The sequence below is a fragment of the Arvicanthis niloticus genome, chromosome 30 (assembly GCF_011762505.2).
Source record: "Arvicanthis niloticus isolate mArvNil1 chromosome 30, mArvNil1.pat.X, whole genome shotgun sequence".
Taxonomy (NCBI): domain Eukaryota; kingdom Metazoa; phylum Chordata; class Mammalia; order Rodentia; family Muridae; genus Arvicanthis; species Arvicanthis niloticus.
Window position 1 is genome coordinate 22,942,443 of NC_133438.1, and position 72,089 is coordinate 23,014,531.

Below are 72,089 nucleotides of genomic sequence, written 5' to 3' on the forward strand. Positions count from 1 at the left end.
TTTTGTTTAGAAAGAGCCGAATGCAAATCATGTGAGACTCAGGCCTGATACCGTGACTGCTCTTCTCTGAGGTCACGCCTGATACAGGGTTCACAGTGCAACATCTCAAGGGGCTTTCTAAATATGTAAGACTACCAAGACTTCAATGTGGTCTGCAAAGCTTGCAATTTCTACTTGAAAATGTACAAATCTCATGGTTATTTCCCCACCTCCCTTCACGACTAGCTAACGTCCCGCATCCCACCTAGTGGGAAGAAACAACTAGTCCACTACTGTGCAAAAGGCAAAACTCTTCCTATGACAGAGACATCGACAGAGGACTAGAATGTGTTTAGGAGGCTCAGGACAGTTTCTCCTCACTCCACGGCCTCACTACTGGTTACTTTGTTGGCACTTTGTGATTCATGCTATATTGCTCAGTGAGGGAGACCAAGTAATGATCTGTCTTACTCAGGCAAGGATAACATGAATGTTTGGAATGTCATTGAATCCCACAGTGAGGATGCAGGTCCTATGATAACACCGTATTAGAGAAAAGACAGGTCCTATGATGTTTTGAGGACCTGCCACATCTTGGTACTCCTGCCTCTAAATTGACGGGATTGTTGGGAAATATTCTGGCCTCAGAACACTCCATGATGCTATACTGTATGTTATCTTAGTGGGTGCTACCCTCTCCCCCAGCTCTGCCTCTCCACACCTTCAAGGGTGAAGGTCACACTGAGGGCTGCACTGCTTGTCTAGGGCTGCCATGGCAATGTGCCACCAAACGAGATGCCTAGCAACAGAAGTGCATGGCTCCCGGTTCTCAAAGCTAGAAGGGCTGAGATACAGCAGGGTTAGCTTCTTCTGAGGGCCATGAGGGGAGCCTACCACCTGCCACCTGCTATCTACAATCCAAAAGGATGACCTGCCAGGAATCAACTGTCCTTGAATTTATTCCTCTCTGTGTGTGTGTGTGTACACATGTATGTAAGTCTGTCTGTCCTGTGCCTAAATTCTCATTTTCATAAGAACATCAGTCACACTGAATTATTAGATGGAGATCTAATAACTTGATGTGAGTATCCTGTATGAACAATATTTCCAAATAAGGTCACATTCATCATCACTAGAGGTTAGGCCTTCAAATTTTAAGAGAGAGTAGAAAACAATTTGACCACGACACTTGCAACCATTGTTGCAGAAAGCACACACACACACAAACACACTCACACACATATATACACACCATACATACACATATACACAATGCATACCACACACACAGACACTCACAAACACAGAGAGCAAAACAAAACCACAGAAATACCACGCCACCAATGCCATTACTGTAGCCATGCTACTGTGAAGTAGCAGCGGTGGTGGAAAGGCTCTGGCTGAGCTCCTCGGCTTCTGCCTTCCGAATCGTGTGTGATTGTGTCAGCTTGGTAGAAGTTAGGCCTTACAAGGAAGCAGCTGTGAGGAAACCTGAAAGACGACAGATCTTCAGCCACTCTAAAAGTCTGCTGCAAGAGGACTGGGATGGAGATGCTGAGCGAAGATGGAGTTATGTGCCACCTGTATTCTCTTCTCCTTGGGAAAGCAGAGGTTTGTAACACACGATGTGAACATTGATGAGACAGAGGGTGGTGCAGCAAGTTCAGTTATAGGATCGTTAGCTGGTAGTGAACTACTCTCAACCCTGGGAAGACACTTAAAAAAATGTCTTCAACTACACACTTTTAGTCTAAGAATTTAAGTTCCTAAAAACAGGTGATTTTTTTTCTTCCTACCAGTGACAGTATATTAAGTCTAATGTCTTTGAAATGTGTCAGAGCCTAAGCTAACTAGAGTATGTTGGAACAAAGGAAAGGACAAAAGCAGGTCTCAGTATGCACCTGGTTAGTTAATGCTGTTCACCTCCAGATAGGTGCCTTTGCTAACCTGGTATTTTCACTTTATTTCATATCCTAGGCTTCTTTCATGCTGTGGCAGGTATTATTCTTGAAACCCCAGCCTGGCTATGCCAAGCCCACCTTTCAAGTCCCTGCTCTGGTTGCCGTCACCGATGGACTTCTGTCGCTACAGAAGGACGTGTTGAACTTTAAACCCCATGGCCAGTCTATTCTGTTTGCTAATGTCAGCTCTGCTGTGACTGTTCCGTAGCTCCCCTGAACTCACTCCTGTGGGTAGTTCAAGCCCTGATGGTACAGTGAAACTACATAACCATCCACTAGTTTATTCTGGTGCCACAAAGAAAAACAAAAGCATCACAAAGACCACAGTGAAACCTAGGTTTTATTTTATAATAAAACTTGATAACTTTCAAACTTAGAACTTGGGGTTTTAGCAACCAGTTCAATTTGGTTTGATTTCCATGTGGTCAACAAGAATCAAGTCTAAAGTCCTACCTGTCTAAAGACAAACATATTCTCAGCTTTGTGTTGCCTCACTGTTTCAAAGTGAGGAGGAGGAGGAGCTACCACCAAATGAGTAAAAATAAAATATTTAGAATGTTTTCATTAAATCAGGCCACACAGGAAAGAGGGGATTGAATCCCATTGCACCAGCAGTTTATAAACTTGATGGCTTCTGTTGGCAACTAAAGCAAGTGATCAGAAATAAATTATAATTTTAAATGTAATGTCAAAGTATAAGAAGCAAAAGCTGATGAAACTGTAATAGAAAAGAGTCACATTTATTATCACAGTGGAAAGCCTTGGTAGTAGCTACTGACTTATTAAACAATGAATCAAATATATGTAATATCTGAGTAGCGAAATCCACAAACTTGAAGTAATGAACATTTATATAACAAAGTACCCAATCACTAGAGAACAGAGTTGGTTTTTTTTTGTTTGTTTGTTTTGTTTTTTTTTTTAGCACATACAAACTTCTTACAGTGCTCTAGTTACCAAGCAAGTCTCAGTAAACTTTCGACAGTGGGCATTCTACAGATCATGCAAATAAACTGAAGACATGTTATGTGCACATACAGAGAACTACATTTGGACAAAATATAGATATATTGGTTGACAAAGCAAGGATACATAACAGATATCTAAACCCAAACAGAACAGACCTCAGTTCCTTCAGAGATGAAAGACCTTGAAACCTAAAAGCCTATCAACAAGTAAAGTGGTACCCTTAGCAGGAGCCTGTGAAGGAAAGACCAGAGAGCTGGTGCTGCTGGGGTAACAGAGAGAGAAGATACACTGTGAAACTGACTAGTAACGAGTTGTCAACTTTCCATATAACCAACCTCCATCCCTCACCTTCCTCTGTAGGGTGCACTGGTCTGCCAGCCAACCTTTGTGCATGTGCTCAAGGCTTGGGTTGTGTGCCAGGGCTGCACAATGAAGAATGAAAGCAATACTCTGCTAAAGAAGGAGATTCTTCATCTGGGAAAACCTTCTCTATCTCCATTTAAAAACGAAACCAAGCAAGCTGGCTGATGTGTAGAGAGTGACTGCATAGTATGGTTTGGTTTTCTCTCAAGTGTTCAAGTTTCAACTTGGTTCAAGTGTTGGAAGCTTGGTCCCCACTGTGACTGCATCTCAAGAGAAGGCTTAGTGTGAGATACTGACATCACTGGTGACACTACATACTGAGAGGGTTACTGTAGCTCTCAGGGAGTTCCAAAGAGTTCCCTCTAATGTGTTGTTACTAAAAGGTAAGACTCTTTTATTTGAATATTGTCTTTATATAACTTTTCATAACTAAAAGTATGAATTATACCTAGTTGCATACAGGCACATAACAAATCTAATAGACAGACAGCTCCGATCCTGCTCCCCCACAAAACACAGACTTGCACGTTTGTCTTTCCTTGCCATACTTTGCTATGAGGTATATTTAATGGATAAGTCCTTAGAGGATCTCTGTTCTGATCTGCTACCAGCAAAGCCTCCAAAAAAAAAAAAAAATGCAGAATGACATCCCCTATTTACTGGGATGCTGCTCACTGTTATTGTTATTTAATGACATTCCCTATTTACTGAGATGCTGTTTGCTGTTACTGCTATTTGGTGTAAATGTCCAGACCAGTCTTAAATGCCAATTATGTGATATGGATTGAAAACCCTAATCACAATTCTAGTTCATTTTTCTTCACATGGCATAGATGAAAAGATTTTACAACTCTAAGAAAAATACTTCATCAGCTTGGAGCACGGTACCAATTATATCCTCCTATAGCTGCAGGTAAGAATGTAATAAGTGTCGTCCTCTGTCACATTTTCCCTCAAAACTGAAACAGTTCATTCTACAGTTCTTAAGCAGGAAGGTAAACAACTCAAAATAGCTTCAGGAAGTCTCTGAAACCGATCAAATTCACTAGACCTCCTCCATCCCACAGTAAACAAAACCAAGTTGCTAAGACTCATTTTCAGACAAGCCAAGCTACAATGATTTTTAAACCAGGCAAGCTTCTTGGAAGAAGCAGAAACCTGCAGAGCTACCTGGAAGAGGTTTAGACCAGAATCATTTGGAGAGGACACTCTCCAAACTGCTGAGCTGCCTGCAGGTTGTGCATTGTCCTCTAGGGTCCCAGTTTTTGTGAACTGTCACCCAAGCTGGATTAGTGATCTTTGGTAACACAGCTGTGTTTGGGTCATTTCTGTTTGTGTAAGTGACCCCTCAGCCATATTCCTGTAAGTAACCTCAATAAAACTCACTGGTTCACCAAACTGGACTTTGGTGGTCTCTGTCCTTGGGTCAGTGATGGGTTCCCTACCTGGGATAAATGAATACGTCCACCGTGTCTTCCCAGGAAAAGTTCTGCCACACAACAGGCCACTAGAATGTGTTTTAGGTCTTTATAGAGAGGGGTTATTTTTCCTTATTTCTTTCCTTCTAATCACTACCATCTCACCTCCAGCTGCAGGTACTCTGCTTTCTCAAGCTTGTCTCAAATACCTTACTCCTTTGCTTATGAAGAAGGAAAAAAAATGTTCATTCGAATGAGCCAATTTCAGGAATAAAAGGAAAAAGAATGGAAAGGAGGAAAGAATGTTTAAAGGAATTCTGAACTGGTGCAGAATCCCCGAGGGACAGGAGAGGTATGTGAGAATGGCATAAAGAACTCATGGCTAAAGCTTGCCTAGATTGTAGGAGAGAGATGGATACATAGCATCTTTTCTATGTCTTTAAATGCAGGGATTACTAAAATTGTCCTTTGGATCAACATGCTGACTGTTTCCTAACCTTGAGGCTATCTGAGTATGAACCTTGACCTCAGATAAATAGCGAAGCACAATTGTGTTCACTGTTCCTTCTATCATCCGGAACTCAGGGATCACTGCTTGTGTTATGGTTCATAGTTTAAGGATGCCCTCTCTCACAGACAGAGATGAAACAGGGAGAAGTGGTTCAGTGGGTTCTCCTCTGTGTGTTCTGTGTCCTCTGCCCAATCACCTCTTGTTCTTGAAAAACACTCTGTGCTTGGAAATTTGAACAAGGACTCCTGGCCTTTGCCCATTTTCTTTATTGTTTCTGTTTTTCTGACATCTTCCTGTTTCACTTACTTAAAACTTTCTTCTAGGGTACATATTTGTGACCTTAATGTCAACCTTGTGACACAGCTTCTTGTGATATGTGACTTGGGGCCTTCAGGAGCAAATCTTGTAACCCTGTCCAATGTGTACAGCTACTCAACTGATTTTGTTCCCACATCTTGAAAATCGGTATGAGATGTGTGACTTATTTCCCCACACTGCACCTGAGACAGAACCATGGCTGCCTCCACACACTGCACCTGAGAGAGAACCATGGCTGCCTCCACACACTACACCAGAGAGAGAACCATGGCTGCCTCCACACACTGCACCCGAGAGAGAATCATGGCTGCCTTCACATACTACACCAGAGAGAGAACCATGGCTGCCTCCACACACTGCACCTGAGAGAGAACCATGGCTGCCTCCACACACTGCACCTGAGAGAGAACCATGGCTGCCTCCACACACTACACCAGAGAGAGAACCATGGCTGCCTCCACACACTGCACCCGAGAGAGAATCATGGCTGCCTTCACATACTACACCAGAGAGAGAACCATGGCTGCCTCCACACACTACACCAGAGAGAGAACCATGGCTGCCTCCACACACTGCACCAGAGAGAGAGCCATGGCTGCCTCCACACACTGCACCAGAGAGAGAACCATGGCTGCCTCCACACACTGCACCAGAGAGAGAGCCATGGCTGCCTCCACACACTGCACCAGAGAACCATGACAGCCTTTCTAAAACAGTCATGCTTTAAAATTTTTCCTTTGTCTTTCCATTTCATGTGTTGCCACCTGCTCTCTGGTACTGTGTTAGCCTACGCTCTTGAACATGCTAGGCACACTCCCTACCACTAACCTATATCTCCCACATTGAATTTTACTTTTTTAGGGTCTCAATAAGTTGTTCATGGTAGCTTTAAATTTACACTGGTGCCTGGGCAAGCCTTGAACTTGTGATTCCCTCTGTCCCAGTCCCAAGTATGTGCTACAAGCCTGTGTTTTTCTTCTTTGATATTCATTTTCTCCTTCTTCATCTGTCTGCTATTGACTGGGGAACTGATCCAAGGGGGTAACTATGAAATTACTAAACAAAGCACAGGGAAAAGAAATGTGGGAAAGCTAGTGCAGCTTTATTCTAGAGAAAAATCTAAGCTTGAGCCAATAGACAAATACCTACTTAGTGCCTACTATGGACACATTCTGCCAGCCTCCAAAAGTTATCTACATGGTGTGCAACAGAAACCACTCTCAGGGAAGTTCTAATAGTCGAAAGATTACTTCTTCCTATATCCATTGTGTAAAAATGGTGCTTTTCCCTGTGTAATGGCTGTTGCTTTTGTAGTGTCTACAGATGGTGGACCGGATGCCACATCGAGTCTTATTTGGCATCACCAATAAGTACTATTATTCTCTTATTTGTGGATGATGAGATGGAGGCTCATAAAGCTTAGCCTGCTTGCCTCATTCATAACATGCATGATGGTGAGGAGAAAATCAGAACTTGGACTTACTTTGGCGTCATTGCGTGCCTCCTGTGAAAGTAAAGATGTGCTTGCTGTTGTGGATTACATGTCCCACTACACCTGGGAGGCAGATGCTGAGATGACACACTTGTTTTCTCTAGAATGTGATTCATCAAAATAATTAAGCATGAAAGCAAGGAACACTTAATTTTAGAAAAGTAGCCAATAGTCAGATGAAATTCTGCCAAGAATGAAATCTAGCCTGGAAGTTTCCCACTCCACTGTGGTCCTTTCCATCTTTAAAACACACTGATCAAACATTTGCTTTAATTCCCCTTTTAATGCATTAAAGTGTGGTAGGATGATTCAGAATTTCAATACCTTTGTTGATGAATATATATATATATATATATATATATATATATATATATATATATTTACTACATTTACTACATTTGTTCTTGGCAGACAACACATGTACTTCATTTTACAAAGAATGAACTGAATTCAGTAGAACTTCTTCTTGTTGTTGTTAAATGAACTAGACACTCCTTATTATGTTTCCAATATTCCAATTATTTTGGAGCAATAGCCTCTATCCCTAGGCCTTTTCGAAAACTATTCATAGAGCAGTGCCATTGTGATTTGTTGAATAGGAACTGGGAGCAGCAACATAAACATATCAATCCCAAATCTTGGCTTTCAGGTTGTATTGCCCTGACTCATGTTTCAAATATGGAGTAGGGACTGGAAAACACTGTTGCTTGTGGACTGTGTCCCTGGGAGATCAGCAGCCAAAGGAGATATCAGCATGTGTGGGTGACCCAGGACCAGTCTATAAAGTTTATTTACTTGCATGCAGAAGCATACTATAGATATTCTTTCACAGACAGAGGAAGTGGAATGTTTTTCTTCTAAAGAGATCAAGAGCTGCTTGCTTCTCCATCCAAACAACTACTATGCACAGCTCTTCTACCTTCAGAGCAAGCATATGTTAGTGGGGGTCACATGCCTCTGTACAGACAAGGCAGAGGTCTTCCACTAAATATGGTAGATCATGTAAGTGCTGATACAACAAAACTCAGGCTTATCACCATCTGCTTCCTTTTCTTTGTGATTCTTCACAGACATACTATGAGAATTTAGCCTATTTGCCTATCTGAAAACACACACACACACACACATTCACAGGCACTTTCATATTGCCTACTCATTTCCCCCATCTTTCCAAATGAAAGGTTTGACATAAGTAGCCCTTGTGATTGAAGAAATAAGCAAAGGGCCAGGCATTTTACTGCTAAAAGATATCTCTGGAGTGAACTGACTTTACCTTTCAGTTTTATATTAAATCCAAAATGGAACATAGTTTAATATAGCCAGGTAGAATAAAATGCCTTTGTTCAGGCACTGAAGCTTTTTCATTAATTAGGATTTGGTTTGGATCAAGGGAATAAGGAGGTTTTATCAATGATTGCTCTTGACACCCTTAAACAGCTTTTATGTTCTTAAAATGTGCCTAATCCTGAATTTCAAAGAGGAGAAAGAATTATGGGGAGCTTGTAAATCAGAAGGGATTATGATCTTCATATAAATGACAACACACAGCATTTAAAGAACTCTCTTTAAGCTCTGAAATTAACTTTTGATCTTCTTACTGGAAAAAATTGTAAAAGTAAGATGTGTTTAAATTTTTCTATGTGTCCATAGTATTCAGGGGAAAGTGAAACCGAGGAAGTTTACAGTATTTTAAAATGCTGTTAAAAGTAAACAGAGAGACTGAGGCCCTTACAGATTGTGCGTCGTCACAACCTTCCCTACACAGAGTTCTGAATTGAGAGGTATATTAGCTGAGAAGAGATCATTGATTTCCTGGTCTTCTGTGGTTTTTAATTCAAGAAACATCAAACATAAACTACCAAAATGCATAAGCCACAGATGCAATATTAAAGATCTTTCTACTTAATGGAGAAAACACTAGACAGAAGGATGTTGGAGGAGTCTGACTGGAAGGAAGCAGGACAGGTGACTTGTTTGAGGAAGACAAGATTTCATGTGGCCAGCAGAGCTTTCAGAAATGCTTGTACTGGCTGGTGCTCAGGATACACTTAAGAAACCATTTTCTGAATGGACCCCCCCAGACAGAGTTATTAATTTAACAAGCTGGCAAGCCAAGATGGGTAAGATTCTGCACAAGCCTTACCAACCTAAGACAGAAGTGCATTGCTTATGATAATGCATATTCCACAGTGGGTAAAAAAGCATTCTTGTCAGAATGACCTAAGACAGGCTCAGTCTGGCTTATGCAATAAAAAGAGGGAGATATGGAGAGCTTTTGGGGCTGCCTGGTAGGGGTCTGTCATTGGCCAAGGACAAGGAAATGGACTGCAGGCAGGAATCTGACATTGGGCTGGAACAAAGAAGAAATTTCAGGCAGGAATCTAAATCTTAGGCTAGAACAAAGAAGTAGGCTTCGGGCATGAAAATGACTTGGGGCTAGGACAGGGAAGTAGGCTCAGATCATCCCAATAAGCCCTTAAAAAAATAGTGATCACAGGAGCAATCACAGGACTCTGTTTATTGTCATGTGTGTTCTTTGACTATCTGGGTTTATTGTCTTCCTTGTTCCTGGACTATTTGTATATATTGTATTGCTAGTTCCTCAACCTATAACTGACCTTAATGCTTGCATGTAATTTAAACAGTATAAAGGCAAAAAAAAGGGAGGAGAAGGGATGGGAAAGGAGATTAATGGGTGGGGGAATGGGAAAGGGGGATGGCATCTGAAATATAAACAAATAAAATATCAAATTAAAAAAAAGAAACCATTTTCTGGAGAATATTAACCAGAGAATCAAGGCAGAAAGGCTAGCTCAGGAACTAAGGATAAGGCTGATGCTGCACAGAGGAGGAGAGTACGAGAGGAGGCTGGAAGGATGCTTGAGGACAGAGTATGAAGGAAGCTGATGTTCTTCTTTGGCTACTGATGTCTTCAAAGCAAGACATTTTTTAAAACCAGACTTTTCTTCTCCCTCTTTCAGGTACACTAGATCTTTACAAGCAATGTTTGAGACTTATCAGATGCTCTTTTTAACACAATCCATTAAGGTATACAAGTGTTGTGGTCTAGGCCACTTGGAAGTAGGTCCTCACTATGGACTAGCAATTAGAGTTAGAGACAACCATAGAAGTCACTTAATACAACTTTGTGTTAGCTTCTTGTTGCTGATATAGTAAAGTACTTGATGTCTTAAAAGCATCAAAATATACTATTATAGTTCTCAGGTCATGTGTCCAAGGTCACTTCACTGGGCTGAAATCAAGATGTTGCTAAACTTATTCCTTCTGAAGAATCTGACGGAGGACTCTGCCCTTTTCAGCTTCTTGAGTATGTCTGTATTGACTTGTGCCCAGTTACTTCTGTCTTCAGGCCCTAGCACTCCAATCCTTGTTCCCCCATCACATTTCTTCCTCTCCAACACTGACTTCTTATGAATACCTTTTATAGCTATAGATGTAACTATACTGACCCTCTCAATTTGTCTAGAATAGTTTTTCATGCCAATTTTCATAACCTAAATGTATTTGTGAAGTTCTTTATGCCATATAATATGATATTCATAGTTTTCAGGCTTAGAAAGTAAATATACTTTGTGGTGGCATTATTTAGCATGGAAAAACTCTTACATAGAAAAGTGTGTTAGCTTGGTCTAAAGCCATACGCTAACTGTCATAAGCTGGTGACAGGGATGGGCCATTAAATTCATTGCTATTATCTATCAGTTTTCTTCCAAATAACAATATCAGCCTTTCATGTTTTCCATGAGGAACTGGTACTCTTTAAAGGAAGCAAGAGTTGCTGTCCACTGAACCTGGGACCCAGCAGAAGTATCCACAGGGACACATGGAAGCAGAGAAGGATGTTCAACAGGAAAGGACCATCGTAAGAGAAAGGAATATTCTCTGTTGCACCATGTAGAGCTAAGAAATTATTCTTCATTGAATGATGAAGAGATTGATGAGAAGTAGGTAAGGGGGAAAAACACCAGGAAAGAACACAGAGAAGTAAAGGAAATATTATAATCGAGGTGAAGTTAAAGAGAAAGACGAAAACTCATTATACCTGTGTTGTAGTGCCACAGTTGGTATATGTAGACATACATGTGTGTGTTTTCAAATAAGCTGCTCCTACACACGTTCTCTTTTAAATATCTACGTTAGAGTTTATCTTCTATACCACATTTTCAATATATCATCTTTATTGATTCATCCTCCCCATTAAATTCTACTCATCATAGTAGCAATAGTTTACATCTTGTTTTAAATTACATAGTCCAAATAGGTTCTTTACAATAGTTTTAATCATTTTAAAGATAGTATACAGGATATATAATCCTAGTGTTATTAGCATTTCTGTTTTAAAAGGTTCTTGGGAAAATGCAATCTAATTTTGTACTTTAACTGGAAGAAAAGTTTCGGGCCAATATAAAAATGACATTGTTTTTTAAACTAATAAGGAAAATGATGATGATTAAGACATAGCAAAGGCATATTGACTTAAAGTTGGAAAGTCAACACAAGAAAATAAATAGAATGCTTTGAAGGAAAGGAGGACTTTACAAATGATTTTAACTACAAATGACATGAGGAAAGGAGAATATAAAACCATTCCACATTACATAAGAAAGTATTTCTGATCAGTGATACTAAAATAGAAACAAAAGTGTTTCATCTTCACAAAAAAGTCACCTATTAAAAAGATTTGAACAACATTAATTAGGGAGAAGAGAAATTGAGTTGAAAGATTACGAACCATTATGAATATATTTGCTAAGAAATATTGAGTTATTTTCTAATTCTATGTCTTATAATTTCCCTAATTACATTGGGTAGAGATAGCTCTTATGCTACACTTTATAGGAAGGTCATAATCAATCAATCTTTCTGTCAGTCTTCCTTTTTTTCTGTCTCCTGACAATTCTTTATATCCTCTGAAATTTTAAGAATGTAAAAGTTAGCCAGGCGGTGGTGGGGCACGCCTTTAATCCCAGCACTTGGGAGGCAGAGGCAGGTGGATTTCTGAGTTCGAGGCCAGCCTGGTCTACAGAGTGAGTTCCAGGACAGCCAGGGCTACACAGAGAAACCCTGTCTCGAAAAACCAAAAAAAAAAAAAAAAACCAAAAAAAAAAAAAAAAAAAAAAAAAAAAGAATGTAAAAGTTGTTTATGGGCATTAGCAATCATTTTAATACCTGTTAACAAACTTCATTATATAATAGATGCTTCATAAAATTGTGACAGTGAACTGTTAATATTAAGTAACATATTGTTGGATATATTTTATTGTATCCATGTCAACAGTCTTCAATATTTACTTTGTATTTCTCTATATAATTGCTGTTCAAAATGTGCGACCTTTACTGATTCCTCTTCCTTTCTATTAGATTCTGCTCTGTAGAGTAGCAACCATTTCTGTCTCATTCTGTGTCACGTAGTGGGAAAGAATCATGAGGAGACAGTAAATAAGGAGTTTTGACCTCTCTATAAATTACAGTACAGGTATTGAAAAAACAAAACAAAAAAAAAAACAAAAAACAAAAAACTTCTGCGCGTTTCTTTTGGTTCCACATAACCTATGTGGTTATCCTGCCCCTCACCAAAGGTAGATAAAATAAGACTTGTTTATAAACAGTATCAGGTGGGAGGTCATTAAGTAGGTAGGTCCCAAGAAGATGGATGGTACTGCGTTGATCATGCACAGATTCCACAGTTCCTGCCGTGAATGGCAGGAGCCTCCATACTCCTCCACTCTACTCTTATCTATCAAATATTTACCTCTCAAACAAAAAGAACTGATCCTTTGTAAAGAAAATGAATGCTACCTAGGAAGAAATTTTGATATCTTGCTATGTAGGTCTTTCACCCAAAGCAGCTAGCTGACTCTAGTCCTGATTATTCTAGAGTGTCATCTGTTGGTACTCATGATGTGATCCTGTTGTTAGACATTAATTGGTAACAGGCACATCCCAAGAAAGTTTCCAATGTGAAGTAAGGAAGGAAACAACTTGACAAAACAAAGGAAGCAAGCCAACCCTTGTAAATTTGTATCATTTAGGAAATAACTATGCTTGTTCTCCTCTCCATCCATCCATTGAAATTCTCTAATACTTGTAACTGCTAGTCCTGTTCAGTTCTTTTTGTTGTTGTTGTTGTTATTTTTAAAGTGAGCAAGTTCTAGTCTTGTATCTTTTCTGGAATTCTCTGTCTTGTTTTGTGCCCAAGACTGTACAATGATAAGCCATCTCTTCCATGCTAACTCACGTCTTCCCACAAGGTCTATCTCTATCAGGTAAGCCACTACCAAGCTTCTGTAGCCAGGAAGAAGTGCCGGTCCCTTTTCCAGTCCACTGGGGTATGAGTAAAATTTCTAGGAATATCTTTATTTCCAGCATTCCCTTAAAACATTTTTAGAAGAATTTTTGAATTATAACAAATCTCAGCTATTATACTAAGCCTGGCATGTGAAAGCGCACTCTTAAAAGGTAGCTTCAAATAAAAGTTTTGTAATTTTTATAGGGTTTTAAAGGAGATAAAGAAGATAAAAGCATCATTTACTCTTTGTACTTAACTTTCTGAAGTAAGTATTCTAATCTGTGAGCTATTAAAAGCCCGAACATAAGAGAAATACTGTCGAGGTCTAACTCGCAATGGGAAGTTTTTAGTCCACGTATAGTCTTTACTGTTCTCCATCAGAAAGTTCTATGTAAGTGTTTTTCCTTAAAACTGAATCCATCTTAGCATCTGAATATTACAACTTTGTCAATTATTATAAATCCTTTAAAAGTAAGTATTGTCCTTAGCAACATAAGACAAGGGCTTATACCTCAGAAGACTGGTTTTTGGATGTTTATTCTTGCTTAACCATTGGACTGATTGTGATGATTGTGCTTGCCAATGTGGGCTGGTGCCAGTGATAATAATGGGCCAATTTTTGGAAGATACATATGAACAGTTATAAAAATAAATGGAGACTTCTGAGGTAAGATGGCGGATTTTCCTTTTCTAATCCCAGTAAGGAAGGACAGCAGCAGAAACACCATATTCAGAGGAAAGAGTGAGTAATATTAAGACTCAAGGAACATGACAGATTCTTTTCTGTTTTGGTTCATCAGTGTTATGCCTGGGTATCAATGCCATTTTGTGACATGTGGCTACAAACCTTGTTATGGCATCAGCACATTACCCCACTGGCAGAAGGGAACAAAAGGTAACAGGACATCTCAAACCACGGAGAAACAGGAAGAGAAGGCCAACAGTAAGACTGCAGTCTAGAGTGGCTGCCCTCATGTCAGGGCTGCAGAAACTGACACGCAATAAGTTAAGCCAGGCAGGCCTTGTGAGAAGAGAAGAGAAGAGAAGAGGAGAGGAGGGGAGGGGAGGGGAGGGGAGGGGAGGGGAGGGGAGGGAGGGGAGGGGAGGGGAGGGGAGGGGAGAGGAGAGGAGAGAAGAGAAGAGAAGAGAAGAGAAGAATTGCAGCTACAGACAACCCCAACTTCCTCCCTCCCCCCATACACACACAGTTCTCACAAGACTGAAACCTAGTGGAAGCATTGGGTTCCACAGTGACTCTTCTTGAGTACCAAGCCAGAACTGGAAAAGAAATTTGTTGTATTGATCACTGTATCTCAGAATGCTACAATCAAACACCATTATCAGATAGGGATTATTGCTTGAGACTGAGCTATCTGAAATTCTGAAAACAATTCAGGGGACCCCCTATCACAGATACAATAGTCTGGTTGGCTATTGTACTTGTAAAGGGTCAGACCTACATAGATGTCCCAAGAAAGTTGTGTAGCAAAGAGCTTGAGCTTTGGAACAAGCGGTGGTGGCCCATAACTTTGCTGTCAGAAGTGAGGCCTGTCCCTTGTGGATTCCTGCAGAGACTGAGACCTTTAAGTTGGTAGTTGTCAGATTCCTTGGCCTCCAAAGATAGTTCACTGCTATATACAGTTTGTTGCTGTACGGGCGTGAAAGCTATAGTCCCAAGACTAGGGATTGCTTAGATCTCTCAATCCCCCTCTTTTACAGATGCTTGTATGGGCTTGCTGCTAAATGGGAGCTAGATTACTGAGAAAAGAAAACAAAATGCCAGGTTCCCTTGATTTTCTCTCTCCAGTATGAAGCTTAATGCTCAATTTTCTTCCCTGATTCTCTTAGACCCAGGAACTAACTTCCTTCAGAGCTATAACTGACCCCCCTAGTGCTATCCAGTATAGCCCTACTAACTGGTAGGATCTAACACCAGAAGATTCAGAACGAATCAGCTCCATAAAACAAACAAACAAACAAAACCTGTTTTTTAGTATTGGTTTTATCATTTCTCATTTTGTTTTTTTTTTTTATTCCTTTGTATTTTTGCTTAACTGTATTAACGTATTTGTCCTCTTTGATAATCGGATATTTTAAATCTTACTTTCATTCTTTCCCTTCTTATTCCTCCCCCTCAGCCCTACCCTCTTTGTACTATGTCTTTAAACCTAACTAATTAAATTCATAGATCATCCTATATTTGTTTTTACCAGTTTTTTCCTATGGTTATTTATGATATAGCAGTTGTCTCTAATTAAATTTTATTCTATTACATTAGTTAAATTAATTAAAATAGAATTTTATTGTATTTGATTTGTTCTTCTATGTTGTTCTTTAAAGAACAAAAAGAAGTTGTTCTTTCTATGTTGTAAGTACTGTGCAATTTGCTCTCAAGAGAGGGCTGCTTATTAAGAAGACTCTTTGCCATAATAACCAAATGAGAGAGTGAAGATCCACATTACAGACAAAGGAGGTATTATGACAGACACCTGTAGGATCTGAGATCATTAATTGGTGGAATTCTTTCCACCAATGTTAAACAAAAGAGTCTTGAAAACATACACACCAATAAACTTGAAAAAAAAAAAAACCCAAGGCACATGAGACTTTCCAAAATTGAACAAAGAGGATATAGAAAACCTAAATGATTATTTAATGAGCAATGACATTGAAGTAACAATAATCTCTCAGCAAAGAAGACCCATAATCAAGTGATGAGTTCACCTTTAACTTCACAGAAGAACATCCAGACTGTGCAAATCAGTCCATAAAACATAAATGGAAGGAGCACTTACAAACTCATCCCATCAACCTACCACTACCCAAATCCAATAAAGGTACAACAAAACATAAGAACAAAAACCAACAATAAACTATAGTCCAAATTCTTCAATGAATATATAGAGAAAATCCTTCAATAAAATATTTGCAAGCCAAATTTAAGAGCATACATGAAGAACTTCATATGACATTATCTAGTTGTTTTCATTCCAGGGACACAAGGATTTCCAGACATAAAACCAAGTAGATGTAAGAGAGAGAGAGAGAGAGAGAGAGAGAGAGAGAGAGACAGACAGACTGTATTTTTTTTTTCAAGGAGAAAATCATATAATCATCTGAATAGATGCATGGAAAGCATTTGACAACATAAAATAATCCTTTCATAATAAAAACTCTGGGGAAAAAAACAGATGTGATCCCCCAAAATTGCAAAGGACTTTATTGGACCTGTTTTTCTCTTTTACACTAGAAAAGACTGTGTACAGCTCTAGACTGTGTACAGCCCTTAAAGAAGAATGCTGCTTTTACATAGACAAAACAGGGATGATTAAAGAGAGCATGAAAATACCAGAGAAGGTCTTGAGAAAAGACAGAGACAGAAAGAGAAAAAGGAGAGCTTGTACAAGAATTGATCTTCCACCTCTCCATGATTGTTAACCCTACTTCCTTCCATCTTGGGATTATTAATTGGGTTATTTTTGCTTATTTCCTTTGGTCCCTGGGCCTTAAATAGGCTAACTTTGTGAAACAACAGATAGATAATCTGATAGCAAAATCTATTCAGATACATTATCATAAGTTACCTATGGAGGACCACGAGACTCTAGATGAGGATGTTACTCTATCCAGGGTGTTCCCAAGTCCCATCTCCACCCAACCTAAAAGAGGGGACTTCTGCTCCTAGACCAAGCAGAGAGGGGCCACCCAGAACCCCCTCTGTCTGGCGATCTGAATTCTTGCATAGGCTGCGAGGCTAAGCACTGCAAGGGAATATAAATAAAAGTTAAAAATATGTTTTTGAGTTCCCTGAGGGACAAGCCTGACTGCATAGGGGTTGATGTCAAAAGTATCCCCTCTCCAGGAAAAAGACATCGGGATGGGTCTGGCTCTCATGCCTCACTGAACAACGACAGGAGGACCGGAGCCATTACAAGGTCCCCTTTAATTACTGGAGGTCAGGCCTCTATCCCCACCTTGGCAAGATTAGAATCGCCACAGCCCTTCTATACTTGGAGAAGGGAGGAGATGTCAGGGGCAGCCCTGCTTATACACTGAAGGCCTAAAATCAGCCATAAGCCTAAAATCAGCAATAGGCCTGACAGGCATGCCTGCTAACACAAAGTCTTGGGTCTCTATGGAAAAAACACTGAAACAGAGGGCTATAAACTATTGTAAACAGGCAGCTTTTGTTGAAATCTACCAGCCTGAGTAGTCATAGACCTTGTAAATAGGCAGCCTTTGGCAGATAGTACCAAATTAGATAAAGACAAGTGAATCATAGGCAGAGTCATAGTGACCTGACCCCTGAACCTTCACCTAGCTGATACCCTGTTCTGAAAAATATCTGTACTCTCCCTGAACACCTATGCTCCTGTGTCATCCCCTTCCCCACATCTTGCATTTTTGTGTTTATAACCCCTATGTTAAAAAGTAAAAATTATGATTTGATAAGAAAAAAAAAAAAAAAACCACATTGTACCCCTGATTCTGCTGACTTAGCTCCTGACAATCTATTTTCTTGTTCTCAGAAATACTTTGAATTATAAAACGTTATTGTGGTTTTTGCTAGTATGCTGAGTAAAATAATTTTTATTGATCTCATTTTAAACTTCAAAGTTTGTAGTGAGTTAAAATGTCCTTTAACATAATTATAGGTCATATTTATTTTCGTATTGTAAAATGCTAGTTGATCTGTTGAACATTTTAAAAAACTGGATTCCTTTTTGAGAATTTCATTTATAGACACTGTATTTGCATAATTTTCCCCTTTCTCTCCTTCCTCCCACTTTTCCCAACCCCCCATACTTTTTAAATACATCTTATTATTTAATTATTGTTTATATATGTATATGTGTATAAGTATATATGTTTATACAAATATTGATAGATAAAGTGTTTTGAAAATATACATATATATATATATATAAGAACAGACAATCTGGCACTGACAAAACACACAAAGAAACTAGTGGAACAGAACAGAGCACAGCTTCAACTGTGAGTTCATATAGGGTCATGTGTGAGTATGGCCACATGACTTCACTTAAGCCTTGGTTCTCAATACACTGCAGGTACAGTTTGAATGCAACAGAGTTTTACTCAGCCATTAAAAAGAACAAAATTATTCCGCTTGTAGGAAAATGGTTGGAACTGGAAATTATCATGTAAAGACATATGAACAAAACAGAGACAAAGACACATTTGCTTTCAGATGCAAAATCTAGGTTAAATAATAATAGTAATAATAATAATAAATTAATAATAATACATGGAAGTAGAAGGGAGATTATTTGAGAAGAGTAAAGGAACCACAGTTGTAGAGGACTATGGTGGTTTGAATACAAATAGTCCCCACAGGCTTGTATATTTGAACACTTGATCATCAGGGGATGGTGGTACTCCGCAGGGATTAGGAGGCGGGGCCTTATTGAAGTAGGTGGGGCCTTGTTTGAGGAAGTGTGTCACTAGGGCTGAGCTTTGGGGTTTCGGTTTCAAAAGCCCAAACTAGTCCAATGGTCTTGCTCTCTTCCTGCTGCCCACCAATCAGGATGCAGAGCTCTCAGCTACTACTCCAGCCTGTGTGTTGCCATGTTCCTTGCCAAGAAGACAATGTTCTAAACCTCTGCAACTGTAAGCAAGCTCTAATTAAATGCTTTCTTTTGTGAGCGTTTCTGTGGTCATGGTGTCTCTTCACAGCAATAGGACACTATGACAGGGACAAAAGATAGTAATGGAGTGATATATTTAAAATATATCACAACATATACATGAATGAAAACGCTGAGACCCATTATTCTAGACATTTAACTAAAACAGTGCCTAAAATGGGAAAAATAAGATCAACTAAATTGGTGTCAACAAACTGCTCAGTAGTATCAGGCAACTAATTATCATTTTAAAGTCCTTCCTAACCTGGTGTGGTTGGCTCACCATTAATATGCACTTAGGAGGTGGAGGCAGGAGGATTGCAGTGACTTGGAGGTTAGTTTGGACTACTGAATGAGACCTTGCTTAGAAGTAATAAATCTTCCCAAATGTAATTTTCATAAACATAACATACCTATAGTAAGTAGAATAATGCCGGAGTTTTAAAATGCCCCTGTACGCATGGAAATGTCACGCTTAGTCCCATTAACTTATAAAATCAATGATCGTAAGAAATAAAAACAGAAAACACCTGATATTCTCCCTATTAATGAACAGTATCTTAAAAGTTCTAGCCACTGCAGTAAGTTTTCTAAAAAGTGAATAGTTTCTGATAGTTACAATGTATGAAACATTGCTTGCAGCGTAAGTATGATTATACGTATCAAACCGTCTCAGATAACAGCTAGAATGGACGCAACTGCACCTGAAGCTGAGACCTCTGGGCTTTGTAGTGTCCCCTTCCCATGACGACTTGATGCAGTCGACCTTCCCTGAAACCTCATGCAAAGATGGCTGCGGCTCTGTGGTTTGAATCACGCTGCGCCAAGGGTGGGGCGAGCCTTCCAGTGACGTCACCAAAGGATGCCCGTTAAGGCGAGGGCTTCGGCAGCGTTCTGGAAGAGGGGGCCGAGGTCTGTCGGTGGGTGGCTTCTGCAGCGTGTGGCCCTGTGACCCCACACAGGAGTCCTCCCAGGTGGGTCCTCCGTGACCCTCGGTGACATTTAGTGTGTCATCCTGAGATGTCGTGTCGTGGACACCCAGTGTGTCGTCTTTGCTTGTCTCTTCCAGAGAGCAGCCGAGGCTGAGAACCCGTTGAACCGCTAGGCCTCCACGCATGCGCTGACCCCATGGCGGAGGCACCTGTGAACCAAGGCGAGAGCTATGTGAGCCTGGAGGATGTGTGCCTGCGTTTCACTGCGGAGGAGTGGCGTCTCCTTGATGATGCTCAGAAGCTCCTGTACCACAACGTGATGCTGGAGAACTTCTCGCTTGTGCTGTCCCTGGGACTTCCGATTTCCAAATCCTTCCCAGGTACCCCAGTGACAGATGCCAATAGGGATTACTGGTTTACCAAAGCTTTGGTCAAGGGCATGGTGGTGGAGGTCTAAACTTGTTTCCGTTGTTGGTGTGGAGGATGAAGGATGTGAATCGGGCATCTTCAACAGATCCACACACCCCTGAAGCTTAACTTCATAACATTGTTAGACATTAAAAAAAAAAAAAAATGTAACCGGTTATCCAGCCTGGATAACCCACTGGGCAGTGGCCATGTAAAATGTTAACTTTGCAGTAGCGTTATAAGACAACCCTTGGAAGGGGAATAGGCCAGCCTTCATTTGTGGAGAGCTGTAGTCCCATGTATCAGAGAAGTCCCAGAAGAGCTCACCCAGCCCTGTACCTGTCCTCTGTAGTGTAACCACCCAGAAGTTAGAGAGACCTTTTACACTGGACAAATGTAGAATAATTTTCAGTCACCAAAATTGAATTTGTTCGGCCTGAGCAGTTTCACAGCAAAGAAAAGCCTGTGTGTATCTGTGTGTGTTTGTGAGTGAGTGTGAGTATGTGAGTGTTAATGTGTGTGACTGTGTGTGTATGTGTACACGAAATTATTTAGCACACCTCCAGGCTTCTATACCCGATATTTCACACAGGATCAAGGCCTTCTAGGTATGATGGATATGGGAAAACCTCCTACCGCAAATACATACCTGCCAGGCTCCTCCAGCTCCACAGCAGAGAAAGGTCTAAAGTACGCAGACGTTCCAGTAAAAGTTTAGTCTCTAAAACATCCATTGTTAAATATGAGAAAAGCCACACCATAGAAATTCGTGCAAGTGATGGATTGGGGGGATCAGCTCATGTTTATAACACGTGGAAACTCACAGCAGAGAAAAGCCTTCTGTGTAATAGATGAAAACCTCTGTCAGTACACCTACCTCACTCAACACGAGGCCACATGGTGAACTTTCAATTTTGTGACTGGAAAAGACTCCCATGGTCACTTCACTTATATCAGATTTCACGTAGCGGTAATGCCTTAAATACTCGACAAATGTCGAAAACTCTAGAGAAGATGCTTTCGATGTGCTTACCATGTGAAAATTCACGTTGAATAAATACCTCACAAGTATAGGACTTCTAGTAACCTTTGAGTTGAATCTTTCAAGCCCATTTAATACCAGAGATTTCATAGTGGAAGAGAGATTTAGAGTTTGGAAAATACATGCTTTGTTTGACATCTCATGAATCACAAACACTTACTAGTAGTAATAACTTTCCTGTTGAAACCAGTGATGAGAAGCTGAACTCTGTACCTTGGTTGTCTGCCTAAGAGAGATGTACTGCTTGAGTGCTTGAGTCATGTGCATGCAGAGTGCTTTCAGGAGGACTCTGGTCCCCAGAGTCTGTGTCATCTGTCACCACTTACTCTCTTCTGTTTTTTTTGTTTTTTTTTTTTTTGTTTTTTTTTGTTTGTTTGTTTTTTGTTTTTCAGAAACTGACTTGTCCCAGCAGTCAGTTGTGCAGTTTACCTCAGTCCCTCCAAAGTACCCAGGGGAAAGTAGATTCTGTGCTTCTTCCTGATTCCTGGGAAGGAACTGAGGGATGTAAGCTTGCTGAAAGTCCTCATTGCCTCCTTCTGATGCCTTTAGGGTATATATGACACAGCTTCTGAAAGAAAACTTTGAGCTTGGTTCTGCTGAACGTGTCCAAAAGCTCTGTCTATGTGTACTTCTGCTGGGCTGGAATCCTTCGGTCTCCAAACCATCCACCCTTGGAATTTCCAGCTTTCATTGACCTGTCGATGCAATAACTAATGTAATTGTTTCCTACAGAAACTTTGTACTCTTCTTTTCAGTGCATGAAAGTGACTTAGGAAAAGAGTTGACCTTTACCACCATGCAGGAAGGGATAACTTCTATGGGGACACCAAAGTTAATGTCTTAGAACAGCAAGGTGGCAGACAGTAGTCCAACATCTATTTTGGCAACACTGTTTCCTAAGGGTTTTGGTAGAACCAATTTTGTGACATAGCTACTGGCTGTTAGTCTCTCAAAAGCCTCCCCCACGTTCACCCAATGCTTCAGCCCCTTCATTTAGGGAATAGTTAACATTCCCAGTCTTAGTCAATGTTCTATTGCTGTGAAGAGACACTATGACCATTTCGACTCTTATCAAGAAAAGCATTTGACTGAAACTTGCCTATATTCAGAGATTTAGTCCATTGTCGTCAGGTGGGAAGCAGAGCAGAGCACATGGCAGTGGAGCAGTAGCTGAGAGTGCCATCCTGATTCTAAGCCTCAGAGAATGAGGCACTGGCCTTGGCATAAGTCCATGCCTAGTGACGTACATTCTCCAACAAGACCACATCTTCTAACTTTTCTAATAATGCCACTTTCAATTGACCAAGCTTTTAAATATATATCTTATGGGGGCTGTTCTTACTCAGGCTACTACAAACATTTAGCACATATGCACTTGTGGTAGACACCATTTCTAAAATCCAGGTGATGAGCACACCTCACCCTCCTTACACCCCTTTCTATTTGCCCTCTTTCCTATGTGACCCCTAATCAATTTAAACTGCTGTGTTTTATCACTCTACATTGCATTTACACCTGCTGAATTTTATATAAATGTTATACGCCTGGTTTTTGTTAACTTTGGTTTGTAAGCATAACTTTTAATTAATTAGTCAACTTTGTTGAAAATATCAGTAAATGATACCTTTAAATTCCCAAGTCATATTTCACTCTCTTGATACACTACAAAGTTTTATCACACAGTAATTGTTTAAGAAAGTCCATGTAATGGATAGGCATGGAAAAATTCTAGAACCTAGCGCACAGTGTGGAGCTTATTGTTTTAGTCTGGGAATAGTAGAGACAACTGCCAACCTACTGTGCATTCTGTCTGTGAAACAACCACCCTTACTGAATTCTACTTTTCCACCACGATTCCTTCTTGCCCCTCCTCCCGTGCCTGGTATACAGAACAGGAGGCCCATCAGCCCCAAGGGTGAATCCATTTTACAGTGGAGCCCAGTTCTAACCAGTGAGATATAAAGACAGCCTTGTAGCCGCCCACGGCCACAAGTCAACTGGATTCACCTGAAAGGGGGGCTGGGAATGAAGGGGGAAGGAGGGCGAGAAGAGATGAGGCCAAGACAAAGTTCTCTGATCAAGGCCCAAAGCTTTAATGTTCGGCTCTCAATTTAAAGGGGAAGACCCAACCCACAACCCCTCCTGGTTCCAGATGGGTGGGATAGTCCATAGTCCATTCCAGTCACGACCGGAGATGTCAAGGCAAGCCCAGGGGCAGTTCCGCTTCTGTGTTCCGGGCAGCCAAGGTGGGTAACTCCACCTAGATCCCGTCACTTGACCTTGTTGTGGTAACCAAGGTCTCTTCAGGCTTGCTCATGGTGGGGGGGAAGGTACACAGCCTTTTAGGGATCCTTTAGGAAACGTCCTCTGCATTTGAAAAAGAAACTGGAAGAGAGGTGGTCTTTTCTCTGCTGCCAGTTGGTTGTCTCCAGGTAACACTTGACACCTTCATCCAGCATCTTGCCTCTGTTAAGAGGATCGGGTCTGTGGGCAAAGCTGCCATTCAAGAGATTTATTCCTTGGTATAACTGGAAGTGCTTTCTTTCAGACACTTGGTTTATGAGAAATAAATATTTCTGTCCATGAAACAGGAGTTGGCATTTTCTAATATAGGTGGCCTGAAATAAACCTAAAACACATGAAAGCAAGAAGTAATCAGATTTTGAATCAGACCTAAAACAGAAGACACATAGTGAATAAATGAGACCCAGACCCAGATTTACCTAGGTAGAATCTGTAAAACTAGAAAAGACAACAAAACAAAACAAAAAAAACCCACCTGAGATTCTAGGGCTCCTCAGTTTCTTGAGAGAAAGAGGTGAAAAACACAGAAAAAGGGAAGCATTTGGGGAGTAAGTTCACTGGTTAGTTAGAATTTGGTTATTAGTTAGCCAGAAACACGTGTATTTGTTTTTGAGTGTGAGAAAAATATTTACAAAGTTTAGGGTTGGCATGCTTTAAGAAATGAAGCCATTTCTTAAGTGGAGGGATGCTTCAGTAGGTGAGAGGGGTATATGCAAAAGCACAGGGACCTGAGCTTAAGTCTCTGGCACCATGTAAAGGGATGGGTATGGACACAAGGAGCTGTAACCCCAGCACCAGGGAGGATGGAGACAGGATGATCCCTGGAGTGCACTGGAGACTGTCTTAGCTCCAGGTGGACAACAGAGCCTGTCTAAAACGAATGAGGCAGAGGAAGACAGGATGAGACACATGTGTTCAGGGTTCCACAACTCTGTGCCTACATAACATACACACACTTAAAGAAAAAGAAGGCCAGTAAACAACTTTTTCTTGCTGTAGGTGTAGGGGTTTTCTTCCATTGTGAGTGCTTGTTTCTTACTGTATCTCTCCTGTTCATTATTCATGTTTTCATAAGCATGATTGATGCAACTTATATCAATAGCAGGACTATCATGCAATAAGCTTGGGAAATTCCATTAAGGCTTTCACAATACTGACGTTGGCAAAGTGTTCTGACTTGGTTTGAATTCACAGACGTGCACATGTGAGGTGTAGGGGAAAGAGCATACACTTGACTTGCTCCTACACTGGGTCACTGTTTGGCAAGTGACTACAGACCTCAGTTTGATTGCATTTTAAGTAGGCTTCATAACACAGACAACTTTGCAGTTGTCATTCCTGCACATGCCCAGATTCTCAACATTAATTCACCTTTGTTTCTGAAATTCTCAAACTCCTCGTAAGTTATGGATTGTATCTGGATTGTGAGTAAAGTAGATTGAATTCCACTTTAGTTTCCCCTCTAGCAAAGTCATTGCTATCTTCAAAACCTGGGGGGAGAGGGAGGGGAGAACAAAACTATCAGTGGGTTTGTTGAGCTCAAAGGCCTGATATTTGTAGGAACAGTCGCTGCATCTAAAGTGTAGGCACAACTACACGGCTTTCCTCTTCTCTGAGAGTAAATGTCAATGTTCTAGAGACTGTCTTTTTAGGCTCTGTAATTAGTGTGTCAGGAAGACACTTTAGAACTACAGTGACTCCCCCTTTCCCCCATGGCATCCAGGAATCTACAGTAAGAGAATCAGCCAGAGAGGTCACTAATGGGCACTGGAGTCTTTGGGTGCTTTTAGCTTGTTGGTTGTATTTATTTCTTCTATTTATAGTTTCCTCCAGGAAACTTACTAGGGGGAATTAATTACACCAGCATAAGATTTGAGCTTCTTGTGATATTGACTGATCTCACAATAAGATTACCTAGAACTTTAATATTTGTACGTTCTAACATGAGTTTAGATTGTTACCAGTCTTGTTTATTTTGCTTAAAGTGGAGACTTGTGCTTTAAGAAGGCAAGACGCTGTGTTTGGGACTCATTGGACACATCACCATCCAGAAGTTTTCACTTGCTAGATTCTCAGCAAGGCTAAATCTAAGTTCTTGGCATGTCTGTGCACTGTTTGTGAGGTCAGCACTGTAAACACCAGTCAGGCAAAGCCCATCCCTCTGTGACATCAGAGATTAAGGAACCTTAAAGAAAAAGGCTATACCTGGTTATCTTTTAAAAAAAATGGGCAATGTTTTATTTTCCTCTACAACTTAATAAATACTTCTTGATGACTGCACATGGGGTAAGGCTGCTTGGTAGTTCAGAAAGGTCACAGTGATGGTGTTTTCCTGACAGCATGTAGTCTTCAGTAGTGAGTGGAATGACTTGGATGACGTCACTGTCAAACCAGCAAGACTGCATTTATGCACAATCAATTTCAGGACTGTTGGTAACTTGGGCATACTTTCCCCAAATAACCTTGCCTCCTTGTGTCACAAGGCCCAACTCGCTCACACTCACTTCAATAACTGTACCTTTGGTGATCACACCCAGGGTTGTATAAAATGGGGATGACGGATTCTTTTTCACACCCAGTATAGGCAGGCAAAAAGTCGCGTTCAGCCCAGGGTGTGTGACGTGGCCCTGTTTGAAATGTAGACCCACTGGCCTAATGAACCTCTCATATTTAGGTGGTTTTCTTGTAAAACCATCACCAACAAAGCAGACTTTAGTAACCATTCTCTTCCCTGCCTTCTTTTTTCTTTTTCCTGTTCGAATAACTTTCAATATTTCTGTTTCTCCTTGGGCATGAGCTTTTGGTAGAGGGACCTCCCATTTTCCCGCCTTTTCTTTTGTTTCTGCTTAATCATGTTGGAAAGTACTTTTGCTCTCGACTGCCCCCTCTGTACAACAGAGAGGCAGGGACTGCTCCTTGTTTCATCTTCTCGTCATCCTTCTGCTTGGTGTTTCTCTTTTCATGCATCTTAATAGTCTTTTCATTTGTATTTTCTCCACATGGCTCTGTGTATGGTAGAGCTGAACCTTCAGGCCAATTTTTTGTTTTGTTTTGTTTTGTTTTGTTTGTCTTCTTTGAACGTTCATGGGCCTCCCAACCTTCTTTCTTTCTCTTTTTCCCATGGTAGTCCAAACGATATTCATATCATTTGTGGTGCAGTTCAATACATTCATTTTGTGGCATGATGACAGCAGTGGAGCAGCCATCCACGACCGCCTGGGTTCCAAAAACCTCATAATTTCTGGGTGTCACTGGCCCACGAGCCTGGTTTCCTCGGGCCAGAACAGGAAAAGCACCTGGTTTACTCTTAACTCCACCTGAGCCCTGAAACCCAACCCTCTCAGCCACACACTGGTTTCAAACAATTCAGATGCAGCAAGGTCTTTGCCTTGGTTGTGTTGCTCACGGCCTCAATGACTGATTGAGTTGGAATTGGGTTGACTAAGCACAATCTTGACAGTGTCCCTGGATAATTTTAAACATATAAGCAAAGTCTCTCTCCCAATATTTAAAATTGCAGTTTCACAGATAACTTAAGTCAGTACTCTCCATCCCTCCCTCCCACCGTCGCCTCCTGTCTGTGCTTCTGTCCTTGTGTCCCTGGTATTATTCCTTCTACATTCCTGTCACATGAGTTCTATTGCTCTCCCTTACCATAACCTCCGTGTACTTTCATGTCCTCATCCCCACTCATCCCCATACAGCTACGTCTAGAGAAAAGTTAAAGCTAGGATCTACATACGAGAACAAGTTGTATTTCTCTTTTTGGCCATTAAGTGATTTGATACAATCTTAGTACTTTATTGAGAAGGGAGACAACCCATATCTAGTTTCTTTCTCTGGAAGTAGCCCAAGAGAAATTTTTATTTATAAACAATACACTCATGAGGAAAGAGGGTCTAACTGCAATATTTTATCTCCTCAATCATACACATTACAGGTAGACTTGGACTTCCCTTCAGTATCAGTTACTTTCCTGTCACTGTGATAAAACACTTTGACCATGGCCACTTAAAGAAGGAAGGGTTGGTTGTGGGGTTATAGTTCCAGACACATCACTATTAGGGTGGAGAAACAAGGCAGCAGGCAGCCGTGCCTGGAGCAGCAGCCAGGAGCTCACATCTTGAACCACAAACAAGAGGCAGAGAGAGCAAGCTAGGGATGGCGAGAGGCTCTTAAACCCCAAAACCCTCTGCTCCCAGGGATAAACTTCCTTCTCCTTGACCACACCTCCTAAGCCTCCCCAGACAGCTGTCACCAACTGGGGATCAAGTGTTCAAATTCCTGAGGGACTTCTCATTCAAGCCACCAGTGTTGGTGATGCTGTTTGAAGAGGCTTAAGAAGTGTGGCCAAGATGGGGGATGTTTGTCCTTGGGGGTGGCCTTAAATAATGCATATTCCAGTTTAAAACTTCATTAGCATGGAAGTATTCTGCTGCAGTATTTTATAAGAGAATCCACGCTGAATACTGAATTTTGCATACTGCACAGAAGCAAATTTTCTACAAGTTTGTGGTCATATCTGTACTTACATAAAAACTAAAGCTCTGCATGAGCAGAGAGCCCTTACCTGAGGGTTCCTGTCACTTCTCCTGCCCTTGCTCTGTCTGCTCAGGCATACTGTCTCTCTTCACCTCTCCTCAAGCCATTTTCACCTCAGGTTCTTTACAGATGGTGCTGTCCATGAAGGTCTCCTTCACATGGCCATCCTCTTGCATGGAAGATGCTCTTCACTGAACCATTCTTCCTGCCCTGTTAAAGAAACTATTAAGGAGATACTTTGCATTCATTTGTTTTTCATACTAAGTCTAATTTCTATAACACTTGTTAGACTTTGGAATTATCCTGTTTGTGTCTTTGCCAAATTCGATTTCCTGCTTTTGGAATGTAAAGTCTCAAAGACCAGAGGTTTCATTTTATTCTGTTATAGCCACAAAACTCAGTACACTGTCAATCTTAAATACTTGGTAAAAAAAAAAAAAAAAAAAATTTCAGTAAGAAACCATTGTATTGTTAAACCAATAGAATTAGCATGCGGTTTCTGTTTCTCCATCTTTCCTCCCTTCTGATATCTTCCAGATAGAGAAACTTACAAATAATACTGGCCATCCAGGGCAGCATTTCCCTTCATTTTTCAGGCTTTATCATAAGTAGCCTGTATTGTCTGGACCTCACAGAGTTTCTAACACTGATTGGAACTGGGATTGATCCACAGGGAAAGTATTCTGGTCTACCTTTGAAGTTACTCTCAAGTTCACATTGCACCAAGCAAGAAGAAAAACTTCAAAACAGTCTTCAGGGATTTTCCTATCTTCCCTCACTAAACATTACAAAAGTAAACTGTCTACTGGTATAATTTTAGCCAATTGTCTGTGGTCAGTTGTGGGCCTTGCAAACTCCAGAAGGCCTGGCGTTCTGGGGATTTCCCTCCATTGCTGCTCTGGAGTGGATCCAGGTTAACCTCTGTGTGACAGTGGACAATGGGTTCAGATCTGTTTGTTCTCATTGGCTCCATTGTAAAAGGAGAATCACAACTACAGTTTTCTTCCAGTGTAGGAGTATAGAGAACAAAACTACAGGGTCCTCACACACAGTCAGGCAATGCAATGGGTTGACCTGCCGTCTAAGCTTCTTTATGAAGTGCAGACAGAGTAGAATGTTGGAGAAAAAACAGTATTACATGTAGAATGGGAAAGGCGGGCTTTAGAAAGTGTTCCTGCTCTATCCTTACAGAGGTTTACAGAAGTGTTTCCTGATTCACCCTGCCCTTCCTTACACCTCTTCTTCCCCCACCCCATTCTTAAGATCTCTGAATTATACTGCAGAACAAGCCCAGATCAGGACTGACTGAAAACCTAATAGAAGGATTGCCACATTTAAGATTGGGTCTATTTTCAACTTCGAGTTCATTCATTCATTAAGAGACCTTTGTACTCCAACGATGTGTAAGAATTGGAGATAAGAACAGAAAGAAACCCTTTGAGGGACTTCCGTTACAGTGTGTGGCATGTTCAGTGAACAACAGTTTAATCATTTAGTTAGCCGTGATGAGTGCCTTGAAGAAGGTGGCTTCACAAGATTGAGTTGAGCCCTTTCTGCTAAAGTCCATAGGGAAGAGAGGCTTTAGTGGTAAGGGGTCTGGGATGGTTGTAAGTGTCAGCCTACTGAGGTGTGAAGTAATCTAGCATAATCAAGAGATGAATAAACAGTGGCCCAGGCTGTACCTCAGGGACCTCCCAGGTTAGGAAAAATGAATCAGAGCTTCTTTTGGCTTTTCTCCTCAAAGTAGCTGAGAATTTATGGCCATAATGTTCTGCCTCTGTTTATCTGCTACTTGGAGTTTAACTTCTACACAGTATGGCAAGCCCATCAAAGTTTTGACTTTCCCATGTGCCTTAGAGGTGTATCTAGAAATCCCTTCACTTCTATCTGAAAGTTCCGAGCAAGTCATCTGCTTGCAGTAGCAGGCTGTGGGCACTAGGGGGCAAAGAACCATTTTCCTGTACTACTTTTGGTAAACCACTGAATGGTGAATGTCTGGGGGCTTTGACCTTAGGCCTTCACGTTGAATGAATGAGGAATTAATGAAGGAAATCATACCATGTTTGGAGGCCATGGCCTTTCTAATCTTATTGAAGCATTACAAAACCAAACAAGCAGACCTCTTAGTGAGTTTGCAGGTATGATTTAATGCAGTCTGAATTGAAGAAGCAGCATTAATCTGTGTCAGTGAAACTGTGGTAGTCTCATGGTGATGGTTTAGAAACATCATCAAAACATATTTCAGGGGATTTTTTCAAAATCTTTAACTCCAGTCTCAGGGACTGAAAGGGGACAAACAGTATAGAAAAAAAGGGTCTCTGGCATCCTTCTAAGACTAGACTGCTTCCCTACTAGAATGGGGTAGGGAAGAGAAATCTTGACTATGTGACCAGTAGGCCCATGCCATCTGAGTTGATAAGCCATTATTAGGAACACAGTGAGATTTCCACTTGCAGTTAGGTGTTACTAGGTTTTTGTGGAACCTCTGGAAGCTTTGTTTACAACACATGATAAATAATGATACCTCTAGGGGAAACAGAAAAATAGACAAGGCTGCTCATTGCTGCAAATTGGTCATAGACAGGGTGGTGTAAACCTCACACTGATCATATTACAGTGAGTGCTGCAGATGGGAGTCCTATGCCAGTCACGAGTAAAATCAAATAATTAGCAGATGTCACCAGTGCCAATCTGTTGGTGTTTAAAAATGGAATGAGTGAATCAGCAAACTATTTAGGAAAGTAAGGCTATGCCAATCATTCTGTCATGAGAAGCCTTGTGTGGACAGTATGGCCTATGTTTCATTAGGGTACCTCAGCATGACCATGAGAAAGAAAATAACAACGAGAACCAACTATGTTTATAAGTACCACATGCAGATGCCTTTAAATTCTCAAACAGTATTTAAAACAAATGACTAAGGCAATGTCTTACAGTGATTATTGTCACTGTCACCATTACAAGCAAATGACACAGTTTAAAGTGAGACACAAGCTCTCCTCTCTAGATGCATGGATGATGGAATATGGATAAGCATAGATATAAGAAGTGTGTAATAAGATAGACATGAAGTGTCTACAGGCACAATAAAAATAAGAGAGCAGAGCATCATTTATAGAAATGAAATAGAGCGGCTGCTGGCCTAACACCGAGGGACATTTTCTAAGCATCACTGTGTTTACACTTGGGAGCAATCTTGTGATGCTGGACTTTCTATCATCCCGTCTTCTAATAGACATAGGGGAGGGGACTCGGTAAAGTGACCCCAGACGTGAAAACAAGTCTACCACCTCTAATGGGGCACTGTTCCTTCTGACACTTTGTCCTGGCACAGGCATCCTGCATTTCCATTGGAGTGTTTGCTGCTTGCATGGAAATCCAGCATAGCTTGTGTCTGTGTAACAACGCTGTACGCTCTGGGTAAATTACTATCTCTTTTATGGTACCATTGGTACTATTTCTAACAACACAAATGTAAACTTTGTTGGATTTATTTGAGGCCAATTCCGCATTCGGTTGTAATCCTACCAAATTCTTACATGTGCTATGAACTGTGCCAAACATCTCACATACAGTGGCTATGTGGGGTAAATTCTATTCCCATTTACACACAAGAAGCTGAGGCTTAAGAGAAATTAAGTGATTTTCAAATAGTAACAGATTTAGGAAGTAATTAAGTCCCTGAACATGGTCTGTCTGCACCCAAAGGGCTACATATTCACACAAAGCCTTGCTGCTCAGGTGTTGTACTGAACGCTGAGGCACTGTGTTCAATGTGGACTTTACCACCATCTTGTCTGTGGATGAGATAATTAAGTAATTAAGACTAAAAGTAGTTCCGTGTCTCTGCACAACGAACTAGATGGTGCAATGAAGAGATCGGTCGTCGTCATTTTTCTAGGAGCTCTCAGGCTATGGGAACTGGTGAGAACATGATCACAGCGAGCTGATGGAATGGGTAGGCTTTCCCTAGTGCAGCACAGGCTACCAGGAAAACAGTGCTTCAAACAACAGCCAAGCTTTAAAGCTATCCTGACGGCAGGAGGTACGCTCAACTGTGTGAACTTTCCCAGGTGTGAGTGAGTAAAACCATGTAGTCACCCCAAGTGGAGCACCAGGGACAAACCAAGGAAACAACCGAGTGTCACTGGATTTACTTGTGAGGACATGGAGCAGTGTGGCTACTTACAGGAGAGGAGCGAGGTGACATAGGAGTGACTATCCCACTGAAGAATAGTCTTCCTTCAAGCAACCATTAGTTGCCTATAAATCCCCTGGTAGGAACAGGGTCTCTTAAGCCCAGCCCCCTTCATTCTCTGTGGTAGAACCTTAATGGTCTCAACCTTGTGTAGTCCCCCTGTGGTAATTACAGCTTCTGAGAGTCCCAAGAGGACAGTGGGCACACCATGTCCATAGGACAGCATTCCACAACATGGATAAATAGGGGTGGATGCAGGATAAGCAATATGTTAAAATCTTAGTCTTCATCAGATGCTTTGCACACAAAATTCTCAAGTAGAAAGGGGATGCAAAGATGACTTATTTCACTCTCATTTCAGTGGGGAAGAGTAAGGGCAGAGCCATCCGCAGTTGCAGAATTTCTGAGTGGCAGATGGGATTTGAGTAGGGAAGGCCGAGTCCCAGGTGAGTGCTTTTTCCACAAGCCATTTCCTCCCTTGCGTGCGATTTAAAAAGTAAAGCACAAACTGTCTTCAATGACCTGATTAGATAAGTAAGCTTTGATTTTATTTATCTATGTATTTATTTATTTATTTATTATTAGCTTTTCAAGATAGGTGTTCCTCAGTGTAACCTTGGCTTCTGAGTCCTGGAATTAAATACATGTACCACCAGGTCTGACATGTTTAAATTTTTTTTTAAATCCACTTTTTAATATAACGCCACTTTCCCATTAAGCAAGTCCTAGGAGTATGGAATCAGACACATCTTAGGGTTGTCTGACTTGGAGCATGAATGCTTGCGGGATAATTAACAGACTGTTGTCAGGGAAGGGATAGCAAATGGAGGTGGTGGAAGAGCCAGAAATGGGGGCAGCCCACTCACTCTGACCTCTTTAGATTCTGGAAAGCCAGTAGGTCCCCCTCTGCTCAGCTCACTAAGTGATTTAGCTCTCTTCTCTTCCTTCCCTGCTAAGTAATCGGAAAGAGACATTGATTGGCAGCTTGCTTCAGGCTTCCCACACAGCTATGTGGGACTCCCACCCATCCCTAAAATGAGCCTTGTATTCGATATGTCCTATTTTTCTGCTGCAGTCTCACATTTAGATATCTGGCAATTCTTAAAGGACAGTGTCTGTGTTCTTTTCCTTGTATAGCATTTACCACAATGTCAATTATAAATACCGTGAAGGGAGAATGGCATGGTACTGGCCCACAAACAGCAGAGTTTATTGTTTTCGGTTTTTAAGTGCAGTATATAAACAATGTAGCAGGGGAGATAGAAGGAATGGGTGCCGTATGTTTCCCCCTAACATTTCTTCTAAAATTAAAAGCCTGTGAACTGTGTGCTGTAACCGGGTGGAGTCCACTGTGGTGGAGCCTGAGGCTGAGCAGCACAACAGGCTGCAGAAGGCCTCTGGACCTGAAGCACTCACCCTGCAGCTGGACGGGGAACTCCCTGGAGAAGAGCCAACTGGTATTTTTTGCTGATGCTATCAGTGACACAAGTTGTTGCAAGTCCCTTCCCCTTTCTTCCCCGCACTGTGGAAGACTGACATGAATTTTTTCTACCCCCATTCTCCTTCCCTACTGTCTCCCCCACTGCACAGGGCTCGCTGCCATTCAGATGGCAGGCCTGGCAGGCTACCTGTGGAGAATTGCCTCCAGCACTGAGCCTAGTCACCAAGAGTAAGTTAGACTCAGAATTTTTGGATTCTGACTTCTGTCCCGATGTTTCCCAATAGCTGTCCCTTGAGCAGAGACAGATGGTTTGCAGCTAGCTCTGGGAGCAGACATTGCCTGGCTTTGACAGTTGAAGGGCCTGTGCTTAGCCAAGAGCCCTGAGCTGGCTGCTGGGGCTGATTTGGTTCTCAGAGGTCTCCTAATGACCATGGCCTGGAGGGCTCAATTTCAAAGAGTAAGTCATGAAGGAGCAACTCCAAATGCCCAGTGTCAGAGAAGGAGGGTCGAAGGTGCATGTGTGTATGGGGCAGCGATGGGGGTGGGGTCTTCTCATGGCAGCCGATGCAATGCTAATTGCCTTGTAGTTAGAATTTTTCTTTCTGAATCTCAGAGTCACAGACATGAGAGACTGTCCTGGTACTGACAGATGGTAAATTCAGGGGTAGGCATGCAGGCTGGGACTGAGAGAGACTCCCAGCAGCAACTCTGTCACCGACTAGAAAAAGACAAATGGATATGATAGCACAGACATAGGTCCCAGCATCCAGAGCCCTAGGTATGAGGGCCCTGAGTCTAAGGCCAGCCTGGGCCCAGCATCCAGAGCCTAGGTGTGAGGACCCTGAGTCTAAGGCCAGCCTGGGCCCAGCATCCAGAATGCCTACGTGTGAAAACCCTGAGTCTAAGGCCAGCCTGAGCCCAGCATCCTGAACGCCTAGGTGTGAAAACCCTGAGTCTAAGGTCAGCCTGGGCCCAGCATCCTGACCACCTAGGTGTGAAAACCCTGAGTCTAAGGCCAGCCTGGACCCAGCATCCTGAACGCCTAGGTGTAAGGACCCTGAGTCTAAGGCGAGCCTGGGCTACATAGTAAGACCCTGTCTAGAGAAACCAAGAGCTGGAGATGCAGCTCACTGGTAGGACACATATGCACTGGCTCTTGAGACTTACGCCCAAACTCTGAGATTTATAGAGAGAAGCTTTATCCTAGGCATGATAATACTTATACTTTTATGTGACTAAGATTTTATTCTCAGATTATTGGTCCTTAGTACTTTCTTAACATTTCCTACCTTATAAAATTAGTGAGCTAATGCCTGATCATCATGAAAATATATATTGCATAAATAGTAATTGATTTTTTTAATAATTTCATTTTTATGCCATTTTATACATCCAAAATAATATGCTTAGGCAAGTATTCCTCCACACTAATTCTCATGTTTTTTATGTCTGTTCAAACATATGTCTGGGTCCTTGTGTGTGTGTGTGTGCGTGTGCATGTACATACTTGCACATGGAGAGGGAGGAGGAGAGAGATCATGTTATTTTTTAAAGAAAGATAGCATTAACCTCTGTAGGCATTCCTCTTTAGCCTTATTGGTTTTTTCTTTTATTTTTACTTAATTATATAGATCTTCCTGAGTCAGTATGAGCCTACTCATTCTTTCCAATGGGCATATAAGTACCTCATAACTGGCCCAGGCACCCCCCTACTGGTAGATACTCCAGGCCCCACTAACTTGTATGTAGCTTCCCACTTGATCTACACATAGACTGATTGCTTGCATAAACGTTCATATTTTATAACTGGAGATGGGTCATATCCAAACTAATGTCATCCACAAATCTGGGCACATTCCTTCAAGACTATAAGGGAACTGTTTTTCTATAAATAAAAATTAATATCCTAAGTATGTTAGTATTTGTTTTTTGTATTTCATTATTACGACTGAAGTGTGCCTGTTCTGGATACTGTTGCCTCTTGAAGAGCTTGTTCTAATGATTATATAATTTTTACTTGGTAACAGAATATATCATTTGACTTGGTAACTCAAAAGACTCAAGTGTTTTGTGGTAGCATCAAATATGATACATTTGTTGTGTGCAGTTTCTACCCAATTTACTGTGACAAGAGAACTCCAGAATGCTTTTTTTGTCAGCTTCACCCTTTTGAAGTTGTGAATCTGTCATAGCTTAAGCTCCTTAAGACTGGAGAGTTTAGTGACTCAAAATGACCCTGGCATATTGCCAGTGATTGCAACAAATACCGGCTGAGTGAATGAAAAGGCGCTTTGAAGTCTCATACTCTGCATCTCTCTGGTCAGAAGACAGTTAGGTTCTAACATCTGAAGTCTCATACTCTGCATCTCTCTGGTCAGAAGACAGTTAGGTTCTAACATCTGAAGTCTCATACTCTGCATCTCTCTGGTCAGAAGACAGTTAGGTTCTAACATAGGCTGTAGTTTTCCTTTTCCAAGTGACATCAGGTAACTTAGATGGCGTTTGACTCCAGGGCCTAATTAACTCCCAAAAGTCTACCTCTGGGAACAACAGAGGCTCAGACTCACACTGAAGCTGAAATAGAGCTTCCAGGACAACCTAGACAGGGAGAGATCACCTAAAGCCCAAGTTCTCAAGATAGTCTATATACAAATTCCACAAAACTGGGCCTCAATAGATCCCGATGCAGCAGAGACCACTCTGCCATTAGAAATGCTGATGGAGAAAACACTGGGATCAGCTGACCTGGGCCATGAAACCGAGGCTGCCTCCACCCCAGTCTGCAGAATACATCAGTGTGTGCCTGCATGGAAGCAGAAAGAAATGTGGATATCAGCAGTGTTTCTGCAGGACGTGATGGCACCTGGGATGTTTTTATTCTAATTAGCTAATCCATCTATGTATTTATTTTGGCATTGATGATTAAACCACTCTTCCACTAAGCTACATCCTCAGCCACTTGATCAGGAATAGTATTTTAAAAATTCTTTTCACTTCTTATTTTTCTATCTGTAATTTTTGGGGACCAAAGCAAGATAGCTCTTGAGGTAGAAAGACTTGGTACAGCAGCCTGCAAGCCTGGTGGCCTGAGTTCAATCTCTGGAATCTACAGTGGACAGAGAACTGGCTCCTCTGTCCTACAGACACACACACACACACACACACACACACACACACACACACCAGAGAGAGAAATAGTTAATTTCTAGGACTATGAACATTATTTCTCCTGTTTTTCATCTTAACAAATCATAGCAGTTGTTTCTTCTAGTGAAACATCCCACTTGAATATGTTTTCTAAATAATAATAATAATAATAATAATAATAATAATAATAATAAAATAATAGCACACATTCCCCAAAACAGAGTAATAGCAAGCAAGACTCTCATTTCAAATGAATTGAGAACATCAGTCCCTACAGTCTATTGCTAAAGGGTTGGTAGGTGTCATTACCTCAGTGTTACAATGTCAGGGTCTATTTCTGACCATTGTAACAAAGTCTGCCTGGTGAACCCAGCAGGTGTTATAGAGAGTCTCTTCCTGTGCTTAGCTGTGTCCCCTGGGAACAGAGCAACTGTGGATTTCGTAAAGGTTTGAGTAGGAACAGGCACGAGCAAACCACACTCTGTAGGGACTGAGAACACAAATGTCTCAAACTGGGCGAGCAAACCTCCCTCCTCTAAGTGTCTTTCTTAGGACTGGCCTCTCATTTTTGGAATTGCTTCAGGTCCATAGCCCCTACTATTTGCAAATGTGACTAGACCATCACTCTTGAAGCCTCTGATCATCATTACCCCAGACACATTACATTTTGGGAATTCCTGTGTGTTGTAAAGTATCATATGGGTCCCAGACAGTGACACTTGGTGGGAAAGAAAAAGAATGTAGCTAGGAACTGTGGGCATTTGTGGTTCTTGCCCAAGGACTGTATGCAATTAGTGTCTTGAGGGAAACCCATGACCCTCATGTGGTCCTGACACGTGGTTAGAGTTCAGGCCTGGCCCATAGCATTTCCCTAACCAATGTGTGGTAGATGAATAAATTTGCAGTATGAATATCCTTACAGGATATAGTTATAGCACTCCACTGCAAATACATACTTCTTGTTAGTCTCCTCTGGCCTACTTATTTCATACAGATTAGCTCCATGAAACTGAGCCATGTCTTCAGGCAGTCATGATAAACTCCCAAAGATAGGCCTCATTTCTTATCTTTTGAAAGATCCCTAGAGATTTTTATTTTTAAGTAAAGTTATTTCCTTTATTCTTTTAATAGAAAAAAAATAACAAACACAAAAGTCAATGTGAAACACACACGGAGAAACTTGCAGTTGAATAATCTGGTAACATCATTTTTTTAAAGGCACACACAGACACACACACACATGTATACACACACACACACACACGCACACACGCACATGCACAGGCACGCACACACGCACACACGCACACACGCACACACATATACACACAGACACACACACACATGTATACACACACACACGCACATGCACATGCGCACACACGCACACACGCACGCACACATGTATACACACACACACACACACACACACACGCACACACACACAAACACGGTGGGAGTAAATGTAAGCAGTATATATTCAGAGCTCAATAAGCTGTCTTTATTGGGAAGGTTTTATGACGTTTGAGCTCCCTGAAGTCATCCTCCCTGACCTCCTGGTCTTTCTCGGCGTTTTAAGGCAGTGACTAAGTAGAGGAGTACCTGGAGAGGAGCTAAAGGGAGACACAGACGGAATCCGAGCATTCTGCTGTGCACCAGGCCTTTTACATTGCATATTTCCTTTGCTCCGCTAAACTTCTGCCAAGTAGATGTTAACACCACTTTTGTGAATCGGGCAATGTAGCCAGCAAGGGTAAGAGGCTCCTGTGCAATGGTGAGAGAACGAGTGCTTGTGCTTGACCAGCACCCAGCTTTCTGTTTGAAAAGCCTGAAGTTTTGCACTGAGCTGTCAGTAGTGCAGAAATAGAAACAGTCTGGGTCTTTTACAGTCTTCTCCTTGGAAGACTGGGTGACTTAGAATGCCAAGGTTAATCATCATTTAACCCATGGAACAGTCTTTTTCTGGCCTCCACCTACTTGGCTGTGGCCTCTAGCTTGGAGCGAGTGAACCCTGTAGGTTGAGCAATACAAGGGCTGTGCTGTCTGAGACTGCCCAGCTGACTCAACCCTTGTCTAGGTCAGCGTCCTTATTTAATTCTTCCTCTTCTTAGTTGAGGATCCCAGCCCCACTGTCTGTGTTCTTTGTACGAAGAACAGGTGGCCTTCCATGCTTGCACAGTCCACAACATTTATAGCAAGTCAGCTCATGATGTACAGGACATTTTTTATTGCTCCAGAGATCTGTGGGAACATAGGTTTTGTACATAAAGGTGAAAGATCTTTCTGGCAGGAGCCACACAAGCTCTGGGCATTTCCTTTAGCCTGCTCTCCTTTAATTTGTGTTCCTTAGCGATGTTCCAGATTTGAATGGTATGTTTATGTTTCATTTAAACTGCACAATAGTTAACATTGTTCCTCTGGTATAAAAATTAATTTTAATGAGGTGATGATGTCAGTAGTACATTGGGACTATTCATTTATGGCCCTCCTTTTGCAAATGTTTTATCAACTTTAACTTACTCTGGGAGCTAAGGTGCCACTGATAAATTCACTTGGCATCTATAAAAATTGTTCGGTTTTTTTTTTTTTTTTTTTTTTTTTTTTAAATATGGTATTACTATGTAGCCCTTGCTGCCCTGGAATTCATTACATAGATCAGGCTGGTCTTGAAAACACAGAGATTACCTTCCCTCTGCCTCCCAAGTGCTAAGATCTAAAGGCATTTGCCACTATGCTTGGCAGAATTAATATTTTTAATCCTGGTTTTCAGGGATCTCAGAAAAGGGAACTGAAAGACTAATGACTGGCTCCGCACTGTGATTTTTCTACTAGCCGTCCAGAACATTCTGTGCTGTGGGACTCTCCTTTCCCGTGGATAAGGGGAGAACCCTGTTTTTCTACCGTATCTATGTTCATAGTCAACTGCTACAAAATTGGTGTTGTATGACATATGCTTTTATAGCTCTCACCTTACTTAATAAAACCATGTATTTTTCCCATTAATAAACACTTTCCTGAAGCATTTTTGTAGGTAATGTACCATTCCCTTCCATGATGCTACATGACTTACTTTTTATTTCCCTGTTGTTGAAATTCAAATTGTTTGCAATTTGTCCTTGCTATTAAAAAGTTAAAAGTATTTCCATGTATGAATTTTTAGATATAGTCACTCAGATTAAAATTTTTCATTATTACAAGGTTATTGAGTAAAATGTCTAAGTATTATAAGGAGTTTTGATACATTCTGGAAAAGTGTGATTGCACCACTTTTGCTTTCCGCAGCTACTTGGTTCCTCTCTGTCCTTGCTTCAGTGTGTGCTCTGTGTTAGCCTTCCACCCCAGCACCTGCTCCATCTGGTATCAGGAGAAGGGAATGTTCACCTTCACTCTGCTCACCAACACCTGTATCTTGCTCAGACTCACCATCCCTGGAGTTGAGACAAAAATGTGGCTTACCCTAAGCATGCCGAGCATCTGTACTGAAAGTCAGATGGTCACAGATGTGGCAGATTAATCAGGTTCAGGCCTTTATTAATCTTAATAATATGTTAGGAAGATGCTTCCTAGAAAAGGTTTCTCATACTGGTAATTTCCTCTTTTGTGTGTGGAGTTAGTATTATACCTTTTTCATACAAAACTGGTTCATATAAGACTAAACAAGGCATACGTGGAGTTCTTCTATATGTACTTAGTATTTATTGGAAATAGTTTTGAGCTTGTTTGTATATTTTAAATGAATAAGTACATTGAACTTACATTTTATCTACCACTTGGGATGCCAGTTATATTTAAATATATCATCAATTCATTTCTTTACTTTAGATTTTAGTCTGTTCTTTATTCCTTGCCTAACTCAAGATATTCAGATGTTGGCTTTACTGATAATATAGTGTTCCAGGTATCAGATCATTATAACAGGACTGTGACGTTACACTAAGAAAATATGTCATTTCGTTTGGTGTATACACAAAGTCTTGAACAGTTATAACAGTAATTAATTTCTCCATGCTGACATAGGAAATGTTATTAGTTCTTAGAAAACTAGCTTCAGCTAGCTTGTAGACTGACCACAGAGCAAAGGACAAGTGAAAATAAGAAAGTCAAGGCACTGGTCCTAAGAGGTAAATTTTTTAAGGCATCTTGGTCTAGTTAAACGGTTGCTTTGCTCCCTGAAAAGGTAGTGTTGTTGTGTATGAGAGGTCTGTTCACTTACACCTTCAGGTTTATCATCCTGGGTTTGCCTACTCATACACTGCTGTCTCTGCTGCTTACAGCTCTATATGAAGCTCTGTATCATGGGTCTGGGTGAGAACTTGTTCACGATCAACACCACCCACTAGGAAACAGTGGTTGGAACCCAACTGTAAACTTCTTTATGCCTCAGGTCAGAGCTTTGAAGCCTCCAGTTGTGCTTGTAGCAGGTGAGCTGAGCCCGAGTTTTACAATAATGAGAACTTCAGTTTTTTATTCAGAAATTCAGTTATTTACCCAGGCCACTCTTGTGACTGAGTCCTGCAGTCGTTTGTAGGAAGCATGGCAGTCCGACAGATCTTTCCCTAGTAGCACCTTGGCCTGGAGAGGCTAAATCTCTTACTCCAGGTTACACGGCTCTAGCTTAGAGTGGAGCTGTTTAAACTCAGCATCTTTTTGTTTTGTTTTAACAGTAGACCTATGTGCTTCCCCACCGAAGGACACTCCTGTCTCTTTAAGCATCTGTTTCTTCTGTTGTTAGGCAGCCACAATGAAGGAAGCCTCAGAGAAAGAAAGGGGCAGTGAGCTTAGAGCCACTTGGTGCTTCTGGAAATATCTTTGCTGAGAATTACCAAGATTTGCCAGTGCAGTTCACTCTCCACTTCTCTAGCTACCTTGAAAGAAGTAAAGCCTAGAGACACGCACATTTCCTTCCCATTCCACAGACTTTTCTTAGCTATCCCTGACCTATAATGAATAGAAAAATTAAGGGAAAATGCAGAGATTAAAAATAGCACACAACAGAGTCATGCTTCTTACCAGCACACATGGAGAATACATTGTCCATTGGACACAGCTAATGGTAACAAGGACAATGGAGGAAAGTGTTCCTTTTCAATCCAGACACCCTGGAACTGAGCTGAAGGTAGTGAGTGGTGTTGGTGGCAGTGATGTAGCCTGAGTGACTGAACATTGGGTAAACAGGAGCATATAAATGGCCTGCGTTCTTAAGAACTGGTGTTCTTTGAAAGTCTGAGCAAAGTCTAAATTGTTTACTGAAGAATGTCAAAGATGGTTCTTAAGTTAATATTTAATTTTAGTCCTAGTCTTTGTGAGCACTTGTTCTCAGCAAGGGATGTTACGGATGCTAGTGTTTCCTAGAGAAGGTAGACAGATTTCAGCATTTCAGATTTCCCTAAGGTAATATCAGCTGCTCATCACCCCCTTTGAGATCACTGCTCTTATAGTACATTTTCACACGAGGAAACTGAGGCCCAACTCGTTCACTAACAGGGAAATCATATGGTCAGGAAATCCCTGTGGCTTGCTGCCAGTATCCAGGTACTTAAATGCCAACTGTCCAACACAGAGAGGTAAGCAAGTGATTAGCAAGTTAATTGTTCACTGAATAAGAAGCAGCGTTCAAGGTAAGAGAAAGAGTCCTAACTGAGGCTTTATAAAATGCCAGTCTTCGACTGTGTTCCAATAACATCATAAATCTAAAGAAATAAACAAGGAAACTGCTTAAGGTCAGGCCTGTGGCTCCATGAAGCGCGATGTTAACATTTGAGATTTGAGGACTCTTGCCAGGCATCACCTCCTCTAGAGGTAGGCAGAGCATGACCACGGTTCCTCATGGAAAATTGCTTCAGGCTTCAGGAAGGATTTCCATTGTCAGAGGAATCGATTGTTCATTGGTCTCTTTTGATGCTGTGCTTAGGGCTTTGAAGTGACCTTGACCTTGGCTCGTGGTGCATGCAGGGCAAGGCCTCGAATGCTTACTGCAGCCCGGATCTTTCCCACACATTAAGCTGCCATTTTAAGCACATCCACACAGAGCTCCAGTGTTTTCCCTTGTAACACATAGAGCTTCAAAGGTCAGTGGCTTAGTGGGTCCTCCTCTAGGTGGAGTTTTACATTTCCCAAGGCAAAATGGTTTCTTTGTACACTAACCAGTAAGGCTGTGGCTGGATCAGGTCCATCAGTCAGCCACTTTACCAGATTTGTGGAATTGATTTACTCCTTGTCTGCTCCTTTCTATTGCCCAGGACAGATGGGCAATGAGAAGCAGGTTAAGTTGTAGGACGTCACTTAGGAGTGATTCACTGCAAGTATATTTTATCCACAGTGGTTTCCACGCTTTAGCTATGCGTCTTCTGATGTAAGCTACCTATAAAGTACTGATACTTGATACTAAAACAACGTTGGAGTCTTGAGTCATTGACCTGAGTCTTTGGGGTACTTCCTAGTGAGAACTATCCCACTGTGTAAACAAAATGAGCTAGCAACTCTTCTCAATGGCTTGGGTTTGCTAAGAAAGGTCAGCCTGTGGGATGATTAGGGACCTGGAAGCATGAGTGCAGGGAAGGCTTTCTCTCTGGATAACTGGGATGTAAGTTGGCAAGATGAGCCCAGAAGGAGGATGTCCAAACCGAATACAAGGTGATGGCTACAAACTTCAGTGCTTTGGGCTGGGAATCTGTGATATTCAGTGTGTGGAGAAATTACTTTGGCTCCTTCCATTATACTGAGATGTTAGTCAGGGAAAACTCCACTCTGGTCTACCTGGACATTCTATTTTTTTTTTTTTTTTTTGTTGGCTTCCAAAAGGGTTTTTAAAATACAATGTGACTTTAGCTTGTTGGTCTCCTAAAGAAGCGTTGAGAAGCTGACAGTGTTTCTCTCCAATCTGGTTTCAATGTGCTTTCTGAATTGACTTACTGAGAACTTCAGCACTTAGGAGCAGCAAACAGCTCCAGCCAGTTTGACATGACATCAGGACTATTTCCAGAGAGAGAATGTTAATATGAAAGCATCAGCCTAGGCTGTCAGGTTGGCACAAAGGCACAGGTCACCCCACCTGTCCTCCAGTTAATATATGTGACTTCCCCCAGTGTTGAGAATGCATGTTCTCGGCACCCTACACAGTGCCTTGAGGCTTGATAAGAACTGGTCAAGGACCCGGTTGTTTCTAGAGCTTCTTGACCAGTGAGTAGCACAGGATAAACTGGAGTGAGCACTCTCGGGGCTTGTAAAGAGCCTGCTCCAGGAAAGCACCTTTGAACTGAAGAAGAAAAGTTCAGGGGATTATCTTTGGTTTCTAGAAAATATTTTTACTATCTTTAGTAAGTATCTTTAGCCACCTTCTCCTTTCCTAAGGAGAGCATCAATTCACTGATCCTTGTGGTGCCTGGATGTGGTGTTGAAGCCAGAGAGCACAGATACATTCACATCCATCTGAAGTCGCTCCCCTGCCATGAGATCCAGCTGCCAAGGATGCTTATGGAGTGTCTAGTATAAGCAGTGACAGCTGAAGAAGTAGATGGGAAGAAAGTTCATCAATCATGAGGACAGTGCAACCCCAACAACACAGACACATTTGTTAATGTCTCTGCTATTTAGAGGGTAAGCTCTCCCTTTAAAGCACAGCAAGCCTCACAAGCTTCACCTGGCAATTCCGCATGGCCAGGCAGCATGTGGGGTTGCCATAACTGTTTGAGGAGATGGTCCACCAAGTGCAGGGAAAAAAATCAGCATTATTGTTCTTGATCTCATTTGTAACCCACAATATGTTTAGGAGAATGCTTATGGACAGTCAAATTTTGTTTCCTGATTTAGAAAAGAACAAGAATAGAGTAAACTTGAAGCACATTGTTGTGTTGAAATGTTGGGTCATTTGTAAAAGAGAATTTGGCTAGCTACATATACATAGAGAGGAATGCAAAACACAAATACAGACACACACACAGATATACATGTACAGACAGACAGACACACAGACAGACAGACACACAGACACACAGACACACAGGTTGGGAAGGAAGAGAGCAAACAAATGTGGTGCTGATTGAAGCAGTGCTTTTCTTTGCTAATTAATCAAGGCTGTTACTCCTCAAGAGGTGGCATCTCTCTCAAGAGAGAGCTCTTGGGTAATATGTTCAAGCCACCTCACTGGGGTGAAGTGAAAACAAAAGATCATATTTGCAAAGTGGCTTAGCCAGGCCTGGTACATAGTAGGCCAACACAGAACATACAGATTCCTGTCAACAGCAGAAGTTGGTAGTCTTTTATTTTTTTCCAGAAGCAATTTTTTTATTTCTTCCTAGCTGAGACTCTTGAAACCACAAAAGAACAGGATAGAACTTACAATGCCTGAGATGCAAAGGATTGAAAAACAAATAAAAAGCCTCCAAAGAGCCTGGGTTTGGAAGAGCTTGGTGGTGAAACACTTGCCTAGAGAAGGACTTCCATTTGTTTCTGTTCAGAAACCCTGGCATCTGAACATCCTTTTCACTTACATGACTTACTATGGGCCCTAACTCCAAAGCTCAAACTTGCTTTCCAGATATCTTTGAAGCTGGAATCTTTGGGAATTCAGCATGGCTGTGGAGCCATAATGGTCACTTTGACCAAGGTCATTCCCAAGTCACAGGGTTATTCTGGCCTGCAGTAATAGCCATTTAAACCAGAGTACATACGATTGATAAGTTCACATACACTGGAATGTTGGTTATCATTGAATCCTTGACTCTACCAGTGTTTCTGGTGTTAGATGTATGTGTTTGTGCAATGGCAGTTAACTTTAGCTTCAGTTTCTTCATCTCTAAAATGGTGACAGAAGTGGCCTGCAGTCCCTGCTGGATGTAGATTAAATAAGCATAGAGATGGCAGTGTGGCTCTGGACATACACTAACAGTTCTGTAACTGCTACTGTGAAGGTTCTAGCATGACTGTTGACTCGGGTGGGATTAAACTTTTTTTAAAGTGGATTTATTGTGATTAAGCCACAGTGCTCATTATTGAAATCTCTACCTGCCTGTCTTAACCTAAAGCTTCAGTGGAGCAGGAGAAAACTGACCTGACTGGCCCCACTGTAAATCCTGGAGGTCCTCCCACTCCCTGGGGTGAAGAGTTTACGCTGTCTCCTCTAGCCTCAAACATCCTAGGGCCTTGCTAGTCCTGAGGCAAGGAGGCAGGACCACTCATGTCAAGGCCATTTTTTCTTTCTGTAACTAAGAACAGGCTGCTGTACCCCTGGCAAAAGTCACCCTTTCCATTCAAGCGTTGTGTGAACTAAACCTCAGGCTTTCTTTTGGATATCATTAGATGTTCCTGCAATGTCTCTTCACTTCCAGACTCACAGGCATAATACCATATTGCATGGTTTAGTCACAATGCTTCCTTTAGTTGCCTATAATCAGACAGTTTCTCAGCCCTTGTTTTTCAAGACTAACCTTTTTGAAGAACATTATTTTACAGCACAACCCCCAATTTATATTCATCTCTTTTTTTTTTTTTTTTTTGCAATTAAATTTGAATTGGATTTTGGCAAGCATTGCCCAGAAGTGAAGTGGCTTGCGAACTATCACTGTGGGGGACCCTTGCCAGCCACAGGACATAGTGGAGATGTTAGCCTGTCACCTGGCTAGGTTGATATTTGCTCCAATGTCTTTCATAGTTGACTTACTTATCCTGAGCCTTTCTGTTTTAATGTGTTTTTTTGGTTTTGCCTTGTTTCTGTCTTTTCAGAAAATAAGTTACAAAATTTTCAACATTTTTTCCACTTACTTCTCTGATACCAGAACAGTATGGAATACAGTAGATATTCAATAACTATTTATTCAATAAAGAAAACTTTTTTGGTACCAAAAATTCATGATATCCAACAAAATTTCAAATTGTTTACATTAATTTAAGATGTGGGAATATAGCTGATAGATAATTTTTCCAACATTTCAGTGGGATTGTGTTAAACAAAACAAAAACCAAAGACTATCTTTCCAAGCTCCCAGACACCAGTGAGAGTATTATTCATGGAATTGGTGCATATGAAGATGGAGAATACAGAAGTTTCACAGAAGCATTTCTAAACTATTTTAGTTGTCAAAATAATATATTTATATAGTATATGATGACATTTTGAAATTCATATGCATTATTGAGTGCTAAACCAAGATACCATGTGGCTCACTTCATATTTTATACATGATTTTATTTTTATTTTATGTACACTTGTGTTTTGCCTTCATATATGTCTGTGCGAGAGTGTCAGATTCCATATAACTGGAGTCACACACATTTGTGAACTGCCATATGGGTATTAGGAATTGAACCTGGGTCCTCTGATGAGCAGCCAGTGCTCTTAACTACTGAGCCATCATCTTAACGGTGAGAACAGTTAAAATTCCTTAACAATTTTCAAGTATATAAAATATTATTATTAAAGTCCATGTGATATAGAGTTTATTGGCTGCATTCCTCCTGTCTGTCTAGCTGAATTTTTGTGTCATCTGAGTAGAGCGTCCTCAGTCTTCTTTGACCTTCATTTATGCTAGCCTCAGTCTTGAGATTATAGTAGTATTTTAGGAAAAGAAAAGCAATGGATGATTCCATTTATACTCTTCATGTGTTGGAAACTAAATGCATGCATATGACTTACTGGATTCCTGAAGCATCATTTCTTAACTCTTCCCCACTTCTAGGCTGTGCTTTTGATATAGACAAGCAATGGGCTTCCCGTAGGGCAGTGGTTCTCAACCCCATTGGGGATCCCATATCAGATATCCTGCACATCAGATATTTACATTATGATTTATAACAGCAGCAAAATTACAGTTATGAAGTAGCAACAAAATAATCTTATGGTTGGGGTCACCACAGCATGAGGAAATGTATTAAAGGCCCACTGCATTAGGAAGGTTGAGAACCATACTTTAGGGTATAGGACTTTGTCCTTCCAGCCACCTTGCCAAAGCTTGTCTTTTTTGTTTGTAACACTTTAACCTTTTTCTTAAATACCACTCCTCTTTCTCCATATCCTCATAGGATTAGCACCTACTCCTATGAATAGCACCTCCTCTAGGGAGCTTCCTTAATACAGGATTAGATGCCCTGAATGTGCCTGCAGCTTCCACACTTGATCTTCTCCAAACACTTGGCAGCTGCACCAAGACCATGTACTCACTTGCTTGCAACCATTGTTAGGTGGGAAGCTTGTTTACTCTTTTATTCATTGTTGAACAAGGACTTGCTTAACCTGTAGATCAGGAATCTCATATATTGACCAAAAACCAGGTGTAGAATGATGTATTACCATGACATCAATGATACATGGCATATATCATTTTATGGCAACATGTTGTTATGTAATGAGAAAAGAGATTAGGGATATATGTCTTTTCATATATGTGTCTTAACACGCATATGAGAAGACTCTGGGTACCTTTGTGTATAGTCCATTTGATCTAATTCCTTGTGTTGAAATACCATTGTTTCAGGCCCCTTTTTTATCATCATACTTATTCATAGGTTCTCGGCAGAACTGTGCAATTACCTGATCAATATGTATCATTGTAGTAAACCAACAATATAGTTTTTTAAGTAACTATTTCTTCAAGACTTTTTTTTTTTTTAAACCTTGGCTACTTACATGTTAAATTCTTTACCTAACAGTACCATGTTGATTTACAATATGACTTTTTCAAAGAGTTCTGTAATACATCATGTACTTAGAGGCTGAATAGTTGTGTTCCCTTCCAAATTCACGAGTTTGAGCCTCTCGTCGAGATGGTGTGCAGAGATGGAGCCTTTGGGAAGTACTCAGGCTTCGATTAGGTCATAAGGATGGTGCTTTCATGGTTGGATCAGTTGGCTTAAAGAGACAAGAGGCTTTCTGTCTCCACACACCCATCAAAGAAAGACTGCTTGTGTATACAGTTTTATGACAGCTGTTTAAAAGTCAGAAAGAAATTGGTCACGAGAACCTGACCATGGCAACACCGTGACCCTGAATTACCAGCCCTGGAACTTTGTCAGTATTGTGTTACCAACATGTGCTGGTGAGTTTTCACCAACTAGACTCACCTGGGAAGAATTGCAATCTTAGTTGAAAACTTGTCTCTATCCAACTGGCCTGTGGCATGTCTGTAGAGAATTTTCTTGATTAGTAATTGATGTTGGAGTGTCCGGTCCACTGTGGACTCTGGCATCCCTGGGTAGGTGGCTCTGGTTCAGGTCAAAAAAACATGATGAGGAAGCTGTGGAGAGCAAGCCAGTAAGCAGCTCCTGCTTGAGCTCTTGCCATGGCTCCTCCCTGTGATGGACTGTCATGTGCTGTGTGAGCCAAGTAAACTTTCCCATGTTGCTTTTGGTCTCAGTGTATCATCGTCATAGCAACAGAAGAGCAAACTGTACCAAGCAGTCTGAATCAACAAGGCCTAGTTCACCCATTCTTCAAAGCGCTCAGAATTTCTAAGGGGCCTTTCGATTTTTCCAAAAAGATGTCGCTGAGGAGAAAGATACAGGCATGTGGCGGACACCCACAGCATCCTGTTCTGTCGTTTAGCATGTTTGTCCTCCTTTGTAACTCCCCTCTGTAGCAGGAGGCCAGTAGGTACAGTGTTGCAATGCTTACGTTTTCACAAGGCTTTATTTAAGATGTATGCTAGGCTTGATGACTCAAGTTCGTAATCTTATCCCTCAGCAGTAAGTGTAGGCGAGTTCAAGGCCATCCTAGACTATATAGTGAGACCCTGTCTAACCTCTCTTTCTTTCCTTTCTATACACACACACACACACACACACACACACACACATGCACACAGGTATATAAAATTATGTAATACTAATACAAAAACTCTTAGAAAACCCATTTGACATAAATAGAATTCTGCCATTTTTTTCTAAGTCAATCCTATAAAAGTTACCTAGGTTAATAGGAAATTAATAATAGTGACCTGTCATAACATGGTAATACTTAGTTAATATATAGTGATGATAGAAGAAATACAATAATGTTAAGTTCTTATAAACTTTTCATACTTTTATTTTACTACTATCAAGAGAACATACACTTTACTATCTTTCAGGTAATGTTGAACATTCACACTTAAATAGTATCCTGAATAGTCTGTAGCCATTAGTAGTCCAGAGGATGGCAGAGGGTTAAAGTATACTTTAAATTGAGTCCAAGTTTTTAAACTGAAAATGAAAGTGCAGTCCTCAGCCAACTATTGATCTCCCATTTTAAAAATGAAAACAAAGGCAGGCATCTCCAGCTGCTTCTTCTAGAACTGGAATTTATATCCCAGGATGACACGAACATAAGTAACGTTCATCAACTCTGCAGATGAAGTCATTCATTCATTCCCAGGTATTACTTACCTGATACCAGGGGCTTCAAAATCTAAGAGGATACACTCTTTTTTTTTTTTAATTGGATATTTTATTTACATTTCAGGTTATCTCCTTTCCCCATTCCCCCACCCAGAAACCCCCTATTTTATCCCCCCTCCTTCTCCTTCTATGAGGATGTGCCCCACCCACCAACTCACTCACACCTTCCCACCCTCCAATTTCCCCACACTGGGGCATCCAGCCTTCTTGGGATCAAGGACTTTCTCTCCCACCTATGCCTGACAAGGCTAGAGGATGCACTCTTAATTAGCTAGAATATTATTATAGCTGTATCTGTTAGGAGAAGCTGGGTAGCAGTATGCTTAGAAATTCTAAGTTCATTGACTTTATACAGCAAACATTCATTCTTCTCCTGTGTTCATGCCTCATGCACATAAGTACCAAACTCCATTTAGTCTCTCAGGGCCCCAGAGTCAAAATGAAAACTTAGCAAAGTATATGCAAGCTTTAAACACTGCCAGGCATTACACATGTGCTGTCTCTTCACATCTATTTCATTATCAAAAGCAAGAAAAATGTTTAAAAGTAAAGGGGTGTGGCAGCTGAATTCTAGGATGTGTCCAGAGGAGCAATAGGAATATTTGCAACAGTTCTGATGACTAAACTCAAGGTTCTGTTGCCATGTGCTGAGAACCCTATACTCCAAGTTTCCCATGTTTCTGATATGTATATATGTATGTGCCTGGTGGGTCTGTGTTTGTATACACACATGTAGAATCACAGCAATCATAAAATGAGAATTATATCAGAACACAGCTATCTCAATTAGAAATTTGGATACATAGCTGTAAAAGATAGTATGTCCATTATAAGTTTTTATAATAAAGTCTCATTCTATCAAATATTAGAAGATAAATCTTAGAATTTTGAACCTTGCTAGAGAGCGTTGGGAGCACAGTAGGGAGCAGGTTGAAGTGCAGTCCTGTAGAACCTTAGCACTGGCTAAGCAAAGACTGAAGTAATGAGTAGATGTAAGATCTCCAGGGTAACCAGAATGTCTTGATCCTAGGGAGCAGAAAATCTGCAGATGCAAGAAGGAGTTGGCTGCATCAGATATGGCTGAATAGTCTAGGCAGTTCAGTGATAAGAGGTCTTTAAAGTAGGCACTGGATGCCCGACCTGGTGGTAATGGTCCTTGGCAGTACATCTTCTGAAAACCTCAGTGTGCTTCAATTTCAAGCTCATAGTTCTGTATATCAACCTCTTCCAAGGTCTACCAACAAAACTAGAATGCTGAGAAGAGCCGCATGCATCTTGAACACCCATATCCTCTTCACTTCTTGCAGATTTCTGTTCCTATCTCTAGGATCCTTCTTGGCTATGTATCTGTGCCTCACAGTATTCAGGGCCTTGACGGCACTTGCCGTTATGACCTCCAGCTAGTCACTTGGCCTCTGGTCTTCTATTAATCCCATCTATGCTGAATATCTATGACTGCAAAATAAATTACTTTGAAATGATGTGAATTAAAGTCATAATAAGTGCTTACTGTTGCTTCCGTTACCTTTGGACCAGGAACGCAGAGTACACATGGTTGTATGTCTATATCATTGAGTCTTGTGGTATTGATTAACATGAAGGGATTTGCCTGGGTTCCCCTTTCAAGGTGGTTCTGTAATTTTTCTTAGTGTGTTCTGGTGCCCAGGAGTCCTCATTCCTCCCTGTGGTCTTCTCCACAGACTGGCTTATGAAAGTACTCATGGTGGCACATGCCTTGAGTCCTAGCAGGTAGGATTCAGTGAGGCAAGTGTCTGAGTTTGAGGCTAGCCTGGTCTATATAGTGAGTTTCATGCCAGCCAGAGCTTACCAGTGAGACCCTGTCTTCCTCTCACCCCCCCCCCCCCAACAAAGTTTTCCATACATAATGACTTATGTGTCCTCATGGCCCAGTAGCTTAATTCCTAACCTAAGTTGACAAGGCAGAAGCTTCTATTTATTTTAGATCCTAACTTTGAGAGTCATCTGTTAACATCTAGAGTGTAAGGAGCCGCAATATAATCTGCCACCCCAAGTTGGCGCTAGCCTCGTGTCTTCTCCAGATGTAAACAATTATCTGCGCAGCTGCTAGGCAGAAAGGCGTGCCAAAGTCACTGAATGTTGGGTGGTGAGCGAACAGCCAATCAGAAGTGAATACGTCACTCTAGACTGTATTTAAGCCAGACCCCTTCCACAGCTCAGCCCTTCCGCGTTTTCCACGTGTGTGATACAAGAAAGTAAAAGTCCTCGTTTTGCAGTAACTACCCGATCTCTGCGTCTCGTGCTTTCTCTCCCACGGATGCAAGGCTCGGGGGTGCGCGTTAGACTAGAGTACTGTGGTGACTGTGAAATCTGTTGAAGAGAAGACACTGCATAGAGCCATGAATAGTGGAAGACGAACACCGCCATCCTTACTTTTAGCAGCTTGATTTCTTTTTACCTTGACCTGGTTGTTTGAGGGGATACAGAGACTGTGTAGTGTGGATAGAAAGATGAGAAGAGAAAGGGTGTGGTACTGTCACAGAGAATGATGGGATAAGATGTAGTAGCTTACCCTGCAAAGCAGAGGGATCTGTTAAATAACACCAGGGGTCAACTGAAGATCGGCGCTAAGCATTCTAGATGTAGAACCAATGCGGAGTTTGGGTGTGATACTAGGTTAAAATTTTACTTATTTTTTTGAGACTAGGTGTCACTATGTAGCCCAGGCTAGCACACTACCACCTTAGCTAATTATTGGGATTGCAGGCACCCACCACTATGTTTGCCACAGTATTAGGACTTTAACAGTAACACATAGTGTGAGAGGAGGAGCATCTGCCAGGGAGCTGGCTTGTGAGGACTGGTTAAAGTCATGGACCATTCCTAGGCTAGTCTGGCTAGCGATCAAGTGATTTTAGGGAAGAAACTGATCATCCGGAAAAAATAGAGAATTGGAGGAACAGAACATTGACATAAATTCTCTGCTTGTGAACTTTTGGGGAATACATTCAAGCCATAAAAAGGTCCTGAGCTTTGAGTCTTGAGTGAAAAAAATAAAAAAACAACAACAGCATTTTTTTTTAACTAAGAAGGTACTAGAAGACTAAGGGGATGAAGAGAGTTTTGATTAATTGTTAAGGAGTGTGGGTTCAAATCTAAATATGGCCTGCCTTTCAGGCAACGATAGTGTACTAAAATCTGTTTCTTAGTCTTGATAAATGAGACTTATATAAAATTTTGCCATTAGAGACAGCTGGCTGAAGGGTGCCCAAGACCATCTGTCTCTTCTCTGAAATTTTCTGAACACTCATTTCGCAATAAAAAGTCAGGGGCTTGGGGTGTAGGTTAGCTGTAGAACACTTGCCTTGTATATGTAAGGCCTTGGGTTTAACTCTCAGTTCTACCAAAATCAATCAATCAATAGCTATTAAAGAAATACACATAAAACTCCGTGCTAGAGCCTCTGAGTGTGCATCATGGGGCCAGTGAGCATGATTTTTCCTGAGTGATCAGCAGACAGAGATGCCATTTGAATTTCTGTGGGAGGGAGGGAGGCACAGAGGGCTAGCTCAGTGATCCTGACAGAATGTAGCACCCAGGCTCCCTGAGGATGACATCTTCCTGCCTCTGTTGGTGACTACTGAGTCTCCAGCCCCTGGGACCATTAGTACTGGGTGTGAATAGGTGGTCACTGTCTAGATGAATAAGTGCTACTGTAGGGACTGGAGTGTGGGTTCTACATGTTATTTATCTATTGGTTCATATTTTCCTCTGTTTTCCAGGAACTCAAGTTTATCCATCATGGCCTTATTTGCTCCAGAAAAATAAACATACGACCACGGAGCCATCCATCAATATTTAGAGAAAGAATTGAGAAGAATTCATAGAGGAAATTAAATTTTGCTGAGGAAGTGAAAGATATGTCTTCATTTTTCTAAGGTGCCAGGGTTCTTCACAAGCTCTCCAATAAAACCTTTATTTCTCATTTAAAGGAGAAACCATACAACTCTGTTTAGAAATCTCATCCCTAAATAGTCCCCTAACTCTTTAGTGAGGGGTAAAGGTATCAATAAGCACCATTTATAGTGTTCTCTGACAGTCTGGGTCTACAGTAAACAATTAGATACATTATTTTATCCACGTTTTCCTGGCAGCCTCCACAGTTATTAGCTCTGTTTTCTAAGTCAAGAAAATGAGACTTGGAAAGGTTCTGCCCCTTGTTGTCATATCACCAAAATGCTGAGAAGCTACAGTTTGAGTATGATTTTCAAGCCTTAAGTCTGAAATGTTTTTCTAGTAAGATGCAATCTGTATGCAGTCTGATCCATTGTCTGCATGCACAGGTCTGTGAGTTGTGGGTAGTGCTTATTACTGTAGGGGAATCACCACCATGATCCAGACGTGGGAAGGTTCCCAGGCTCAAAAATGTTCTTCTGTGGTCCTTTGCGCTCAGCCCCTGACAACTACTGCTCAGCTCCTTTGGCCCAAATATGACATAAAGATAATAAAGTATGTGTGGACTCTGTCTTTATTTTAGTTCTATAGAGCATCTGTCTGGGAGCCCCATCCACAGCATTTGTGCAGCAGCAATTCTTTCTCTCCCATCCTCTGCAGCAGTCCCTTGTGCTGGTGTCAGAGAATATGATGACATTCACTAAATAAAGAAAGGTTGGGTTATTTCTAGCTTCAAGCAGAAGTGCTGTGAGGGGCGAGGAGGGTGCATAGTTTTTATTACTCCTGGGTCAGATTATGAATTGGTTGCTGGTTTATATAGAAAGGATAAGCTTGACTTTAGGAGAGTCTGAACTTGAGAATGCTTTAGTGCTTTTATAGTCATTTTCCTATAACTGCCCGGGAAGGAGCTAACTGGGCAAGTTAAAGGCAGAAAGATTGAAATCTGAATATATGTCTGGCTACAAATCCTGTATCTTTTTTATACTGTACTTTCATCTAAAGGCTAATAATAGAAGAATGAACAGGATGTTCATTTCTGCAGGACAGGTCCCTTCATGGGAGACCCAACTGTGTTGACAGCTGTCCTCTTTCCTGTCATTGTATAAGTTAAGAAAAAGAAAGTCGTTTGGAGATGATCAGTAAGTGATGGAGAGTGAGACAGGGAGGAGGCGACTGTGGCGATGTAGGATGAAGACATATGTGAGCTAAAAATACAAAATAATTTTTCTAAACCTAGGGAAATAAAGCAACAACAACAATGAAAGTTATCAATTAATAATTCAGGAAGCATGTGCTTCTGCTCAAAGTACAAAATCCTGCAGGTTTTCAGGAAATGTGGCTATTAAGGAGAAAAACTAGATTCTGTTTTTACTACATTTCAGTGGTGGACAAGGTGTACCCCCATTGCTCCCATGTTTTTCTGGCTGTACCATTTCCAGGTCTTGAGGTACCCAGGTCTTAATCAGACCTCAGCCAGCCAGATCTAAAAGATCCAGGTGTCTTCCAGTAGGCTCTTCCCTTTGGGGACTTCTCCTGATGCAGAGAAAATGCAGTTGCCACCTAGCTTTTGTTAAACTGGCTGAGCCTCCCACCCCACTGGGTCCTTTGTACTTTCAAATGCACCTGTACACAGTGCCAGCCTGGACATACCACTCTCCTGAGTTGAAGACTATGGAACCCTGTGGGCTTTGGATTCAGATAAGTGGGACCATCTGGTTCTTGATGATGGAATACAGCAAAGTCAGCTCAAGTCAAGAGAGCTAACACTGGGGAGCCATGCAGCAGTGAGTCTTGGGGGAAAACATGGAGCAGGAACCACCGTGGTGCTGGGCACAGTGGAGACTAGAGCTGAAGCTCTCTTAGACCAGGGCCAACTCTAGGCACCCGTTGAGTTTATGTACCTACAATCTTAAAATTCATTTCCCATGCCTATTCTGATTGCCTCTCTGGTTGATTACTTTCTCATTCACATCATCCTTGGATCATTTTGTCTATGGTACCAGTCCATAAGTCAAAGCAAACTGGGGAGGAAAGGGTTTATTAGCTTATACTTCCACATTGCAGTTCATCATGGAAGGGAATCAGGGCAGGAATTTAAACAAGACAGGAACCTGGATGCAGGAGCCGATGCCATGGAGAAGTGCTGCTCACTGGCTTGCTTGACATGACTTGTTCAGCCTGCTTTCTTGTAGAACCCAAGACCAACAGCCCAGGGATGGCACACCCACAGTAGGCTGGACCCTCCTCCATTGATCACTAAGCAATGCCTTACCACTGTATCTCATGGAGGCATGTTCTTAATTACGGTTCCCTCCTCTCAGATGACTTTAGCTTGTGTCAAGTTAACATAAAGCTATCCAGCACACCAACATATAGTCGATTTTCGTTTTACCTATGTGCAGTCTAATCAGCTATGGCTGGATGCGGGAGACAAGGGAAGGACAGGAAGAGGTGACACAGAATATGGGTTCCCACTAATCACAAGGATTAAGTGTAGTTGATATAGACTGGGGAGGTGATTCAGTCAATAGAGTGTTTGCCACGAAGGCATGAAGATCCGAGTTTGGGTCCGCTAGACGGAGGGACAGGTCTGTAACCTCAGTGCTAGAGAGGTAGAGACAGAAGGATTCTGGAAGCTTGTTGGCCCCACAGGCCATCTGAGTAAAGAATGGTTTGACTTTAGTAAGAGGCCTTCTTTCAAAACCTAGAGTAGATAAAAGATGGCTTAGGATTTAAGAGTATGGTGTCTCACTCAGATGCCTTTCACACAATTGGCCATTTCGCATTGTTAAGGCTAATTTTTCTTTTTGCACTAAAAAAAAGTAAATTGGAAAGAACAGGGCACCTCTGGCCTTCACACACGAGTAAGCATGCACTGGTACCTACACACAGTAGCAACAACCCTATAGCCAGTTAACACAAACATACCTAGCTCACTGTGCCCCAGTTTTTCTTGCAAATACACTGTCCCATGAGTCAAAGAGACAGTTGGTTTCACGACTAACAGTGAAGACTCACTCAGTGGCCTGCACCATGCTATTTAGTCATTGACAAGCTCCAGCTTTTTCACTCATGAGATAATGTACTAAAAATACTACTGGCGCTTACTACCCACTGATTATCTGCAAGCTGCTCAGAATAGCTCCGTTCAAACTTCCTGTTACCCTTTGAGTGTTGGCTTGAGAATTAGATGAGATGCATTGAGATTAGAAAAAAAAGCCCCCATCCGTCTCTTCCGAGAAGCCAACTAGAAACACATGGGAAGAACACGCCAATTTGTTGCCAACGGGCAACCTCCATCTGCTTTCTAAGGAGCCCATATTGAAGTACCTACTATGTGCTGTCACTGTGCCCACCTGAAAGCAAAGTGGATTTCCACTTAGAATATGTGGTGCTCTACCCTAGACAAAGTGATATTTATGGAATGGGATGATGTGACAGCTTTGTTTTAATACATCTTTAATCAGTCTGGATTCAAGATGAAAAAGATTATATTTCTGTGATCAAGGGCATAATATGGCTTGCACCAGTAATAGACTGTGTCCACTTTGGCATGGTAATTTGAGTTCCAAACTTAGTAGACATGGGTAAATTTCAGTGCATTACCAAATGGGAGCACACAGCATCTGTACACAGCATGAACATCAAGGTGAAACTGGGGTGGGATGTGGTGGCCTTGAGAAAAACCTCCTCACTTCTAATCAGTTAAATGTCAAAGAAAGGGTTTCTCCAGTCAAAAAGCAGTGGCACCTACTTGGTAGAGTTTGAATTTGCTCTGACAGGGTTTCTATTTCTTTGTGTGCTGTTTTCCCTGTAACTTGCTGAATAGCCAGTGGTGAATCTGTATGTTAGTCTAAACATCTCATAGAGGCATCTATCAAGAGCTTGTGCTAAACAACCCAGAAGTACCAAGAGCTAAGAACGAAGGGTGCATAGACGGTCTGTTGGGAAGTGGCTGCTGAATAGTTGTGTGTTAGTGTGTCTTGGAGCTGTTTCTCATTCAGCATTGAGAGTCTTAGTTCAGAGGAAACCTCACAGTAGTGCTATAAAATGATTTTTAATCAGAAGCCCTTGGACTTCCCAAAGAGATTTACCTATGTGTAAGGCTGGTGGCACGGTGAGACTCTGAGTAAGCCATAGAAATGGTCTCTCTCACGAGGCAAACTCATAACTGCCTTAGTAATGGACCAGGCCCACTGCCTTCCTATTTAATGTCCAGAGAATGACCACTTTCCCAGGGAAATCAGAGCTTTCTGTTCAGAAAACAACGAACGCTGGTATAAAGCCACAGAGACCTTCTTAGAGACAAGGGAAACCTTATATCTGATACTGTGCACACTGGTGTCTGTCTTTTCTGGCTCACATGAGGCAACTGCATCCCAGAAGAACGAACAGTCTTATATACTTTCCTCCAGCTTTGAATACAGATCCAGTGCATAGTTTTAGAGCTCTGGTCTAGCAGGCCATGCGAATAACCTAAGGGACCCTCTTGGGATGGACTTGGGACTTGCTCATCAAGTGACACCCAAAACAACCTAGTGCCTGGCAGGGATGTTTCCAGCATGAGAGTCTGGAAATGTCTGCTATCCTGTTTCCTTTCTCCACTGAGCTCTGTGCCTTCTTTGCCTGAAACCTGAGCTCTACATTCTGCTCCCTGTCCGTTTCATATATAATTGTGCCCTTGCTCTCTGTATAAAATGGAACTTCAGAGAAAACTGGCCAGGGTGAAATCCTCCCACTCAAGGTGTATTTTCTGGCTCAGGTTTGCTCCCGTCTGGCAATGTCAGGTCACCTTTCAGAAGCTGAAGTACTGAGGCTCTTGTGGCTTTGTGCCGGAGGGTTGTTCATCCAGCCACAAAAGTCTTGTTTATCCTTGACCTGTCTGACCTCTTAAGCCTTGCCCTCCTTACAGATCCCCTGCCCTCAACCCAGGCAGACAGAAAAGGAGTCAGAGTCTATACTAGGAGTATGAGGTTCTCTGCAGCACAGCCCTGGCCTGGCACAGCCTGGCACAAAGGGCAGTGTGAGCATCTACCTTAGAGGATCTCTTACTAGGTTTGCATTTTTAACTGGCATTTGCATCTCTCTGGTTTTAATCTATATGTGGACCCCAACTCACTCTCTCTGTCTCTCTCTCTCTGTCTCTCAATTTTTATCTTCTCCACATAGTTAATATTAATAATGAGCCACTTTTAGGGTCATGCTGTTAGCCAGGGTTTGTAATGAAAGTTGGCAAGGTAGACACAGTGTTTTAAAAACTACCAGACTGAGTTTTTCCCCTGAAAAGTTAAATAGAAAGGACCACTTTCTCCCATTGGTAATCTTCATTTATAGCTTGATTTATGAGGTTAGCCCAGTTTGAAGTAGACTATAAACCACACAGGTTCTTTAGTACCCAGATTGATTTCCTATGAAGAACGAGAAAATTTGGCATCACAAAGTCAACTAAGATACACAAAATAAATAATAAGTTGTCTGATTTTGAGTTATTTAAACATAGAAAAAAATGCTACATGAATTTTTAAGAAATAATCTCCAAAAAAATATGACAGGAACAAAAATATTCTGAGGGAAGGGAAAGCATGGACATTCCCTTTCTCCTGTCCAGCTATAAAAAAGCTCTACTATGTAGCTGGTCCTCAGTATGGGTTAGGTATGTCCAAGTGTGTCCTCCAAAGAGCCATGTGCTATAATAGAAGCATTGTGGTCTCCGTTGTAATAGTCTGCCTCTTTAAGGGGCAGGTTTAGTGGAAGGTGACTAGGTCATAGCAGCAGCACCTCTGAAGGCCATTAAGGTAGTTGTTCTGGGAATGAGTTGCACATAGTGAGACCACCCTGAGCTCCTACGCCCACAGATGTTTTTAATTTTCACCTCCACAATACTGTGACACAGTGTAGGGGGGTCCCTAGAAACATTATTGTTCTGTTTGGATATTGTAGCCCCAGAAGTGAGTCAACTCCCTTTTCTTCATACAACACAAAATGAACTAAGATACCCACTTGCCTCTTAATACTTCACAAGGTCAACAAGCCAGACTGACCCACTGCAGCAAAATCACAGTGAAGATATGTCCCTGTGGGTATCGTGGCTCACAGCAGCATGAATCAGAGGAAACCCGAGTGGCACTGTGTGCGTATTTCAGCTTTCTGGAGCCTTCCATTCCCTGTTTGGGTGGGCCCTGGGCTTTCTGTGTTGACTCTAGTACAGAGAGAAAGAAACTGCCTGTGTTGCTGAGCTGAGGCTGACATCACAGCTGTTTACTCATGGAGCTGGCTCGGCCAGGCTCCAGCCTCTGATTGCTTGTTTGCATGGGCCTGTCCAGAAGGTCCTTTTGGGCAAGAACATTACTCATGTTTTCCATCCTCTGACATAAATTCTGCCAGTGTAGTGACCGTTTTTATGAGTTGGTGATGAACACTCCTTTACATTTTGGTCCAAATCCCTCTAGTCTCCTGTACCTTTTATTACAGAACCATTTATGTTTGTTTGTTTCTTTGATTTTCAGTTATAAATCCACTTTCTTTCCCGTCTCTTATGTGTACCAAGACCAGATCTGAAGCGAGGCTTTTGCAGTGAAGTTAGGAAGAGAAGCAAGTATCATTTTAATAACCTATGGTGTATGAGAGAGAGCGGGGGAGGGGAGAGGAGGAGGAGGATTAGGTGTATCCACAGTTTTCTCCTTAGAGGGTTTGACAGATACTAGAGATGCTCTTGGCTTGAGGACATCAAACAAGACATGCATTCTCTCCATCCTCCAAGGCACTGTAGACTTACGGCCTCTCGTCACCTCCTTTCTTCATCTGCTTTTATTCCCTGTTTTGCAATCCTGTCCATGAGGGAGATTTCATTTTTCAGTCATTTGTTATATATAGTTAACCACAGTTTCTGTCTCTTCATGAGGAAATGAAAGGCATTTTGAATGCCTGTAGCCAGATAAGTTTGATTTCACAGTAAGGCATCTTGAAAAGCAGACAGGGAAAAGAGATCCGGTTACCGCAGAACTGTGGTGCTTTGCTTTGCAATCCCCAAACTGCTGAGCATGGACTCTGTGCACCCTGTCCCTGAGCTCTGGCAGGAGGCTCTGGTCAGGAGTTCAGAATGTTTGCCCAAGGAATAAATACACTCTAGACATCATCTGAGCATTCAGCTGGGCAACACAGGAAGAGCACCAGGGAGTTCAGTCCCCTGTGGTAGACATCGTTAACTGAAATATTGGCTTTTAGAGAATTCAATTCAAGGACAGCATAGCAGCTTATTTCGTTGTTACCCAACCTTTCAAAATGAAAAGTTGATGATAGGAAGTGACCTGGGAATGTTTGTGATGAAATGTTAACATAAGAATCAGGAATGGCTAGTTTCTTCAGTATCATAACTCTAGCCAGGGAGAAGGAACAAGGGATACAGGGAGAGAAATAAGAGGGAAGATGGGCAGGGTTTTCTTTTCCCATCTGTCTATGCTACTTGTTATAATGTTTTCACATTATTTTTTAAGTACAGTGTAGGCTTGATGAGTTTTGCCATTAAATGGTTTGTTTGTTATAATTAATGCAACATACTTGATAAAATGAGATTCCAGAGCAGCACCTGCTCCCCATTTTGTCCTGTGCTTTCACCCCACAGCCTCCAAGGAAGATGAATAGATATATAAGGCATCAGAGTTTGGGATACACCAAGGATTTCCAGGACAATCTTGCTGTAACGCCAGAAGCACCATACTCAAAGATCCAGGGAAAACAAACAAAACAAACCAAAATAGTCTTTTTTCAATTTTTTTCTAAGACATAATGATTTTTTTAAATACAATTTAGTTTTGAATAGGTAGGTAATGATTTACTGAAAGGTTTAAAAGATGATATAATTTTTGTATACCCTGTATTCATCCCCTCTGGTATTAATGTCATACATTAATGTAATTTATATTTGCTTAAATGTTATCAATTATTATTGGCAAAAGTTTATGTCTCTATTTTCTTATCTTTACATCAGTGGCCCCTCTCTATTTGAGAGCTGCATCTGTGTAGATATCACATGCTTATTTAGTTGTTGATTCAGGCTGCTCATGACTGGGACGGTTCCTTAAACAACTCTTGTTTTATAGCCTCAGATGACTTAAGGAAAATTTTTATACAGTTTTGCTTCTTGGACAGTATGCCCAAACATTTTTTTTTTCTGCTTAGGCTGCGAGTGAATGGGGCCCAGATCTTTGGAGAAAGGCCACAAAGGTCAAGAGTTGTTCTCATTCCTTTCTTCACAGATGCACACAATAAGCATGAATGAATGTCAGATGGTGAGTGTTGACTTTGACCTCCTGGGGGAGGCACCAGGATAGCTCTTTAAGGTGGTTCACCACTTGAGTATCTGCCAAAGGAAAGAGTTTTATTTTTTTAAATGTGACAAAAGTCTATAAGCAATAAGTCCTTACTCTGTGGCTAGCAGAATTCATTCTGCTTCTTCTTGTTTGCATATACCCATCTGCCCCAGCTCTCTCTTCTACTATGCTTTTATTTATATTTCCATGAAGTGATATTTATGTGATGATATGATAAATTCATATCATCTCAGACATGTTGCCAAGATGTGTGTGGTGAAGAAGATAAGCCTGGGTCTTTGTAAAGGCAGCTGTGCATAAAAAGCATCTTTCCATCCTACTGACAGGATAGATAAGTCTCAAAGAGGTGACAAATCAAAACTGAGCTGAAGTGATGACGACAGGTAGAACAATGAAACCATAGGACAAGGTCTCACTGGGGATCCAGTATTTCTAATCAGCCCAGTTGTTCTTTCTCTCCTAGATCAGACCCATTCAGACCATTGAATGCAAACTTGTTGAATGAATAACTAAAAATTTAATAAGGACCTGAGATCATATCAAAAGTGGTTTCCAGATTAAAACTTTACCCCATAGCTATGCATAATTGTAATTCGTATAGCAAAACTGAACGTGTAAATATGTTCAAACAGTCTACCTGACTGCCAGTCTTTCTTGAGAATATGGTCCATCTGTAATCTTTTTTTGTCCCCCAAAAGTTCCGAACTTCATCTCTGTGGCAGAGATTGGACAAGCCTGACCTCAGGACCATCTCACAGCCTTGCCCTTCCTTACCCTTGGCCTGAAATATGGAAAAGAGTTGAACAAACTACAGCTTTCCTCTGAAAAGTTGGATTTAAAAAACGAGGACTAAATTACCAAGAAGTAGTTTTACTGGAATTGTCAAATTGCCACAGGCACAAATAAGCCAGAGCCATGTACAAATGCTTATGAGCTGTTACAGAGAAGAAAGGCCAGATTGGTCAGGAATAATGTCCTTGAGGGAGACTGCCCTAGAGGCCACACAAGACACATAAAAGAGACAAAAAAATCAGGGAGACAGACCTTGTGACCTTCTGATCCATTTGGGTTTGTGTAATGAGTTTCAGATAAAATTGCCTCAATTCCCAAAAGTAGAGTTGGTCTCTTTTCTTTAGAGCACACATTATCTGAAACAGCTTCCATAAGTCTCTACCTACTCAGCCTCCTAAGCTTTTCAAATTCAGTGTCCTTTGCAAAAGAAATATTTTAAGTGTGGTAGGACTCTCAAATCTTTATCTTGTTGCTTCTCACAAAGTCTGTTTAGATGCAGTATATGGAAGGTGGACCAGCTGGATGCCAGCATGGTATAGTGTAGATAGGCATCTGTTTCAGCTTTACCATGCTCCTGAGGCATCAGTGATGCTACAGCCTTTTGAAGAAATAAGAACATCACATTCATTTTATAACCATGCAGAAACATTATCTGAGGATGTAAAAAACAGTGCTAGATGGTGCTGTGTTGTCACCTGGGAGAGAACAGCTACCAAGATATTATCCAACTTTGAACCCCATGAGCTACAATGGTGACCAGCCTGCCAAGACATGCTTCTTGGGTGCAATAGTAGAGTGAATGCTATGGAGGAACCAGCTACTTTCTGATTAGACTTGAGGTCAACCCCAGAGAACAGAACTCATGCCTGACATGTAAACATGTGTCTGAGAAGGGCAGGTAGGAGAACCTACTTTGACTTTACTTAACAGGCACAGCATCAAATCGCCTCCTCCATACCTGTCTGTATATCACAGATTAGGGCAGCTCTCAACCCTCATTAGAAAAGCTCCCTTTTTTGTTGCAGTGGATGGAAAAAAAAAAAAAAAAAAAAAAAAAAAAACTCAGCTAGTCAGAGTGCTGAGAATGAGAGACAGGAAAGAGGAAAGATCAGCCCCAAATGGCACATGTAGGATAATCACATGCACACATGCACTCTCGAACATATGCACTCACATCCCAGAGGTCAGGGAACATTGTGAGGAGGGAGTGGCGAGATTGTTAGAGCCAGAGGTTGGGAGGACCACTTGAAACAGTGTCATCTGGTCATGAGAGAGCTTTTGAACTCCTGAAGTCACAGCAGCTGTCCCTCTTGTCACACTTGTGTGACTACATAAGACCTACACAAGCTTAAGCTGGTTAAAATTCCACCATAGACTTTTAGGGGAGCAGCTCATGAAGCCCATTCCTCCTTGAGAAATCACCAATAGTTGAAAGCAGTAGAATCGGGAGAGAGTCGGTTTTCTTCACCAATGTGGTCATGGTTGCCCATGCTCCAGTGGCCAGCCCTATATGTTCATGAAGAATGCACTGGGTAGACTCACTAGGATATAAAAAAGAAAACCTGGAGTTGAGAGAAGAACAAGACAGGGGCTCTAGGAGGAGCTAGGGCAGGAGGGGTCATCAGAGGAAAAAAGTCAAACCATGCCCGAGGTAGAATGTTCTACATAGCAACCAAGTAATAAAACATTAATTAAAGTTGTTAGCTATTCAGACCATCAACCAAAAAACATAAATATTTCAGTAATTATGCTTCCCTGGAATACAGTCTCTACTTCTCTTGCATAGTAATTTGTCCCTTTTCAAGTACATTTATTGAAGCTTTCTTAAATTTAACTTTCTAATTTGAGAAATTTTTTAAATAAATTCATTTTTTAAAAAAAACATTAATTACATAGTCTTCAATGAATTCTCTAAATAACCATTCTTTTATTTTATAGCACCATTTTATTTTATGATTAGAAGTAATACAGTTCTACACAGTAAATTAACAATGACTAAGTAGTCATGACAATATAGACATCTTGACTTGTTGGCACCTGGCAGGATTCTATTTCTTGTCAACATAATGACTATGTAGATAGACATGGTTAGTTGGTCTCAGTGATCACTCACCAACATATTACAGGATATACTTTATTTTAAAATTGAAAATTTCCAGTTTACCCAAAAAGTCTGCTTCAGTCAGAGAAGACAACCTCCCCAGGCTTTCCCAGATATGCCCTGCTATTTGCCTTTATAATAAATGTTGATTAAGTTCCTGAGTTTTCTGATGTTTATTCTGTAATAAATAAAGTTTTCAGTCTATTCTGGGTAAAGGAAAACCTCAACTGTACCAGGAATGACCTGCTAACTAATTAAAAGATATTCTGATATTATAAACAAACTTAGTAAAATATAAGAAACTTAAGACTCTTAAAGTAAAAATGAGACGTTTAAAAAGATTTCTATTTTTGTTTGATAATTTTTAAAATCATTTATATTAATTGTTATTAGTCTCTGTGTGTGAGTATGTGTGTGAATGTGTATATGTATATGTGTGTGTATACATTAATGTGCATGTATGGTGTGTGGTATGCGTGTGTGTGTGTGTGTGTGTGTGTGTGTGTGTGTATGTGTGTGTGTGTAGGAGTTCACATACCATGGCACACATGGAGGTCAGACTAACTTTTAGGAGTGGTTTTCTCCTTCTACTGTGGATACTAGATTTCTGGGTTCCAACCCTGCTCATCAGTGTTTTGCATGAGCCATCTCCTCTACCATGGTATTTTATTTTGTATTTTTAAAAGACAAGCTCCCTATATGGCCCAGGTTGGCTTCATGATCCTTCCATCCAAACCTTCCAAATGTTAGAATAAACATGAATTATCCCAGCCAGAAAAGAGATGTTTGTTTGTTTTAGTAATTGAAAAAATTTGACTTTGTTTGTTTTATTGATTGGTCTGACTTTGAGATTTTCATGGTCATATTTTGCTTTAAAAAGGATAATATTTAATTGGAATTTAATTTATATAATAATGTCTATGATATAGTCAAACAGACTTAGAACTGTTCTTGAGATCAATGACATGCCAGCAAACATTGGCTAAATTTGGTCAACACAGAAATGCATTTTCAGGCCTAGCATGGTGGTGCATGTGTATAATCTTAGAATTTGAAAGGTGAAGACAGGAAGTTTGAAGCCATTCTGGACCTCAGGGTGATACTTTGTCTCATAAATACACACTTACACACCCCCTATACATATCCACATACAGGAAAAGTAGAAGGATTTGTATTGCATTTTGCTTTCTGAATAAAACCTGATCAAAGACAATTCTAAGATATAAAACAAAATGAGAAAAAAGCAGAGGCAGTGGATTAAACTCAATGTTGTTTCATGTTGGGAGGTGAGATTTCAATAACATTTGGGAACAATTTAACATTTTAACTATGGAAACCTCGGCTTACTGCTCTCCCTAGGACAACAGAGTTATTGCATGTTTTCCCAGGATTATCTGGGTGGCTCGCACTGCTGAGTGGAACTCTCCATGGACACTGAACACAAGAGCACAGGATCAGACAAGGGGGACAGAGCTAGGTGTGAGCATTCATCCATCATCAGAGCTGACAGCCATGATGTAGTTAATGCTTTCCCTATGTATTTAATGGTTCCTGGTTGAGTGACCATGAAAACAAGCTGAGTTCTATTCCTATGCTCCAGGAACAGGACCTATTAACAGCCTTAATGACGCTGGTTCAGAGAATGACTCTGTCTATTCTTGCATTCAAACATAAAATTGATAGATACTGCATTCACGTCGTGAGCTGAGAATTGATTAGAGTGGCCCCAGTTGTTAGGCACTGAAGCCCAAAGTGAATAGACTCAAACCCTGGAGTTCTTCTCTTACAATATGTAATCATATTACAAAGTTAGAACTGCCCTCAGTTGCTATAGACACCTAACCTCTTTGTGTTTCTAAGCATTGTAATTTCTGAAATGATGTTCATTTCGCCTGTACTATCTCCCTGGAAGCTACTAGTGGGTTCCGAGCAACTGTTCTTTCTCTCTTTCTCAGAAGCTGCTCACAGGATGCTGTGAGATGTTAGCCCACAGAGATGACTCAACAAACACCGGCCCTCAGGAGAAACAGTTGAGAGAATCTGAGAATAACTACTTTCCTCCTTCCTTCCTTCCTCCTTCGTTCACTCTTTTCCTCTCTGTACCCATGTCTTTCCTTCTTTCTTCCTCAAATCAAGATGATTTCTTTTTTCTCCTTCTGCTTTTTGTAAAATGCATTGTTAATGGCTCTTGAATTAAGAACTGCTTTTCTATTTTCAAGGCTTCCTTCTGATCACAGTGAGTCTTGGGAAACTTTATTTTTCACACAGACATTGTACATTACCTTCTTCTAGTATGCCTTAGACTGTCTGTCAGAGCATATCCAAGCTACAGAAGAGAGGAACACAAACCCAGAACTCCAGACTCAGCTTACAGTTAAAGCTGTTTGTTAGTGACCTGGTTCTTGTGTCTCTCCTGTGCTACCTCTCAAGTGATGCTCACAGCTGCTGCAGCTTCCTGCATCCGGCCATAGAAGCACATATGCTCCCCAGAGACAAGCTTTGTACCTCCAGGAAGCTACAGGCTTCCCTTAAGGCACACGCTTTGGTTTTAGGAGTGGGAGCCAGAAATATCTAAAGATACTGGATATTTTAGAGAATAAGCTACTCCACTATGACCAAAAACATTAATTGTATGCGATTTAATTATAAAAATGGAATTATCAAGTTCATGACATCCTGTAATCAAAGTCTGTAACTGAGACAAGCATGACTTATTTTCATATGCTTCACTTAAAAGTTTTTTTTTTTTGAATAAGAATGAATCGAAAATATCAATGAAAAGGACAGCCTGACCAAGGGTAGTCACTGAGGCCAGGCTTTCAGGTTCCATTACCACTTATCAGCCATGAGACCTGCACAAGTCTCCAGCCCATAATACTACATACTTCATAGGAGTGTCTACAGATTAACTAGTAAACATAGTATCTAACACATACCATAAAATCAGTGGTCTTGCTATTTACGTATGTAAATGAACTTCAGATTGACTTATTATGGAGTAGCATCCAGGCAGGGCAGGCTTCTGAAGGTAGCATGCAGGTCCGGCCCGTTAAAAGTACAGAACTGGCCTGTTACTTTGTTTCTGTCCCTCCATCAAACTGTGACAACAGTTCACAGCTTGTTACTGCTCCTAACTTTCTGTCCCCAAAGATAAGCCACAAGGCCCTTGGAAAGAGTCCATCCGTCATGACATCACTTGGTATAATTACTGTTTAGACACTCACTGTGGGGCGGAAGTGTACAGGGCCAGACCGTCAGGAAACAGCTGAGCAGGCTCTGTCTTTCTGGCGCTGTCCTGTCTCCGAATCTTATTGTTTCAGGGTATGTATGGAGTTTTGGCTGCTGTCTGTCTGTCCCTGCATACAGACTGGGAAACTTTAACCTTTCAAAAAGGTGATGATGAAGATGGTTGTTGACGATGACCTCAGAGACCACTCTTAATGAAAGCACTACCACCCCCATTCCCTCAGTCTTGTGATTTCCTAGTGATGAACTCCATGTGGATATTTTTTATTGTGTGAATAACCTGGTAACCAGGCATTGGGAGCTCATGTTTATTCTGTTCACAACAAGTCTAGTTTTCAGCTGAGCCTGTTCCCAGTGGAGCCTATGATACTGATGCAGAATGTGAAAGGCCTCCTTGGTTGCAGGAACATGTAACGGGCATAAGTTTCATAAACAAAAGCAGCTGTAGGTATCGTACATGGGAGAGGACAATAAGAACAAAGCTCTCCGGGATGTTTACACCAGGGAGCTCTGAAGAGAAAGAGGAACTGTGGACATTTGGAGTTCAAAGAGTCTGTTGTGCACAAGAGTGGGATTCCTGTCAGGCCGCTGGCTGGTTACCTACCTGAGACCTGGGCACTATTAAGCCATAGAGCCTTCTCTGGAAGCCCCTGGAACTCTTGCTCCTTTTCCAGTGGGCCCATGTGATAGAGGCATGATTTACACAGAGAATGCGTTGCCGGACAACCCGTCCATTGAAAGTGTGCAGTCTCTCTGCAAATGGTCTACATTTACTGATATTATCAATCATATGAATTCATTCAGAACTTCAGCTATTAGGCTTCTGTTGTCCAAAGGTATATTGTTAAGGTATACTGAGGACAGTGAGAGAGAAGGGGCTGTTGAAAATAGTGTTTCCTATTAGGACTTACAGAATGAAGAGAGGCCATTTCAAGCGAGGGTTGGGGGGCCAATAGGTAGCACTGAGGGACTGTGGCAGGCCTCTATTTAAATCCTGGCTCATTATTGTGTAAAATTCTTCTGTCTGCTTCCATTCTTAGATGTATCCTGAGAAAATGAGGAGGTTCATGTGGCTCTTGTTGGCTGCTTGTAAAGAACCCACACTTTACTATGGTCTTTAAATCATTGTATTAGATTAGACCAGAAGCTTTACTAGACTGAGGCTTTCCCTTATATTTCAATCAATATTAACAATATCACTTTACACATCAAAATACACTTAATGAGTGTAGCCAATAAAATTAATTTCAATAGTATGTATTACATAGAGTATAATTTATAAGTACACATAGGGTGCTGTCATTAATGACATCAAATTACATATTTCCACATTTGAAATCATTGCAAGCCTATTCATGGTTGGTTAGAAAGAGAAACATTTTTAATTTATTTTTCCCAGGAATTATTTTTAAATTTTCTAATTTTAAAATTTATGTTCTTTTTAATATTCTTCTCTCATATTTTACATCCTGAATGTAGTTTTCCCCTTCCCCTCCTTTCTCTTATCTCTCCCCTGCTCCAGATCCACTCCTCCTCCACTTCCCTTCAGAAAAGGGGAGGCCTTCCAAAGATATCAACTAAACCTGGCATGTCAAGTTGCAGTAAGACTAAGCGCATCCCTAAGGAAATAGAACCAGTCATTAAAAGTCTCCCAACCAAAATAAGCCCAGGGGCAGATGGTTTTAGTGTAGAATTCTACAAGATCCTCAAAGAAGACCTGATAACAGTATTCCTCAAATTATTCCATCAAATAGATACAAGGATCATTGGCAAATTCATTTTATGAGGCCACCATAGTCATCCTTATACCCAAACCACACAAACATTTAACAAACCATTTAAATTACAAACCATTTCCAATGCAAGCCAATAGCCAACATCAAATTGAATGGAGAGAAACTCAAAGCAATTCCACTAAAATCAGGGGCAAGTCTGTCTACTCTCTTCAAGTCCTTAGAGAGAGAAATTGAAGAAGATAACAGAAGATGGAAAGAGCTCACTTGCTCATGGATTGGTGAGATTAACATAGTAAAAATGACCATCTTACCAAAAGCAATATATAGATTAAACACAATCCTCATCAAAATTCCAGCACAATTTTTTACAGACCTAGGAAAAAACAACGCTCAACATCAGATGAAAAAACAAAACAAAACAAAACCAGGATAGATAAAACAATCCTGTGCAATAAAAGAACTTCTAGGAAAATACTCAAGGGAGCAAATATGGAGACAAAGTGTGGGACAGAAACTGAAGGAGGGGCCGTCCAGAGACCATTCCATCTGGATATCCATCCCATGTGCAGTCACCAAAGGTAGACACTGATGTGGATGTCAGGAAGTGCATGCTGACAGGAGCCTGATATAGCTGTCTCCTTAGAGGTCTGCCAGAGCCTGACATATACAGAGGCGGATGCTCACAACTAACCACTGAACTGATCATGGGGTTCCCAATGGAGGAGTTAGAGAGAAGGAGCTGAAGGAGCTAAAAGGGTTTGCAACCCCATGAGGAGATCAACAATACCAACAAACCAGAGCCCCCAGGGTCTAAACCACTAGCTTGGGAGCACATAGGGAGGGACCCATGACTCCAGCTGTATATGTAGGGGAGGATGGCCTTGTTGGGCATAGGTGGGAGAGGAGATCCTTGGTCGCGTGAAGGCTGGACGCCGAGTGTGGGGAAATTCGTGGGTGGGGAGGTTGGAGGGGGTGGGTGGGGGAACATCCTCATAGAAGCAGGAGGAAGGGGATGGGATAGGGGGTTCCTGGGTGGGGGGGGATGGAGTAAGAGGAAAACATCTGACATGTAAATAAAATATCCAATACATTTTTTTTTTTAAAAAAAAGAGCTAGAGGAATCACCATCCCTTATTTCAAGCTGTACTACAGAGCCATGGTAATAATTGCATGGTATTGGCATATAAACCAGCAGGTTGATCAATGGAATCAATTCAATACCCAGATACAAATTCACACACTTATGGACATCTGGTTTTTATAAAGAAGCCAGAAATAACCAATGGAAAAATACATATATTTTTTGAGAATTTGCTATTTAGTTACATTCACTGCCCTCTCCTAACCCTTCCAGATCCATTCTCCCTTGGGTATCTGTCCAGATTTGTTTCCTTTTTAACTCATCAAGACCAATCTGTGCCCAAATATTCATGTGAGTACGATCCGCCAGTGGAATGTGGTCAACTTACCAGGGGCTGCACTGTTAGAGAAAACTGACTCACTATCTCCCAGAAGCTAACAGTTGCCAATAGCTCCTCAGGGTCTGGTAGGATTTCACGCCAGAGTCCCATGTCCTTTGTGGGATTTGGTCTGGCTTGGCCTT

The 72,089-nt window shown here is 41.3% G+C and overlaps 2 long non-coding RNA genes and 1 other non-coding gene across 3 annotated transcripts; 2 read left to right on the forward strand and 1 right to left on the reverse strand.

The window, feature by feature from the left end:
• Positions 1 to 14,096: 14,096 nt before the first annotated feature.
• LOC143441072 (small nucleolar RNA U13) lies at positions 14,097 to 14,202 on the forward strand. The gene has a single exon (XR_013108316.1). It is a non-coding gene; the product is annotated as a small nucleolar RNA U13 (small nucleolar RNA).
• Positions 14,203 to 19,824: 5,622 nt separating this feature from the next.
• On the forward strand, positions 19,825 to 54,862 carry LOC143441041 (uncharacterized). Its single transcript, XR_013108297.1, has 4 exons — positions 19,825 to 19,943; positions 20,039 to 20,281; positions 32,757 to 32,841; positions 54,110 to 54,862. It is a non-coding gene; the product is annotated as an uncharacterized LOC143441041 (long non-coding RNA).
• LOC143441042 (uncharacterized) lies at positions 23,377 to 42,119 on the reverse strand. The gene is made up of 3 exons (XR_013108298.1): positions 41,994 to 42,119; positions 28,226 to 28,419; positions 23,377 to 23,980 (listed from the first exon to the last, which is right to left on the reverse strand). It is a non-coding gene; the product is annotated as an uncharacterized LOC143441042 (long non-coding RNA).
• Positions 54,863 to 72,089: the final 17,227 nt, after the last annotated feature.